Raw genomic sequence first — 71134 nt, 5'->3', positions numbered from 1 at the left:
TAGTGTACAGCCTGCAGCAAAGTATGAAAATATTTCGTCTTTAAACGTCCTATCTTCATAAGACTATCTTTACAGCCAATAGCATAGAAATAGAAGCTCCGTCACCGATTCTAGTTTATTAAAGCTTGTAAAAAATGTATTTATGTCTATATCTATAAATACATATTTTGCCAGAGACGTCACCGTTGATGCGACAAAATTATGATAGTCAAACAAATGTTCAACCCTTGAGCACGCGACTTCTACACTAAGAAAGAAAAAAAATCCTTTGAATAAATCGCAATGGAAACTGGAAAGAGCTTCTTGTTTTTACAAAAAACTTCTAAATATACGAAAACAAATTTCGGAATCGAATCCCCGTAAAATCGCAAGTTTTTTAAATCAAATTATGTGAATTCAAAAAACTATTTTAAATGTTCCTATAATGGCAAAGTAATGTTAATAAATAAATACATGTAAGTAATAAAAAAGCTATTATTGATGGAACAAATGTAAATAATAAAAAAATCAACCCAATGGAATTTAGATAAATCAAGAAAAAAAATTATACTGATTTTTATTAAGGCACAACTTTCCATTTTAGAAATATACTTTCTAAATAATACGGTGAGTATGATTTTTTAATTTCAAGGAAACTTTTTTCTAAGTGTACTCACAGGGTGCTTATGCATACAAACATTGAATTGGCGCCCAGCTGTCGGCAAGCTGAAGAATATTCTTGGTGAATTTAACGAGGGTGGAGAGAAATAGCAAAACATAGTTATGTATTTTATATATTGCCTCGCCCGACTGGAGCCGGGACTTGCTGGAGCCAGACAAATACGCATTTTAATCCGCATACAAACAAACTTCATACATATCTTTGAGTATATAAGTATTGAAGTAGAAAATAGGGGTGACAGTGCACACTGGGTCAATGGAAATTTTGTGAACGATTGTTTGCCTTGTAATCTATATGGTATAATAGTTCGATGTCAAAGATTTTTGTCTCGAAAAGGCGTGGTCGGATTGGTCTTAAAGTTTATCTGATTGTTGTACATTTTCCAATTTATGCCACAAATAAGCATCGATAATGGCATCAAAAACAACAATCTCAAAATTAAATTAATTAATTAAACAATCTCGATATAAAACTAAGCCAAACTAACTATAGTATAATATTTTAATATCGGATGCAAAAGAAAGTGTTTTGATAGTCAATTCGAAGTTATTTTTTAAATTAAAAATCAGAAGTCAATTGAAAACTATGCTAAGTTGGAACACTATAGCCCTCTAGCAGAAAGTGCTAAAAGATTTGAATTAGGTTTCTTTTCATCATAGTTTTTAAGTGAATAGGCTATAATGGGAACAGACGCACATACTTGAAGTTTTTGTTAAATAAAATCAAATCACATAAATTCCACATTACCCCGTCAAACATAAACATTTTCTGCTTCTAAAAATAAAGCTGCTATAACTGTTTGTATAAAGCACATTCTGTACAAATACTTACTACACGCATCACATCTAATTATATATCAATATATCATATATGTAAAAATATGTTAAGAAAGTAAACTGATTTTGGCTATGCTTTAAAACGTTATTTTTTATTGTATATGGATTCAAATAAATTAATGTTTTTGAGATTCAAAAGAACATTTCGTGTACATCAAAACACACATAAATATTTATCAAACCTTATACTGTATTTATAAAGAATACTAAAAATGCAAAAACTTTCCATTATTCGTTTGCTTTTGTACATCTGCACTTGTGTTTTAAAAAGCTATACATATAAATAGCATTTGTCGTGAAAATTGTAGTCAATGTAAAGGATGAAACGCTAGGCATAAGCAAGCTTAAACGAGGCTGGTATTGAAAGATGGTGCTGAAAAAAAAAAATAAAGTATTGAACTAAATGTTTGATTAAATGCAAAAAAATCATTTTCAGCAACATACCTTATAGATTATGGGCTTAATTTATTTTTTAAATTGTCGAATGTATTTTTAATCCCATCTTGAATATCATTATGAAGCTTTGTAACTTCGTCCTCCTTTTCGTAGTAGTAAACAAAGTAGACTATTAATCCAACAATTATAAAGATCACCAAGAACGCACTGATTATTGAAACAAGAACGTTGAGTGCGCAATTGAAGCAGCTGAAATGAGTACATTATAATATTATTGTAAAGGAATCAGTGTAACTTATTAATTCAAAATAAGTAAATATTTAAACGTAAAAAGTGGATTAAGCAAACATTAGTACTGAGAATGAGATTATCATGCATAGCTGTATATTTGTACACATTTGATGAATTGTATACTTCTTTTTTAGAAAAATGTGCTCGCCTAAATAACAAAGTGAGTTTAAATATAAAAAAATTTTAGATTATTTAAATACTTCCAGATTCTCAGTAACTTGCAAAACTAATGGTTTTGAAATTGTGATAAAATTTAATTTTTTCCCAAACTTTTTTAACTGGCAATTACTTTTTTCAGAGACTGAAGGGTTCAGGACACAATTCAAAACAAGACTGTAAGCCCCTGATTTGAACTGATTTGGTATGAAATTGTAATTCGTAATACTTTCCCATCCGAACCTTAATCATTGTTTCTTTTTTTAAAAGATTATTTTTTGCCATTTATATAGCTCAGTTTATATACATATATATGTATTTCCACAACTTAACTCTACGCTTTCTGACAATCGTAAATATACACAAAAGGCGAAATATAGTTGGAATTATTGAAAATATATATGGTGGTTACTTATAATAAAAAAGTTTTCAGCCCTTGACTAAAAGCGACTTCTGGTCACTTCTGTGCTTCCGCATTAAAATGTTATGTTGGCGTCCAGCTGTCGGCTAACTGAAAGATATTCGTGGTGAGCTCATTTACCAGGGTTGAGGAGAGACAAGTAGTAAAACATACTTAGTCAAATTGTCTCGCCCCAGTGGAGCCGGAACAAGCTGGACCCAGGCAAATACGCATTTAAATTCAGATACAGACTGATGTATGTATGTATGTATGAATGAAATGTATACATGAAGTTAGGGATGATAGTCTGGGTTAACAATGCGTAACGTTGCCCATGTGTAACAAGATAAGATATATATACATATATACAAGTAGTATTGTTATATTGTCATAAGGACATACTAGCTTATATGTTCGTCATATATTTCATAGGGGATGGTTTAATTATAGTTGTAGAATATTTTTGTATATTTTAATTCACTATTGTCTAGCGAATTTTTGTAACTTGTAAATTGCGGCTGCTCTTAGCTAAGACTGTAAATTTAACTGAAGTGAAAATTACTCTATTTACAGTGTTGAGAGAAAGAGATTCATATAATGAAAGGATGTGGATATTATGTTAATTATGCTAATATGACTTGAGCTTATTCTTATAGCACTCATTTCTTATAGCAAGCACAGGCACTGAACAAGCCCGAACTGATCCTAGCTGACTGGCAACAAACACGTACATATACATAAATACATACATATGTATATACGTACACGCAATCATAACGGGGTAACGGGGGTCTGCAGAATACACACAGACATATTGACGCTCGCGTCGATTATATTGATACATACAGAAAATGCTTGCGGCTGCTGATAGAAATGAGATCAGCATGAGGATATATTTTCGACTATAGCTTGGGTGTTTCTTTACCGATCTTGATCAAATTTGGGAGGTTGATCAATAATATGCATATGTATATTCTGTATAAATTAGAGTCTGCCTTTAAAAGTGTAGCATTCATTACTATCGGAAATTTAAATGTATCGATAATCGAAAAAGGGAGGCAGTTATCGATCAAATAAAGCAACCTTAATCTGCGCCTGGTATACGAGAACTTATATATTATATTCGACAGAAAAAAAACCATAAGCAAAAAATTAATTAAATTAAAAATAAAATTTAATATTCGATTTAAATTAAACAAATTTAAAATATCCATCAGATTCCTGGTGGTATTTAATGTATAAGTATTAATACAAGTATAAGAGCCAAAGATCAGGACACCTGCATATATTCTCATTCCGTAGGGCTGCTTGTGTTTTTGATTTTGCTTGCATACCTAATGCATAATCTCGACAATACACGCATACAAGCATACACACACGGGGACACGCATACATACATACATATGCACTCATTTGGGCGGCAAATCGGAATTAGGCATGGGCAGGTATGCAGGTAGAAACGGTTGATTCTATTTAGAACTCCAATGCCTTAATAAGCTGCTGCCTGTACGTAGTATTTGTGTCTGTGTGTAAGTATAATGATGACATATATACACACAATATATACAAATGTTTACTGTAATTTACGACTATGATAACATGCAAAACAAACTGTTGGTGCACTAAATTTAAAGTATGTTTATATGTATGTGTGTACATTTAAATTTTCGTATGTATGCATGTAAGTATCTGTGTGTGCACTTGTTTAGCTACTCATTCAACTGTAATGCTTGTATCACTTTCACTTTACTTGTGCACATTTTATATGATATTAGTGTTGGTAATTAAATTAGCTTTTAAATTTGTATGTGCAGTCATCCCCTAGACACAAAAGCTCTAGAAAAGTGCTCGATGGGTTGGGCTGAACATGTTTATACATGCATGCATACATATATGTATGTACTTAAGGAAGTGTTTACGCACATTTACATATATATTTATATTTATATGCACATACATTTATATACACACACACAGGCAAAGGGCAAACAAGTGTTTTTTTATGTAAACTAAACTTACCAGCACGCTACGTTACCAGCCAGACATTTACACATTTTGCTTTCGTTTTTAGGTTTGCTGAAATAAATGTTAAATTAATAAACAACTTGTATTATATTAATTTTAATGCTTATTGCGAACTAACGCAGCCGCACACAACCTACCACGTCTGAAGTTGGAGAGAAACTGAAAACAATTGGTGTCTGGCAGCTCTCCGACTGCGGCGACAATTTGCGTTCTGTGAGACGAGCGAAATGTGTGTGAGTGAATATATTTATACATACGAGCATACACACATAAGCACGGTTTACTGATCTAAGGCAACTACTCATTGTTCGCAGTAGCCGAACACAGTACGCTACTCACATAGACACGAGCCGAAGTAGCCGCAGCAGCTGCTGCTGCAGCGAGAGAGAGAGAAAATAAACTCAGTCGTTGAGTTGCCTTCTACTTGACAGATTCTCAACGCAGTATTTTCAAAGTACATTGAGAAAAAATGTTCTGTACATTTGATTATTCGAGTAAGGTTGTCATAGATCTCGTTAACTATTGGCTTAGTGAAATATTTATTAATATTTATTACCTTAAAAAAAAGATAGAAAAAACTTAATTATATTTTTGTAAAGCACATAAACTTGAAAATTACAATTGTTAAAATATCTCATATTTATATTGTGTGGTTAGAAACACAGTTGCTAGATGTAGTACAATTGTACCAAAAATTGTTTACCAAAATTATAAAGTTTTTGTAATTTCTGTATTTTTTAAACAATTATTTAATTGTTATTAAATCTAAATTGTGAAATAAATAATATTCCGAAATTATTAATAAAGAATACCGCTCTTTTGATTTAGTCAGCGGAAGAAAAAATATTCTGAAAATTAGTAAATTTAAAATACAAATACGTATGGTACAAATAAAATGTTGGCCTTGTTGGTTTCAGAAAACTTAATTTGTTTTATGGCACAAAGTATTTCCTTTAATTTATAAACGGTCAGGGACCTGAAATAAGTGTTTTAATGCTTGCTGTGCATAATTTATTCATTCTTAAATTAATAATTCAATTGATGATTATTCTTAAATTCCATTGAATATTAAATGCAAAATTGAAAAGATCGAAATTAAATCAGAGCTTGAAGAGAACTCAAACAATTTTATTAAGACCGGAATAGCCAAAATATTATAACGGTACAGTTTCGGTTGTGAGTGAGCTATATATTATATATAAAATACGCGTAACGAGTAAAGCTCGTCCGGATACTTTTGTAAACAAATGGTTAATCTCAGAATGATAAGACAGTGGAAGACGACTCTTATCGCGCAGAGATTATAAAGTTTTTGTATACAAAAAATCATCGTTCGACCGATTGTTCCAATGGCTGCCATATGATATAGTTTACTAAAATACCAGAACTGGAACAGGAAATTATAAAAGCAGCGGAAACTGTAATTTTCACAATATTTATATTTTCTATTATACCAGTTAATTGTTGATAGCGAAATAGTAAATGAAAAGAAAATAGAGGGACAAAAACGTTTTTACTGATAGAATTTGCTCTCTAACAACAAACTGTGTGATATGTTGTTGTTTATTTAATAAACAGTAATTTGTTATTGCATGTAAGGATGTAATTCTTATTTCTAATACTCATATTATCGATTAGTTAAGAGATTATAACGAACTTTCAACTTAATTATTAATATAGAGTGCTGTTTATATATGAATTTTTATTGGTGTTTGTTTTTAAAACCTAACTGATTACTTATCTTAAAAAGATCTTATTTATTTAAATGAATTAAACAGGCAACTCAGCATCACTCACAGCAGTAAGTTACTCAATAAATAAATTCGAAATGGATTTTGGGGAGGAATTAAATGTTATTGATAATGGCTTTCGGTATCGTAGAATAGAGTACAAATTGAGTTACCCATTGATAACCGGATATCGTATAAAAGTTTGAAACAATACAGAAATTTCTACAGGATTTTAAGTGCATTTCCAGTGCATAAAATGTAAATTACAACTCAAATAAAAAATGATTAAGGAGGTATGTAAAAATATAAATATTAATTACGTGTACTTTAAACAAACATTACTTAAAAAGCCAACATGGAATTAAATTAAACTTTTCGGATTCCGGAAAAGAACAACTTGTGAGGAAGGTTTTTAAGCTAGGTTGCATGATTTGCTGTATATATAGATCTGAAATAGTCAAGCCAATTTACATTTATTTTCATAGAATGATCTATTAGACTTAAGAAATAGCCAAATGCTGGATTGCATTTTCTACAACTCATTTGGCTTTGAACATTGTTCGTCGATCCCTCGATCCATCCCATTCTATCTGCAAAGCTCTTTAAAAGTGATTCTTGATGCTTGATATTTTTTTTCCCCAATCCATGCAACAATTGTTGGATAATTTTACAGTTAAATACCCTCAGAAATCTTAAAAATATTTTGTATTTATTAAATTTAAATGTAAATATTACCTTTTTTAAATTAAATTTAATTTAATTCCTCTTTTATTTTTGTGTTTTCCTATATTTTTAGTTGACATTAAATAAATAAATAAACTTAGCTTAATTTAATTTTAATTTGTATTTAAAAAGACAGTAATTTTATTTTCTAATTGTAAGAAGATCGGTTAAGAAATCCATCTTTGTGAGCTTTAAAAAATGTAACTTTTAAAGAAACGGTGCTAAACATCGAAATATTTGCACTATAACCAAAATACTTCACTTTTATCCACTCTTCCAACTGTTTGTAGTAAGTGAGAGCCTGAGAGAGAGAGAGAGAGAGAAAGAGAAAGAGTGCTTATAATTGGAATGAGTGGAATGGATTGCATAGCATCTGTACAGTGTTGTCGTGTTGGCCATTTATCGCACTGATATGCCATATTTCAATTTGAGTTAGCCGCTAAAATAAGCCAAAAACCAATGTCTAAACATCTATCCCTTGTCAACAATTTCGGCGATCCTAACTAAATATTTCTCTTAGGGCAGCTAAGCGCTTTTGAGAAAGACCCAGTCGCCTATTCAAGAAAAGGATATGATAATAATAAATAAATATTCTATGTTAAATAAAAATAAAATAAAATGACTACAACACTAAGCAGACAAAGTCAAATCGACTAAAAACTGACTGCATGCAAAATCTGTTCGATTGGGCACATTGACTCTTAATTTAAAATGTATCCTCTTTTTGTTATTTTCACTTTTTTGTCCCTTTTTTGTAGTTAATTGGTCCATTTGCATTTGAGTATGGAATTGACGTTTATCGGCCACCACCGGAAAATTTATGGAGCGGACCAATTCATCTAGCTTACGAGTGGAAACGGGCTGGCAGAGCTGAGTGCAAAATGTAAGCTATATTTTCTGAGAGAAAAAGTGGGAAATTGTTGACTAAGAAAATATCTGATCCCGTTTAGAGCACAGATAATATTTCCATTTTTTGACACGACGTTTAAATTATTTATTTAATTTTTTCCTATTCATAATGAATTATTTAAAATTCTAATATTTAAGATCTGTGATCGATAGTCAAAATAGTTACGCACGAAAAACTCCTTATAAAAAAATGGTATATACTTCTCATTTATTTCGATTTATTTGGAATTACAGGATTCCTAAAAAGAGGTAAATGGCGCACAAATCGACTTCAAAAATCGTCATGTCATCGGCTTTAGTAGCAATACCTTGTGCTATCGATGAATGGTTCTTTGAAACTGGAGCCCTGATATAATCGATAGTTTTAATTATTACCCGTCTTTCGGCATCACTAATCCCTGTTTATTTCCCTCCTTATAGTAATGGAAACAAGCACTGGAATCGAAGATGAATACGGGCACGAAGGGAATGTGGAATATATTTTGGAAAATGTGCTCATGCCTGACGATGGCAGTCCAGAGTTTAAGCACCTGCAAGATGAATACAATTGTCAGCTGACTCTGTGTTGTAAATGCACGAGTAATTATAGTTGCAAAGACAGTGCTGTTTGTTGTCATGGCGGTGGCCTTGAATACAACCCCGAATATGGGGAATTGGTGTTAATCACCAGTGCAGCCAGAGAATTTCCCACTATCGTTGAGTGCAATGATCTGTGTGAATGTGACCAAAGCCAATGCAGAAATCGACTTGTGCAATTTGGACCAAGAAAAAAACTGGAAATATATAATTCTCCACTGTATAAATCGAAAGGTTTGCGCACAAGTGTTGCAATACCCCGCGGAGCTTTCATCTGTGAATATGCAGGTGAGCTTCTAACACTGCCAGAGGCCCAGCGACGACTCGAATTGATTGATAAGAACCCGATTAATGAATTATATATTATATCTATGTGAATACGCTAAACCCAAAAGTCATAAGTCGAAGACCAATTTACTCGAGATAACTATTGTGGATCCATCTCGACGTGGAAATATTGGCCGTTATTTGAACCATAGCTGTGAGCCAAATTGTGAGATTTTGGCTGTGCGAACAAATTGCCCAATTCCAAAAATTGGTAAGCGATTTGAAATATATAATATATATATTTATAACAATGTTTCTTTTAGCAATCTTTGCCAAACGAAATATAAATGTGAACGAGGAATTATGTTTTCATTACGCCGGAGAAAACTTTGACGAGAGGAAAAGCAGTGGAAAACTCTGCCTGTGTGGTGCATCAAATTGTTGCGGATTCATGCCAAATACTAAAATTTAGAAAATAAATATTTGTTCACAGCAGCAGCAAACAATTATTAATTTAAATTCTGTGTATATTTGAATTTGGCGCCGCATAACGTAGTTGATTGAATTGTAATTACAGTACATTATGTTAAGTGCAGTGCAGTTGCTAGCGATAACAGCGCGCTCTCTCTCTCTCTCTCTGCACCATGCTTAACAGCCGTTTTGGCTGCCTTACAGCACAGCTGTAATTAATCGTATGTTTATGAAATACGTAATAATGAAACATATTCTACAATTTTTATTTGCCACTATGCAAACAGCTGCTTAACAGGTCGACACCTTGTCTAGTTTTTCACTTTTTCCATACTAAGTCAAGTGTAGTGCAGCCGACAGCGTTAACAGCGCTCTCTCTGCAAAGAGCCTTCGCTGATCCACCGGCTGCTGCAGCAAAATATGCCAGCAGCGAAAAATTAACATTACTAATTCGATTCGTAATCCCTGGGAACGCACACCAGCATATTTCAGGCTGAGGTGTGTGCGATAGGAAGATGTGCGGACTTCAATACAGAACGTAACTATCTGAATACGGATATATCCATCCTATCCGATAGTCAAGCAGCATTGAAAGCTATAATGGGGACTAAGATAACATCGAAGGTAGTCCATGAAGTTCGTTCAAAGCTAGACCTACTCGGGACTCATAACAGGCTCACCCTACGATGGGTCCCGGGCCACAGGGACATAGCGGGAAACGATGCGGCTGACAAGCAAGCAAGAATGGGGGCAGGAAGGCCCCTAACAGGACCAGAACCGTATTGTGGCATAGCGAGACACACTATACGACTGGAACTTAGAAACGAGGAGAGACAAAGACGGCATCAGAGCTGGTCGGAGGCAGTGGGACTCCGACAAGCCAGATGTCTCCTAGGTGGTTATAATCATGTACGATTTAAACAAATTATAACCATGAGAAAGAACAGCCTTAGGATACTCACCGGTCTATTGACAGGACACTGTAGACTAAGGAGTCACCTGGCAAAACTGGGTATATATAGTTTGGGTTTTTGTGATAGAGAGGAGGAATCCTCGATACACACCCTGGCAGAGTGTGTCGCCTTAGCTAGAAGAAGAAGAAGCCTCCTAGGGGCGCATGTTTTGAAGTGCAAAAACATAGAAGACCTCAACCCAACAAAGATCCTCGTATTCGTGCGGGAGTTGGGGCTGATGGAAGAGCTATAAGCTCAGAAGGGGGCACAATAGATCTCATAGGTCGCGGTGCAGTTTTTCCCCCTAGTAATAATAATTCGATTCGTAAGCAATAACACTGAGCAGACAATACATTGAGGCGTCAAATCGACTAAAACTTGCATTATGTTTTTTTTTATGAACATGGGCCCTATTCTGTTTCGGGTCGAATAGCCGAACCGGCCGAACGCCCCTTATCAAGAGAGAGAAAGATAGAGCGCTGCACAAAAAGAGCGCTGCTAACGCTGGCTGCTGCAGCTCAAACTGCACTAAACATAATGTGGATATGTAATTATAGACGAACAATAAACTATATATATTAAGTCACGCAGGGCTCCAAATTCAATCATGTTAAAAATCCAAAAGCAATTAAAGTTCTTTCCTGTTGCTGCCAACAATTTCCAAACTAAAGCTTTCAAAAAGTAACAGTATTATTTTTTTTTATTTATTTTACAAAATTATTACTTAGCAATATGTACTAAGCATAATGAGTTATTAACTTAGGCTTTCGACTCGGGAATAGTATTATTTGATTGATTACAGTTTATTTTGAATATCAGTTTGTAACGCGGGCAACTTAATTGATATCCATTTCTGCAATTCGAGCAACGAGCTCTTCTTTAATTCGTGCAGTGTATTTCCCAAGGGCGTAAATGTGCCAGTGATGCCCAATTTCTGCAAGGATTCAAAAGTCTCCCGTCCCCATTCGAGGGGAACCAAAGTATCCCGCTCCCCGTGAAACATGCGGAGTTCGGGAAGAGTTCCATTGGCTGACTCACGACTGGCCAGAGATTCGTAGACCACAGATTGGCGATTGAGGAACGAGGAGAGGGCAAAGACCCCGGCCAGATCTGTGTTCAGATGGTAACCGGTGTGCAGAGCGAGAGCACCACCCATCGAGAAACCACCGACGATTATGCGATTCAGGGGTATTCCCTGATCCACCTCATTCTGGATGAGTTGCTGGACGATATTGTAGCACTGAGACATGCTCTTTTTGCTCTCCATCGCTGCAATATTAATGGATCTCCGATCGAACCACACATTCGACAGCTGGCCATTTAGTGGGGTATATTTCTGGACGGGAGCAGTTGGATACACGATTCTTATGTGTGACAGGTCAAAGTCTCGGCCGAGCAGAAAGCGAACCCATTCCAGTAAATTTGGACCGGTATCTCCGGAACCATGGAAAAATATCACAGATGCACTGTATTTTCGTATCGTTGATGCACTCATTATGCCAGAGTTCGTCTAAGTTATCAAAATTCCTGGAGTGATAAGCAACTAAAGAAATAGCATTTATAATATTCTATTACCAGCGACTCAACGAGTATAAAATACCAAAATCGAAATACTGCAAATCTGCCCGTTTCCTTAAAGAAAACTAGCTTGGCGTTGCCACTCCGATGAAATAATATGAGTCATTTAGAACATATTTTTCACGGCAAATTTATTTATTTAAATTCCACTAATAGAAGATAAATTAAATCAAGATAGTCGACACAGAAAATATATTATAAAAAAAATAAATAATTAAAAGATGTAATCTAGGTATCTAACGCAAAAGCTGCAAAGAAAACATTTTTCTTGTAGATCGCAAACCATTTAAATTTATTGGTAATTTGTTTTGTAAGATTTTCAAAAGGCCAATATTAATCATTATTGGCGTTAAAATGTATGTCTTGGAGTCAAAAAATATGTGCATGAATGTCTTTATTCTTTATTATATTATTTATAAAATATTTTTGTTGTTAATACCGACAAACATAAAACCTCAAAGCAAACGAAAAGTGTTTGTAACCTAGAAAAACATGTTTTAATTTCGAAGAAAATAGACAAAGAAATATAAAGAATTCTCACATTCCTGCAGAAATTAGGATTGATGGAAAAGCTATAACTTTAGAAGCCACAATATATATATAAAAGAGTGCAGACCATAAAGCCCCCAAATAATAATATTAAAAATAATCCGATCGTCTGCCAACTCAAAATTAACCCGACAGTGCAGCTCCATGAAACACTTTCTAGTATAAACATATATTTGTAAAGTGTTTTCTCATTTTCAGCTTAAAAATATAATTGATAAGAATTTGCTTTAATCACTTCGATTCCTGCTGCTGCTGATTCCTTTCCAGTCTATCGCGTTTAATTTGCTGGGCATTCAAATGATCTTGTACGAAACTCTGAAAATTCTGTTCCTCTGCTTTGGATTTTGCATCGCTTTCGATCTCCTCATCTGCATCCATTTGCTGTGGCACAATAGTCGGCGCCATGAGGAATATACTGTTGTCCGTATTGCTTGGCGGATCCTGCAAATGAGAACTTACTTTAAACATGAAGTAATACAACGAATAGGAAACATTTCCAAAATACTCTAATACCAACGGATAATACTAGCTGACAGTATGTGGCACATAACAGTGGGGACTGATTTTTGAACGAAGTTGCTAAAAATCAACTTTCCAAATATTATAACTTTAGCTGTAAAGTTTCGGATGATGTAAGCTTTTTCAATTGTTTGGGGCGAGAGTGGATGTGAAAAATGGGTTATCATATCAATCTTTGGAGAACGTTCCTAGTAATCCACCTTCCATGTCTGCTAACTTTAGCTCAAAAATTAAGGAAATATAAGCTTTTTTGGACCAAAAAATGTACCACATTCTAAAGGATGTTACTAGCAATATACCTTTCTAATTTGATCAATTACAAATTGTGATATATATGGTTTAGTCGATCTATAAAGGGAGCTACCGGGAACATACTATCAACATTTGGTGATTCTAGCTTACAATTTGTGGAAGATATACGCATTTCTGATTTTTAAGCGCGTGGTCTGAATATGTAGATGCCGATCTTTGGAGGAGGTTACCAGCAACTTATGTTCCACATGAATATCTTTAAAATTGTGGAAGATATGCGATTATCGATTTCCTAGATTAGAGAGATCCCTATCCATACACTTGGAGAAAAAATAATTTCTAAAAAGTAGAAAAAATTCTTTCTTAAATACAGAAACAAGTAATGCGATGTACGCCTCGGTTCTTATATTAGAGGTTAGTTGCATTCACCGAATCAAATCGCCGTAAAATCATAAGTTCTTATAAAAAACACTGTGAGACTTCTTCATAAATTTTACAAATTTTCTTTCTGAATAATAAGTATGGCGATTTACTAAAATGTGGGGTGATTGTTTCTCTGAGTGTAATAAAGAATACTCACATTCAGATCCAGGCCCATGGGCACCGCTGTGCCCGCTGCGTCAATGTGTGCTGCTGGCTGTGACTTTACCTGCTGCTCGGCGAGGCGCTGCAGCCGCATCTTCTCATAGACGGGCTTGTAGTCCTGCTCATATTCGGCGACACAGTCGAGGATGCGGCTCATTAGTGGGCCATAGCCGACGCCCGTTTTGGCTGAGACGCCGCAAGTAATAAGATGCTCGTAGAAGGTGTCCAGCGTTAGGGACATGGTGCGCGTCAGATTATTGACATAGCTGTGCTCCTCCTCGAGCGCATCCTGGAACACCTCAAAGTCTGTCATCCACTCTTGCACAAAGCTGCAATCCTTTATGTCAATCTGGGCAAGTGGGGAAAAGCAGCTGCTTATAGAGAATCTCATTTAGAGTCATTTAGCACCACTCACCTTGTTGAGCGCCACCAGGAAGGGCAAACGCGTCTTGTACAGGATGGAGCAGGCGTAGAGCATGTTGGACATGAATGTGGTGGGACAAGCAGAGCGCACCACATCCATCACATAGACCACAATTGTGGGAAACATGGTCGCCAGTCCCTCGGTGATAATGCTCCCAGATGCTGACCAATTGAACACCTCAATTTGCCCCGGTGTATCGATGATGCACCACTTGTGACCACGTTCGCCGGCACGACGCACCAGCTCCACAAACTTGGGCATCTTGGTTGTGAACATATTCAGAGCAGTTACGATGCCGCCATTGGGACCCAGCTGATACTGTTTCATCACCTCCTTGTAGTTGACTGTGTCGCGTATGTCGATGTGCGCCGCATACGGAACTTCCCGGCACGCCGGATCCAGATTCACCACGTACGGATTGAACTTCGCCTGGGCATGCTCGATCAGGCTCCGTGTGAATGTTGTCTTCCCGGAGCCGGCCATGCCGAGCACAATGATGCAAACGGGCGCATCCCGTATGCCCTCCTCCAGTACCAACGCATCCAGGTTAATGTCATCAATGCTGGACGCTGCTTTGCCGGACATTCTTGCTGCAGTCTGTGGCAAAACAAATACACATGTTGAACAAGCATTCACATTAATACGTACTTATGTGCAAGGTGGCAACACTGGCAACGTTTGCCATATTCAGCGTTTCACTTCACGTTTTAAATTCCCCTTTTTTCTAACGTTACCCTATGCAGAATAAGACAACTAATACAGATAACGACACTGTGCTTGTACAAATATATATTTATTATTTATTATCTGTTAATGCCAGTAATCAGATCGAAAAGTATGTCGTTTTATTCGTTTGTGGGACTTAAAATATAAGTGTGCTACCAATATGTTGTATTTGGTATTTTTAAAGTCAGATCGCTTTCTTTAGCCTTGTTTTGTTTTTAAAATATTTTGTTCGAAATTTGAAAATCGTATGGAATAAAATTGACGTTCTATGGTCTTTACCAGGGTAAACTTTTCTTAGAAGCATTTCAAACTATCTTCGATGAATACACATTTTTTACACTGTCGCCCATTAAAATAAATTGATTTTTGTTTCGCGCAAACAATCAAAACTAAACAGCTATTCATATAATCCTCACAAACTGTTAGTGTGGCAACGCTGGAACTTTTGTGTAGATTTCAGTTCTCCTGACTGCGTACCGATCGTAAAAATCCCGCTCGCGGTTTGCGTATAGACTTCAAAGCATAAATTAATTAACATTAAAATACATACAAAATAAAATAATTTTATAAGTCAAAATTGGATTTATGAAAATTTAATTGCTGACCTATAATTGTATCTTATCTGTCCAAGGAATACCCATATTAGTGTTTCAGCTGTGTGGCAACACTGCAACGAGTTAGTTGAGAATTGCTCGCGGTTGCGGTTGAGTGTGCTACGAGAAAAATAAAAACAAACGGTAGTTTTCCCAACTTGTATTCTCTTATTTTTAAATACAAATTTGAAATTTGTGCTCGTGCTAAGATTGGTGTAACCCAATTGTTGGGTGTGGCAGAGATCCAAGTCCATTTAAAATGTGAATAGCAACTATAGAAAAGTACCCGAATCGCTGTGACAAATTTATCAGCTGTTTTTGGCACGCACGCACACAATGAAGATTTGTCTTCATTTGTGTATACACGTGATAGTTTTTTTTTCTATATAGTCTATTTCGACCCAATACTGATAACATGCGTAAAACAAGCAAATGCAGATTGATATTTGCATAGTTTCGTTTAAATGTGTGGTTGGATTAATTTACAATTCTTTTTAGTTATTCATCAAACTCTTGACGAAATCAACAAGTTGTTTATTGGACATGCAAACAATTGGATATGCATATGAATTTGTGTATGTGTGCACATGTGTGTACGCGCGTGTATGTGTGCACGTATGTAGATGTCTTCTTCTTCATCGCTTACCCTCTCTCAAAAAGCGTCGATTACTTTTTATAAATTAAACATTCACTCACACAAAAGCATAGATAGCCACACGCATGCAAGTATGGATGTATGTGTGCATGTGCATGAACATGTGTGCATTTATGCTTGCTCATCATGATTTGACAGTATTGCTCTCTCTTTTCTCTGCATTTGTGTTTATCGCATTGTTGATAAAAAATAATTACAAGGGAACTCCTCGCGATAAGCAGCTTTTTATGCAAAGTCATCGCAGAAGCACGTTTACACACACACATACATCATTATTTGTATGTATGTATTAAAAATAAACAAAAATATTAATTGAAATTGTTTAAACTGATCTAAAAATTGAGTTGGTTTAATCTAGTTTGGAAATCGATATTGAGCCAACGAATTCTTATCTGAGATCTGATCTGATATTTAGCAGACTTTATGGCAGGCGTAATCAACTGCGTTAGAAGCATGACTGTCACTTGGAGACACTTTAAACAATTATACCGTTAACAGTGTTCATTTTTTTACGTATATTAAATACATTTGAATAAATCCAATTATTTTCGCTTTATTTTTGATTATTAATTATTGTTATTATAACTATTAATATTATTGTTATTTAAATTATATTTTTAAAATGTAATAAGTTTTCTAAAAATAACATGAGATATATTTTTTGTAAATATTTTTCTGAAATGCTAACAATATGTTTGAAATGAGTGTTTTTCTCGTCAAAATATTCACATTTGTGAAAGCACAAAATCTTTTCATTTTCGCATTTTTAAAGCGTACGTTTTTTTGCTCACATTTTAAACGTAATTAACAGTTTTCATATGGCAAATCAAAGTGGATGAAATTGCAATTTTTTATTTTGTAATCTGTTCCGTATTTTTTTTTTTGCCTTTGTCGTGCTAATTAATGCAACTAGATTATTATTAGATTGGATTGTATTAAAAAAAAAGTATTATTTATTTGAATTTTAATTAGTTTTACTCCTCACCTTAAGCAGTGTCTGCCTTCTTTTTCTATATAATTTTATCTTTTTATTCGCACAACAATTGAATAGCTGCTGTTGTGCTGCGTAGCTCGCAGGCAAAAAAATATAGTGGAATTTGAACTCATATCGATAAGAAAATGTTGTCTTATGGCAACCAAACACGAAAACAAAATAATTTTGATGGATCAGTTTCGTGCAATTTGAAGCACACCATTCACAGTCGCTGGGGAAAAAGTATTAAAAAATAAAATACATGCAAAATACATAAAAACCACCAAATGCAGCATTTATTAGGTGTAATATTGAGAAAATTGTGTGTTACTTTCTTGCAAAATGACAACGCTCCTGAGCATAACAGCAAGAACACTTGGAAGTAGAGAAACCAGAGCTATATCCTATCATGATCAATTTGGGATGTATCTTAGAAGTCTGGATCAGAATGCCCAAGAACAAATTCGATAGTATAGTTTATTAATATAAAAATAACGTTTTGCCATTATTAACAACAAATGTCAAACAATTCAATATAAGTCTCACTGAAAACAAAGCATCAAACCAAGAAAGATTATTATTTTGGAACTATATTTTTCTGCAGCTTATATATCTCGGAGTTTAATTAATATTAAATCAGACGAGAATTAAGGTTTAGCCCATACAAACTTACCTCTTAGTTTCCACACGGTATTGTGAATTTTCAATACTATTTTCTTTGATATTATTAAAAACGATGTAAAGCAAATCAAAATAAATAAAAAAAAACATCATTTTTTCTACCTACATAAATATTTTTCTTTTAAATTTTCTTTTCCGGTTTTAAATTGTAATTTGGCAATTGATTTTATGCTTTAACACCGAGGGCTAAGTTGTTCTGTTCTTGTTTTAAGAGCGAACAATAAACTTAACATGTTTGCTCATTCATATCTACGTCCGGCCGAGTTTTACGGAATTTGGACCACGCCCACGGGGGCGATAACACGTGAAGATAACGAATGGGTTTATATATGAATATATGACTTTTACGGTTCATGATATGCTAAGACTCTAGTTCAGGGGATCTGACTATTGACTTCATTCAATTCATTTTTAATTCAAGTTAAATAGCAGTAAAGTTTTTATATTATGTGTGTCCCAATCTTTAAAAGCGTAGATAACTCTATAATAACATCAATTAAGATTCTTTAACACACTTTTCAGTTCAGTTGATAGTCATTCACAATTTTACACATTCGATGCGTAGTCATGACATTTAATTAAATTACTGTTGATCGCTGACTTTTCGTTTTATTTTGTTGCCTAAGCATGACATTGCACTTTATTCTCGCTATCCCACCTGGTTCAATGTTCGTTGTCACTTTGAACCAACAGTTGATATTCAGACACTGCCGATACCTGTTTTGTGGAGTGTATCTGGTGAGGATATGACAATGTAGAATTTGCTTTAAAATAAGTCTTGCCTACCTGAGTACAAGGTCTGAGTATTATGTCAGTGTCGAGAACATACTGGCTTGCTGCAGGCTTACCCACGAATTGTTGTGTCTGTTCTTATCCATAAAAGCAAGAACTTTTTGGCATTTCACATAAACCACAAGCAGATTGTCTTTGTTTGCAGCTATATTAATTTCTTCGAATGGGCACAGCTTAGCTTTGGTTCACAACTAAAAATAATTCCCATAGTAAATGAGTTTGCCAATATTATTGTAGATAAAAGATATCTACGAATTTATTCACCTATTTAATGTGGACTAAAAAACGTCTTGTAAAGCTCTAATTTTAAATTAACAATCATATTTTTTCAACTTCGAATCGAGAAATATTATTAGTCGTTTGGAATAAATATTATTCAATAAAATACAAGTTTTTTTTTTCTGAAATATGAAACAATTCAACTTAAATTTAAACGCTACTTAAAGTTATCTCGTGTAATAATTATTTGACTTAAAAAATAAAAATATAAATTTTTAGTTCTGGTTACATAAATATCTGCTTAGAGCCGTTCGCAGTTCTTAAACTGAATGGCTTATCGGGCCTGCAATGTTCACTGAATATAGTATAACCCTTGTCGAATCGTGGATTTTTACTTTTTTAAATAATTATAAGGCAAATATGTCTTTCACTGTTTTTTAATTAATCTTTAGGAGAGATTCACCGAGTCCAGTCCACAGTCAGTCAGTCAGCAGAGGAGTTTCAGATTCCAATATATTGGAGTATTAAAAATAAGCGAATAACATATTTAAATTATAAAAAGAGTTCTGCAAACAATCGAGAAATATTATTATAATTGTAGATTGAAAACACGATATAAATACTATAGTAAATTAATTTTTCAATTTTATTGAAAGTTCATAGTTCATAGAATAAACTAAAAAAAATAATAAATGAATTGAAAATGAATATATATTCCAATATAGACATTGAGATGAACGAACATTCCTCGGACAGTAGCTCCATCTCAACGAGATGTGGCCGCTTCGACGCTGCACGTGCAATCGATGACCACGATGCGACAGAGGACGATATGACATTCTGCATGTCGAACTATGCAAAGGAGGTGCTGAAGATGATGTTCATGATGCGATCACACGGAATGCTCACAGACGTTGTGCTCGAGGTGAAGAAGGAGCTGTTTCCCGCCCACAAGGTTGTGCTGTCCGCTGCCTCGCCGTACTTCAAGGCCATGTTCACGGGCGGACTGAAGGAGTCCGAAATGTCACGCGTTCAACTGCAGGGGGTAAGTGAAGACTAGCCCGATAGCGTCTCCAATTTGTTGTTGCTATAACAGTTGAACAGCGTATTCCATTCTCATAGATATGCCCCACGGCAATGGCCCGAATCCTTTACTTTATGTACACGGGACAAATCCGCGTCACAGAAGTGACTGTCTGCCAGCTTTTGCCCGCAGCGACAATGTTCCAGGTGCAAAATGTCATCGACGCCTGCTGTGCATTCCTCGAGCGCCAACTGGATCCAACCAATGCCATTGGCATTGCCAATTTTGCCGAGCAGCATAACTGCATTGAACTGCAGAAGAAAGCCAATTACTTTATAGAGCGGCACTTTATGAAAGTATGCAAGTGTTAGTGTTATTTGCCAGATTATTGTTACCCTTATTGTTATCCCTATTTTGTTGTGATCGCAGGTGTGCCAGGAGGAGGAGTTTTTCCAGCTATCCACTTATCAGTTGATAGCCCTCATTCGAAGGGACGAACTCAATGTGCAGGAGGAGCGCGAGGTGTACAATGCCGTACTCAAGTGGGTGAAATACGATGAGGACAATCGGCATAGCAAGATGGAACACATTCTGGGCGCCGTTCGTTGCCAGTTCCTGACTCCCAATTTCCTCAAGGAGCAGATGAAAAACTGTGACGTGCTGCGCAAGGTTCCAGCCTGCCGCGAATACTTGGCAAAAATCTTTAAGGACTTAACGCTGCACAAGTGTCCCGGCGTCAAGGAGCGCACACCAAATACAACACGCATGATATTCGTTGCGGGCGGTTTTTTCCGTCACTCCCTGGATATATTGGAGGCCTACAATGTCGACGACAAAACTTGGACAACCTTGCCGAATCTGCGCATTCCACGTTCAGGTCTGGGCGCTGCATTTCTCAAGGGCAAATTCTATGCGGTGGGCGGACGCAACAATAACATTGGGTCCTCCTACGATTCCGACTGGGTAGATCGTTACAGTGCCGTCAGCGAGACTTGGCGTCCATGCTCGCCGATGTCCGTGCCGCGTCATCGTGTCGGCGTCGCCGTTATGGATGAGCTAATGTATGCTGTGGGCGGATCGGCAGGAATGGAGTACCACAACACGGTGGAATAGTGCGTAATCCCCATCACTCAAAATGGGCTCAAAACTTAACCGACTTTTTCATCTCAGTTACGATCCAGATCAAGATCGCTGGACACTCGTTCAGTCGATGCATTCCAAGCGATTGGGCGTTGGCGTTGTGGTTGTTAATCGACTCCTTTACGCCATCGGTGGCTTCGATGGCAACGAGCGTTTGGCCAGCGTGGAGTGCTATCATCCCGAAAACAATGAATGGAGCTATTTGCCTTCCCTAAATACGGGCCGCAGCGGAGCAGGTTAGACATCTATGCTCTGACACAGAAGAAATAAGAATGTATAGGTTTTGTACAATGTCCGTCATGCTGTCTGTCTTGAGCCTTGAAACTTGCCACATATGCCTCATTTGCCCGCGTCACGCAACGTTAAACGTCAATACTAAAATTTGGGTGCTACGTTTTGGGTGCAACTTTTGTTGGTAGGTTATCGGCGATGTCGTTCAGAGATCGGCATCGGCTACGACTACGCCAAAAATTGCAGAAGCATATATCTTCTGTAAGCGTTGAGCGACACTTTTAAGTTAGATTACTAGAAACAGGCAGGAGTAGAAGCTATAAAAGAAGCACTTAATTGCCTAAAGATTTCTAAAATTAGTTCATGTAATGTAAATATATAGATGAATAACCAGGCGGCGATCAACTCTATCAGCGCGATGTTGTCAAACTCCGTAAGAAGCCATCGCAATTCTCTACATGAGATAGCAAATTAGCATATATAGAAGACAACTGCAGAATATAGAAGATAACTGCAAAGCTGATTAGCTAGCTAGAAAAGGCACTCTATTACCCCTCCTCTCGGATAAGGAAGGTATATATATGCCTCTGGCTATCTTCATGCTTAAAATCAGAGAAAAGAATAGACTCAGGTCAAATGACAAATGGCTAAATGCAAACTGTGGTCGAATAGCACGCCAAACCTGGCCCAATTCAAATAGCAAATGCACTAAAGAACTGTAGTTTAAGAGTTTAAGCTCTACAATAATTCGCGCTATAACCCGATAAAATTTGGATTGGCTCATGCTCGACTGCAACGTTTTCACTTGTTCATATATAAAATGTCCATCTGACTGCCAATTGGTCTGAACGCTATTTTTCTTTGACGCTTGTAATTGAATTAAGTTTTGTCCATGAGGAGCTTATTTAGCTGTGTATAACACACATTTTATTAATAACCTTGCCTAATCTGTATTTTTTTGCGGAATTTAAACAATTTTAAAATTACTTATTCAATCTATTTTATTTGGAGCACCAAATTTAATGAGGTCTGATCCAATTTAAGCTTAGCTTAAGATTTCAATCTTACACAAAATATGAAAACTTAAAAGAGGTAAAATTATTTATTTATTTTTATCTAACATTAGAATTTCGGGAGAGCTCTTCTAGGCGATATACAGTGGTAGAGCGCAATAAAAACAACCGTTTGACAATTTTGCGTCGAATGTTCTTTTGATCATTAAAAAACGATATCTCTATCAAATTTTTTTCGGTTTATCTTTTTTCTTCAATAAAATCATTCGACACATTTGTGCGTTGCTCCCAGATATATTTTCTTGTTTTTTTTTTTTTGTAATATATGTATATTTATATATATTCTTTTTTTGGCAATGCGGAAAAAATGAATTTAGGGGAATTGATAGAAACTGTCATTGTATTAACGTGTAAAATGTCTTTATATTTAATTGAACTCTGTAATTTTACAATACTTTTTATTTTCGAATATTTCATTTTATCGCATTTAATGTGCTGCATCACAAAATAGATTTATTATTAATGTATTAGATAATAATTACGAATTTTTGTTAGGAATGGATACAGCATGTCCTCGTAGTCGATAACTCTCGACTATAGCACTCTTACCTGTAACAATTGATAAATAACTGAGAAATAATATTTATTTATTTTAGGTGTTGCCGCCATTAACCAATACATATACGTCGTGGGTGGATTTGATGGAACACGTCAACTTGCCACCGTGGAACGCTATAATACAGAGAACGAAACCTGGGATATGGTTGCACCGATTCAGATCGCTCGAAGTGCACTTTCGCTGACACCACTCGATGGCAAGCTGTATGCCATCGGTGGCTTTGACGGCACCAACTTTCTGTCCATCGTTGAGGTTTATGATCCGCGCACAAACACTTGGGAGCAGGGCACGCCGTTGAACTCTGGTCGCTCAGGTCACGCTTCGGCCGTTATTTACCAGCCCTCGTGTGCCAGCACATTCATGGACTATGAGGAGGGCGAGACGCCCAAGCGAGACGACAGCAATAGTGAGAGACAGACTGAATCGCCTCAGGATCCCTGTGGCAGAGGCCGGAGTCCTAACTTTTCCGACATTACATCGAGTATGCAGTTTCATGCGTCATACGGTGCCGGCGGTTGCCACAACTGCGAAATGGACACAAATGCCAAAAACAAACATTTTAAATGTGCCTCTCAACAAATGATGAAACCGTCCACTCGATTGCGAAAAATGCAAAAGTTTGACGACGACTCGGCGGACGATCATAATCCCAGCATTTTCCAATTGCAAAGCTCCGATCCAGTTCCGCCTGGCAATCAAATCAAAGCGCACAGGAAATGCATATTGATTCCAGTTTATAAGGCCATGCATCAGATATTACGGAAGAGCATCGAATGTCAATTTAAAAAGTATTCAGCAACTTCATGACAACTAGTTTGAACCAGCACCAGCACATCAGTCTTAATACCAATAACATTCATTTTGTAAATCCGCTATTCGCAACCATCTACTCAGATTTTCTATTCCATATTGTTAATCATTCCAATCAAACATTTCTACAACTAATCGATTATATATGTACAAATTCATATTTTAAAAATGTATCCCTCATTTCAAAAGTGTATCACTAGTGACGAAGCATCACGAACGGTGCCAAATTAGCACATGGTAAACTACGTTTATTTTCGGTGAATGTGTTTATGTATTTCAACAAGAATATGCAACAGATATATGAAATAATTTACACCTATACATACATGTATGTGTGTGTCATTATACAACGATAATGTTATTTTAAATAGGCTAAGTAAAAAGGGAATGCATACATTATATATATATTGTACGATTGATTTGGATATTGTACTTTAATAGATTGTACATATGATTTCTAGACTTTACCTACAATTTAAATATTATTAAAAGAAAACAAAATAATAAACATAAAACAAAAGTGCGTGAAAAAAACACAAGTAGCCTATTATTTTAACAATATTTAAAGCATCAAAATTTGAGTGTGAACTTACCATATTTCCATTTATTTCCTAAAATTACAAATATGAACTAGCAATTGGATAATCAATGGCTTCCAGGCCATGATTATAAACACTTGAAAGTTGTAAAAGCTATATATTGTCCATATTTTATTGCCATGCCCACAATCACTCGTATTGTATAGTCAATAATATGGACAAAATGATTTCAGATTCAACTTTAGATTTTCTTTTCTCTCTGGTAAGCTATAGTTCAGTATCCTCGTCTTATGTCCTGTTCGACCGAAAACTCTTTCCGTTATTGATGTATCTGGGTGTTTTATAAGCAATTTCTATTTATACCGTGTACTGTGCTAAAAATGCATAAAAAGGGCGTCAAGATGTTGTGCAAAGTTGATCTAACAAAGTCTTTCAGAAGGAACATGATGATCTCACAATTGGAATTGCTTCAATCTAATCGCGACCAAAACATACAAGATACTATACAAATCTAAAAACAATTTTTGATTGCCGTAAAATATATTGCAGATATGTTGAAATGTATCTTGCAGCCATAAATTACTAAAATGTTTTTGCTGCACTAATAATTTTTATCTTATATTTTTTGTGAACGCAAATTGTCTGCACAAATAAAAAAGATTCAAAGCCAACATTTACGTAAATTAATTTGGCTTTGTACAATATTTGTATACCTAACGGAGTTTTCTATTATGGTTGCATACTGAATTTCTTATTTTAGCTATATATTTAGTAGACGTTCCTACATAGTTACTGTGTGCATCAGAAATATATACATATATCCCAAGATTCATTTAAATACGAAAAAAAATTAAAGTGCCCTAAAACAGACAAATGGGCACGGCTTTATCGATCATATCAATAATATATATAAATGCATATTCGCATCTGCTTCCCTTTGCATTTCAATTCGTGATAAAATTTTAGTATCCTCTGCGAGGGTAACATTATGATTGATATCCTTCATTAAAATTACTAGTTGCCAACGCCAGCATCTACTTTATGAATTCGAACGATCATTAGTGTTAAAAGAATATAGCCTATACCAGATGTGGTATACATAATATTACGTATATATATTTTTACTATACCTAAATTAAAATCAACAAGAATAATTGTAGTTTACAATGTCCTATAACATTTGGTGATTAAATAAATGTAAATCAGATTTTCAAATTATTAAATTTAATTTAAATGTATAGCTATTCACATTTTGTAAACTTTTGGCTATAATTAATTACAGACTCCTTTGTTTGCGAGGTCGCGGCGGATTCCAGGACACAGGCGTGTTATCCGTAATGGAAACAATATTCAAACCGCCAACTTGCAAACCTTTGATAGCCGACTGCAATAAAATAAAACATTATTCTCTATTGAATTTAGCCAAGTATAAGAACATTCACCATTCGTCCAGGTCCAAGACCACGCACTTTAACTCGAACTGTTTTCCAGCCAAGTTCAACTGCTTTCTAAACGAACACAAAAATATTAGCAATCTATATTCTAAATCTAAATTTCTTAAAATCTTACTGCGCTGATGCTGACAGCCGTTGCTTGTGCAGCAATATTTGTGCCTTTTCTGGTATTTTTGAAACCTTCAATGCCGCATGATCGTATAAGTCTTGGCACACCTACAAATAAACACAAAAATAATTACAGATATTTAATATACATATAAATTAAGAGACTTACCTTTATAGTCCGTCACAGAAATAATTGTGTTGTTGGGCGACACTCGAATGTTGCAAATTGGCAATTCGTTGAAGGGAATGCCATTGAAAAGCTGCGTGGCCGTGCTAGCATCGGGAAAGAACTTTTCCTTTCTGTTGCCAAAAGTGAATTTTATTTTATTTATCTTTAATTAATAAGTTATGTTTATGCATACCTGGTGATCAGCGTGTCAATGTCGACAGACTTCTCACCAATTGTGCCCTCGTCCTTAGCCGGCAGAGAGGCCAGCATTTCTTTGCGATCCTCTGCCTTCGCTAAGAATGCACTTGTGTGTAAATACGAGTTTCTGGGGGCAATCGCATAATGCGCACATTGCCTCATATAATGGAATCCAGCCAAAACTGTTGTTTTCATTGACATTTTTCTACAAATAAATAATCAGCAATGTTATTTTGTATAATTACATCACTAGACTCGGAATCTGGCAACTCTGGAATACGGCTGATAGTGTTGGAAAATGTAATTTTCTTTGGGTCTCTAGCACGGAAATAAATATTTTAAATTAATTTTTGCTGAGTTTACTTCATAAATTATGAAGTGCGCTAATTTTATATACGTCTAGTTAGCATAGGTATGAGTACTATACAAATATTTAATCAGAAGAGCGGAAAAAGGAGAACAAGTTTTGAACATTAGAAATAAAGTTAAATAGTAATTTATTTGCCTCGATTCGAAGGCCTATATTATTACTAATTATAATATATGTATTATGTTTAGTCCTTGTTGCTAAATCCTAGGTTAGGTTAGGTAAGCCCGGTAGGCTGTTGCTAAATCCTAAGTAAAATAAAATAAATAATTTATTTTAAATGTGTTTTTTCCGATTTTAAATGTCATACCTTTTTGATTCACTTTCTCTGTAACAATACGGCTAAGTTTTGTAAATCATAAATTGAGCACTGCTAAAAATAAACGAATTTCATTTTTTAACAAAGAGAAAAGGAACTCCTACCTCCGTGGTACTGTTGAAAAAAAAAGAAAAATTTGTCATCTTAAATGGAATATTTTAGCTATTTTGATCTGAGATGAGTGCTAAAATGTTGTCACGAAATCTGCGCGCATTTGGAAATAAAAATTGATTTTTACTACCGATAGTACAAACAACTATCGATTGTAAAATAATAATAATAACGTGCTATCGATAGTAGGAGCAACTATTCTGCGTGCACGTGTTTTACTTCTTGGGTGCAACAGCAAAATATTGCAAAGTTAAAATGGCTCTCAAGCGATTAAAGAGTTAGTGTTCGCATTGTATTTACAATTAAATATGTTAATTAATATACATAATATCTTTTAGCAAAAAAATCGAAGCGTTTGACTGGTAAACTCAAGCACAAAATTGACAAAAAAGTGAGAGAACACAATCGAAAGGAACGTCGGGAAGCCAAAAAGAGCACGAAGAAGGGCAGTAAGAAACAGAAATTGATACAGATTCCAAACAACTGCCCATTCAAGGATGACATTCTCAAGGAGGTGGAGGAGGCCAAGCAACGTAAAGAGATGGAACGCCAGGCTAGCCGGGAGAAGTTCAAAGCTGAGCGCGAACAAAAGAAAACCAAGTCGCTGGAGGCGATGGTCGAAGATGCCGATATGAGGAGCACAGTTCATGGAATAATGCATGAAAACGATGCTGCCGATGATAATGAGAAGAAATACAAGAATGCCAGCAGCAAAGAGCAGTCGCTGAAGCAGTACTTCAAGGAATTTCGCAAGGTTATCGAGAATGCAGACGTTGTCCTAGAAGTAGTCGATGCTCGGGATCCTCTCGGCACCCGTTGCAATGAGGTTGAGCGGGCTGTGCGCGCTGCTCCCGGCAACAAGCGGCTGGTGCTCATTCTGAACAAGGCCGATCTTGTCCCCAGGGAGAATCTGAACAATTGGATAAAATACTTTCGCCGCAGCTTGCCCGTCACTGCTTTTAAGGCCTCCACTCAGGAGCAGGCCTCCAAACTGGGACGTCGCAAAATGCGCGAAATGAAAACCGAAAAAGCCATGCAGGGTGCTGTGTCCATCGGAGCCGAATTGCTTATGTCCATGCTGGCCAACTACTGTCGCAATAAGGGCATCAAAACATCAATTCGCGTCGGAGTTGTTGGCATACCCAATGTGGGCAAGAGTTCAATTATCAACTCATTGACCCGAGGACGTTCCTGCATGGTGGGCAGCACTCCGGGGGTGACTAAGTAAGTAATATACAATATATATTTATGAGTGCATGCATAAGAATAGATAGGTAATATATAAACCTAAAAGATAATAGTTAATTTCATGATGAAACTGTCAATTTTATTCATATAAGTGTATATTTAAAGAAGCATCAAAACCTAACTTGAAACCGCCATACAAAAAAATATAAAAACATCTAAATTATTCCACACACGAAATATATTAGAATTAAATGTTTAGGTTCCTTGTTTATATATTAACTTTATATATACTATAGACATTTTTCAACATTTTTAACAACTTTGGGAAGAGTAGAAATTTTCTTCATTGAACTGATTATTAATATAGTTTTTAATGAACTTCCCGTTTCAAATCTATCTGTTCATAAAAATAGTAGCAGCTGATACTACTATAAAATGAAAATCACTAAACTGAAAGCAAATTTGTTAAGTACAGATAATTCTTAATTTGAACTAAAGCACTCTCGCCTTTAATTAATACTTTTAATTGGCAACAGTGATAATATAGATTACTAATGTGTGTGTTTTTGCAGGGCTATGCAAGAGGTTGAGCTTGACTCAAAGATCAAACTAATTGATTGCCCTGGCATTGTTTTCACGAGTATTGCCAATGAAAGCAACGCCAACTCACATGCCGTTTTAAAGAATGCTCAGCGTGTGGGCGACATCAAGGATCCCTTCAGCATTGCCGAGAGTGTTTTGAAAAGAGCCAGCAAAGAGTACTTCTGTAAAATGTATGATATTACCAACTACGACACTTTCGAAGAATTCTTTGCCAAGAAGGCTGCCAGAATGGGTAAGCAACCCTTATTTATTTATTGCCGCTCTCTAATAACTCGATAATCTAATTTTTAGGTAAATTTTTGAAGAAAGGTGTACCAGATGTTGTGGCAGCTGCACGTAGTGTATTAAATGACTGGAACACTGGCAAGATTAAATACTGTACACAAGCGCCTGAGGTGGTCGACAATAAAAATGCACACATAAGTGCCTCGATTGTCCACACAGAGGTGCGAGAGTTTGATGTGGAAAACTTCGAATCGATGGAGACCGATTTACTGAACCAATGCCCTGGTAAATCGGATGATGTTATGGAGATAACATCTACGGGTCCACTCGAGATACGAGTGCCTCGCGAAGATACACAGTTGGCTGATGCACAGATAGCTGAAGATGAACCGCCGGCAAAGGGTCGAAAGAGGAAATTAGTCGATGATAAGAAAGAGAAACCAGATCCTGTCCTACTGTTAGAGGGTAAATATTTCAGTGTATCTGTGTCGTGATATAAATAATAATTGTTATTATTTATTTAGAGAATCAATCGATTAACAAAAATATCAAAGAGCTGCAAAAAAAGAAGAAAAAACAAAATGTTCGCACCGAGAAGAAAATTTCAAAAATCACCGACGTATTGGACAGCTTCAATTTGGGTTCATCGTCGACGAGTGCTGATAAATATGACTTCGACCAGGATTATGTGATTGAATAATTGCAGTTAAATAGTTAGATGTATGCTAATAAAATGTATATATTCTTTTAAAATTGACACATTTACCTCTCTCAACAAAACTGACCAACTTCTAGTCCTTTGTAACATTGATTTGAAGGTCATCATCAAAAGTGCGAAGTGCGATGACGTTAGAGTACTCCTAAGTTAAGGAGGTCCAGGGATAATTAATTTTTCATGCATGTATTTAATCTATTTTTGAAATGTCTATTGATGTTGAGATGCGAGTTTGAATTCACAGCAATTGATAGGCGTCTTTAAATTTTGCTAATAATCTTAGCGCAGGAACCAAAATTACATTCAATGTGGAAAATGGGCATATAGCGATGATATGAACCTATTTTGTTTTTTCACTATCAACTTTCAGCTCATATTTCAAATAAAAAATTCAAGTATTTAAAACGTATGAAATATAACAGTTCAGTAACAGTATTTCAAAGATCTAAAGATCCGTTTATATTGAAGATTTGTGAGCAAAATTTCTGGCAACGCCCTTCCAAATTTGATATTTCAGGTTTTAGTGAGTTATGGTTATGGCAAGGAAGGCATGCCCGAGAACTTTCTATCGATATGCAAATCGGAGTGAAAATTGGATGAAGTCTAAAGGCTTTATAGGCTTAAGCTACTGAATATATTTATTTTTGAAATTTCAGGACTCGATTGGGCATTTCCGAGAAATTACCGCTCTTTGATGGAGTTTAACAGCTTAAGGCTCCCAAATATTGTCGATTAAAATGCCTGGTAACATAAGGTTTATCTAGCCAATTTTTGAATACAAATAAAATTAAGCTTTCTTCACGTCTTTCGCTGATTTTAAGAACCCCGTTTAGCAGTAGAAAACTAAGAAAGTAATAAAAGTCAATAATAAAAAACCTTTTTCGCAACAGACGTGAGGAAAGATGCATTTTTCCTGTGACCAAACACTTTCTTTACAAACTGAATATTTATTATAATATATTTCATTGTTATTCGACTGCCTTAGTTATCAGAGTATACAAATGCTAACAATTATATACACATATTCGCTTTGGATTATAGATAATAATCGATAGAGCAGCAGTGTCAAGAATAGAATCTATATAACTTCAGATATTGTAATGGTTTTGAAGAGTACAACTTTTTTTCGAAGACGTAGTTTAGCTGTGTACCTCAATGGCCGATGAATGCCAATGAATTTTGCAAGGAAGTAAGCGGAATACTTCTGTATGTCCCATAATATAAATTAAATAGACTTTTTAAAATTTTGTGAAACGGTTTTCATAAAAGCAAAACAATCTTGAAATCTAAATCTGTTTAATATTCGAGTACTTACCTAAAAATATACGGTCAGAGATCGATATTCATTAACCCTGATGACATTCAAATTTGGAATATACTTAACTGAGATGATCATAACATCAAATTAAAATATGTAAGAATTTAATGTATTTAATCCTAAGGTCAGAAGATAGAATAGGCAACTTAATTTTTGATAGTTTTAATAAGCGGAACTGCGCCAAAAGAAGTCATCCTAAATCACATAAATAATGAAAAAATAAATTATATAAATAATTCAATCCAATAAAAAAAAAGAGTGCGAGACTCTTGTAATATTACTTATGGCAATTATGTTACATTAAGAAAATGACAGTGAAAAATCCAAATTTGTAAATATATTGAAATTTTATTACAAAATATTTCTTAAAACTTAACATTAGGTCTACAACTATTAACGCTGATTAAATATTTGATCATTTTGAATATATATACTGTAAGTATATACATATATAAGTATGTACATATACATATGCGTTGCATAAATTCAAAATGACTCAAGTCCAAGCACTTTTTAAAATCAGCTTTCTTACTACAACATATGTATGTATGTACTCGCGTATGTACTTATGCTTTTATAAAAGGGCGTATGGTTATTATAATAATAAATTTTTGGAATTAAAATGTACTTGTGTACATATGAATGCATGTACGTACATATGAGTAGGCACTTTCAGAACTTTCATTGTTTCGAGTGGGCAGATGGCAAATGGCAACCTGATCTGATCTGATCTGGTTCTGATTATGATTCTAATCTGATCTGCAGTGAGCTTAAGTTTCACTGAACTTACTCATTACAATATTCGTCAGCCCGGAAGAATCAGGCATGGACCAAGTTTAATTTCCACAACTTTACTGGAAATGCCTTCAGTTTGCTCAAATTTGCATTTCCTTCATATTGAAAGGCAAATGAGTATAATACTAAGGCTTGATGAAAACAATAAAAAAAAACCAGCTAAAAATCGATCATCACATCAACATAAAATAAAAAAATGCTTGGGCATGATCGATTGATGACAAATTACACTATGACGTTAATTGCAGAACAAAATTTTGTAAATATATTTCGAAGACTACTTTTTTAAAAAATAATATTAAGTTTTGCAAAATGGTTTTTCAAATCCAGTCTTTACATATTTTGCAATATCTCCGGTTATAAATACCCGATTCAGCGAAGCTCAAAATGCCGCCAAAAATCGTTTTAAATTTAGAAACAAAGCGATTATAGTCCAAGCTTCACCCGCATAGGGCTCCAACTTGAGATAATCCCAATGAAACTTGGTTTACAATCGATTTATGGTGTTTTGAATGTATAATTAAATTTAGATTTGACCAGATGGACTCATTAATGCAAATTAAAGCTAGAATGATTAAAATTGTATTTAATAAAAAATCAATTTATATTTGGCTTATTTAAATGACTTTTAAGCAAAAGCTTGTTTGATCGGTTTAATATAACACTAAATATTGTCAAACACATAAATCAAGATTTAAAAAAAAAAAAAAACAGCTAAAAACTTCAGTGTTTAATAAAAAAGAATCAATTTACCACTAATATTAATGGATTTTCAAATAAAATCAGAAAAGTTGGATGGGTTAGAGAATGCTTTGCAGTATTAACGAGTGTTGCAATTTATAAAACCATAAAAGGAAAATCGGGCTAACATTATTTGTACTGAATTTTTGAGCTGCCACTGGAAGAAATAAATATGTGAATTCAAAATCCATCATAAGCCATCATTACAACGGTGAATTTCGAATGTCTATATGCGTATATTACGGCGATTATTAAGTAGAATGCCCGTTGAAATATCAGCAGTTATTCGTGAAACGAGTTTTTTTGTTCTTACTATTTAAAATTAGATATGAACATGAATATTACACACATTTAAAATTACCGAGGTTGAGTTCTTTCTTTGTGCCTGCACATACATACTGGATGTGTGTGTGTGTGGTGTGTGTGTGTGGTTTGTGTGTGTGTTTGTGTACATACATACATATGTAGGTGTGTACATATATAGAGTGAATCACAGGATTTTAATTGTAGCTAATCTTAGCTATGTTTAACAATGAATTACTATTTGAATTTAACACATTTAACACTTCTAGCTTCGTCGTTGCGCATCATGCTTTATACATAAGTTAATTTCGATGTGGCATTTAGCAATTAATTGAAACATTTCTCGTAATAGGTTTAAACTTTTAAAGTACCATATATATATATATATATATATGCACATATATATATATATCGTTTGCAGTCCATTGTTGTGTGGCCCTCCTACTTGCTTGCTTGCTAATCCGGTTGCCGCAATTTAAAACTCCTTGTATTAATAATTTCCGGTAGTCTCAAGATGCACGCCTTACTGCCCAGCCTCGTCAACAGGTTCCGAAGTATTTGTTGCAGTTGCCGCGACCGTTGCAGCACATGTGGTGGCCTACAACACATGTGATTGGTGAAGTTGGTGGTGTTGCTGGTGGTTGAATCAAGCAAACGGAGCGCAGTTGCAGCGCCCGCCGGCTGCTGCTGGCACTGTCACCGCAGTTGACAGAAGTGCACCTCCAGCCAACAGGGACAGCCCATAATGTCTGGCCGCTTGTATTTGTTGCCCCAACCCTTCTCAAAGCTAATCTTCATGCTAAACCGATCAATTGGTCCCAGATGCGTCGGTTGCGACTGCTGGCTAGCCAGCACTAGAGCCCTGTTAATTAATTGGAAGGAGTCACAGTTACTATTATTTTATTATATTTAATTTCATTTCATATATTTACCTGTGTGTGTCGAAGGCTTTGAGACAGTGGCCAGGCATCACTCTGCACACCCGATCCATGCGTTCGGCCAGTGTTGGGGAATCCACGAATACGGGCACATTACTGCGATTGTATATCCACACATCGCCACCTTCCACACTTAGAGTTACACCTGCAACAAAGTCAATTACCATTTCCATTTCCACATCTATTCGTAACCGTATTCAATTGATTCTACTTACCCAGACCCACTTTTTGTCGCGTGCTTTGCACAGAATCGCGTTGATTCCCCTTGCCCTGTAATTCACGCAGACAGAGGCTCTCTCCGGCACAGTCGACGGACCCGTCTGCGTGAATATTGAGTACTGGCTTCGTGGCATGGAAGAGCTCCCCGATGCGCTGAGCCAGCTCCCAGTAGGCGATCTGGCACCACGCTTGTGTGCAGGCGCTTCCATCTAAAATTGAAAGAAAGCAGCTTAGGCTTAGTCTTAGTCTTGCTCACATTCTTAAATGCTAGCTGCGATAGATCGATTAGAAAAGGGCTTCCCAGTGTGCTTAATCTCTTCCTGACAAGTGCAAAGCAGGACAAAAAATGAAGTTTTCAGCAGATACCTCTTCCTACTTGACAGAGGAGATTCCTCCTGTCCTAGATATTGGCATAGCAGGGCTTAGGTATGTGAGTGCTTCGCTTATAGCTATTTCTGAAATATTTCGTCATATTAGTAGTCTGCTTTTGGGCGACTATTGTATTCTCAGCTAGCATGGATGAGTGACCTTTATTCTGAGTTATCTAGCTTATGGATTCTCTCAGTCTTACGGCTGTAATTGTTGCATTTTCTGTGCACTTGCAAAATTTCCTTGCAGAGACAGTTGATTTTAATGATGTGTGTGCAATTGACAAAAGCGATCGCAAAAGTCGACTAAAATAAGTATAAGAATAAGCAGATTTGTTTTGCAATTGCTTAGTCATGTTCAAGCTTGGCAGAGACCTCAAATAGTATTCCGATGTTGACAACTAAATGCCACAATATTAAGAACATAATAACTCCCTTAACTAGTGAATTTCATCATATAAAAAACATCGTTCAATTGATAGCTTATACGTTGCTCAGATGCTGACATGCAGTTGGGGGCATGGCCATATTTAATAGCATATTGATTAACAATATTATAATCGCCAGTTCTGAAAATGGACACGAAAAGATTTTGCACTTTCGCAAATTGCAGCGCGCCTCAATAAGCTCGATTTTTTACATGTGAGGCAAATTTTTGTTTTATGTTAAAATTTATAATTATTATTCTGAATTATTTATTGTTTGATATATTATTTTATTCTTAAGCTGTAGCTTTTAAAGTTCAATATTTGAAATTGCTGTCGCCTGTTAATAGACCACATTAAACAAATACAAAATTTAAAATAATTGAAAGCAACAGAATTCAGAACAGATTGAAAGTAATTGCAAATGTATGTCAACCTGGAAAAGGGGTGCAAGATTAGCAATGGGACGGATTGGTAAGTTGACGTAACTGCTATTGTAAAGCCTAGTTAAATATATGTATCTACAATATCAGTTGAGTTTACCCACAGATGTTTATTTTGTGAACCTGTATATATTAAGTTAATTTATGTACATACATAATTGAATTGCACGCATGCTCAAATACAAATACATGCATATTAAATGTGCTGGAAATTTTAATTACCTAAGTATTATCATCGAAATATGCTGAACATTAAAAAATAAGTTGCTCAGAAACCCCCTGCTGCCTGTGTGAAAATCCCATTGCTTGCAGTTCACGAGTATGGGTGAGAGAGAGGGATGGGGGAGTTGGGGGAGGGGCGTAGCAGGTTTCTGTCGCCGCTTGCTGTGGCGCCAATGCCGCCACAGTTTTGGCACCCGCCAGAGACGAACGGCGGCATTTGTTCGTATCTGAGACGATGTGATGCTTAGCGCCGCTTGTTCGCTCGGCTCTTGTTTTGTATTCTTCGTTAGATATATGTATACATAATAGTATATATATACATATACATGTGTGTTTGTGTGTAAGTACATAAAGAAGTGCGCATCCACGGGGGCTAAAGCACAACACACAACACACAACACACAACATCATCTTTAAATTTAGAACATTTTATATTCTACCTGTGCGTGTGTGTGGCCCCACAGTGTAAGTTGGTAGTTTTATTAGTGGCCACACATGTCGCTCTTGTAAGAGTGTATGTGTATTTGTATGTGTGTGTAAATACATCACACATACTTCGCGCCTGTTCAAGTCAACTTGCTCAACTCCAATTATCATCCCCTTAGCGCGAAATTAGCCCCATTTCAAACAAATATTCTATTTAAGTTGACCAATCTATTTTTGATTTTTTTTCTTCCGAAATTATGTTTTGAATTTTTCAAATACTTAATTTTTTTGTTTCGAAAATAACTGCCGCAAAAGATGATGATTCCATAAATAAAATATGTAATATATTATCAGTGCATTTCAATCACTTGCAGTTGTTGCTTATTTTAGTTGATATTATCTAATGAAAAATAAACTTTGTCAAAATCAATGCCGGTCCAATAGAAAAGTCCAACGGGTGACGTCACTTTACTATGAAGCATTAGTAAAAGAAAATTTATTTATAATTTATTACTTGATGTTCGTGTCATTTGTAACTCTTAATTTCTTCAAGTCTGTAACTCTCTTCTTGTAATTACATTAGCTTAGCTGTGTTAAGCTTTTCTTACTTCACATACGATATTCAAAGACTCGCTTATTTTTTTCATTTTCTTTTTCACTTTTCTCTCTAACGTTTTTACTTTCCTCATTACGAAACTACTAACACTTAAAAATGTCCGGCTAATCCTTTCAATAATTATTATACAATTTTACACTTTAATATCCATGGATTTATTTATTATATTCTTAATTTCATTTTTTTTTTTGTATTTAATTTCTCTTTTAATTTAAAATAATTTAATTCGTAATTCGTATTTTAGTTCTACATTGTTATTTTTAAAAATAGTGGACTGTTATTAGTTATCATTAAATAAGTTGAAAAGATAAATTTATTTAACTGTTTAAATATGGACGAAAATGTTTATACTGAAATACTAATAAATACATAAATACATATAAATTTTAATTATCTTTGGATTTAATAATTTGTATGCATTGTTTTTCTATGGTTCAAATGTATTATTTTCAATTGAATTTTTAAAAGTTTGTAATGTTTAGTCCATTTTTTTAAACTAGAAAATCTAAAAAAAAAAATTATATCAAAACTAAATGAAGACATTGCCAAAAATGTAAAGAAACAACTGCAAGCATTGCTATTTTTCCCTCTCTCTCTCTCTCTCTTTCCTCATACCATTCTCTTTATTCTTAGTTTCTGTATATTAATCATTAACATTTTGAGGTCTGGGTATCCCAATTCCTTGCACTATTTGTTGAATCATTTTACATTCGAATAACCAAAGTAATTTTATTTTTAGCATTTTATACTATTAGTTATGATTTAAGTATTAACTAAACATTTTTTTATTATTATTTAATTTTACCTCTTCAGATCGAAAGTAGAGGGTCAAGAATGTATGCGGCGAAGTTAATTTTCTGTCAGTATTTTGGAAATTGTTGGAAAATTAATTGAAATATAACAAAAAGATAGAAAATCTTTAAAGATTTCGAAAATCTATAGAAATACTTTTGGAGCTCCTTTGGCTATTCTGTCAGTGAGCACGATAAAATAAATATAAGAAAAAGACAGCAAAAACAACAGCTTTCCATTTAAGACCGCCTACCCACATCTCAACATTGTCATTAATTTAAAATATTACCAATGCTTCCCCATATATGGGAATTATATGTTATAGATTTATGTTATTTTGATTATTTTTTCCCAAATATAATAAAACTCGAAATCTAATGAGTTTCGCAAATTTGATTCAATGAACTGTTGGCACACTAAGGAAATTCCTAAACAAATGCGATGAATGCGCTTCCCATCCGAATAATGCAAAAGCTACTCTGTCATTTTTCGCTTCGAATATGCCATAAAAAAAAGTGAGAAAAAACATATTGTTCAATTTGGTGGCGGCGGCGTTGGCGGTTAGCGCCATGAATGATATCATAGTCATAATGCCACTACCTCCGTTCACCCCTCTCCCCCTCTCTAAAATCCACACAGCGTGTGGTGCCGATAACCGGCCGCAGCCAATTCACAGCCACTCCTCTCGCCCCCGCCCCGCCCGCAACACTCCACAAAACAGTTCGTAAGTGCAGATTTTTGCCTTCTACTTCGCCGTCCTCGTCGCCATCACCGTCGCCGACTCCGACGCCTCACTCTTATTCGCATTCGCCTCGCACTGTTTGTATTTGTTTTTCGCTCATTATTTATTTTCGTGTCGTTTTTGCTGTTTTCGTTTAAAAGTTAATATCAATATAGAAAGTGACGACCTGACGCGGCAAGCTGGCGCCATGAACGAACAACTGCCTGCCTGACTCGGCCCGTGCCGGCGTGCTCAAACACACGCACGCGACCGCATACACATACATACACACATACACACACGGTACATAAGCAGCACAGTGTGTATGCTTATTTATTATACTCACCATACATGCATGTATGCATGAATGTGTACAGACGTTTATATGTATAAAAATGAGCACAAAAGCGAGGAGGTTTTTTTCGCTGGCTCTTTCTCAGTGCTCAAAAAAAAAAAAAGAAAAGACGCTCCGAAGATAAGAACAAAAGAGATCAAGAAGAGGCCACGTTTCGTCCGTTCAAACAGAAACACACACTGAACTCACCTTTTCCACTAGTGGTGAAAGACTGGAGGCACTCCGCCGCCTCCTTTTTGATGATGCTCGTCGAAATGCTTCGGCTGTGGTGGGAGCCGCTGCTGCTGCTGCTGCTGCTGTTGTTGTTGTTGTTGTTGCTCTGTACGGTCCACGACGCTGACGACGACTGTTCGTTGTTGTTTTGAGTGTTTCCCTCGGAATCTGGGATTAGGGTGGACCTCTCTTCAGTTTCATAGTCAGCGAATCACAAAATTCATTAAGAAAACCTACCTGTATCTCGGAGTCTCAGCATTTTCGAGCGCTGATAAGGCGGGGGTGCGAGTTCTGCAAATGTAATCAAATATATGTATATATATAATTATCGGTCATTATCTGTGTTTAAGTAATGCAATTGCTAAAAAAAAAATTTATATAGATTTTAAATTTCAGATTCGAAGAATATCTGTGCTTATGTAATTAAATTGTTATATAAAATACATGGTTCATTTTAAATAACATTCAGGTTCGATCATTATGTGTGTTTAAAGAGTAATACGTTTTCCCCATTTTGTGGCAGGCAGCAAGCCGAAGGAACTGAAATAAGCGGATACTATATGCCATACGAAACAAGAGTGCTTAAGACAAGAGAGCTGGCTAGTGCATACCCTATACGTTGAAATATTTGCAATTCGTGCAACGGGGAAGTTATCGATAAAGTGAAAGTATCTTACTCTTGATACGAGAATCTATATACTAAGTCAATAGCTTTTTTTGTGTCTGACATCCAAGTAATCATGTGTAAAATCAGACAAAACAGAAAGGATACTCGGATATTGATGCTAATCCAGAAATGTATATATAATTAAAGGATTCGGAAATGCTTGTGTCTGCTTATTTACCATTTTCACATCTCTCTAATACCTTCTCAATCTTTTGTGATAGTTACAGGGTATATGCCATTGCACAAATTCGTAAATACTTATACATGACTGTATTTAAATGCATAACAGTTCTTAAGTCGCGAATGCCAAACTGAAAGATGCTCTGTACCCAAACCTAACAAACTTTCGTCCTCTGACAATTCTCTTTTCATCACAATACAAAATTTTAGACGAGGTTTGTCAAAAAAGTACACCGATAGAAAGGCATTATCTAATTTTAGGTAAGCTCTGAAAATCCCCTGAAACACTTCTTAAATTAAGGAAATAAATAAGTTAATAGTTACGATTCAAAAACTGAATAAATCAAGCCTGATTTTTAAGATATATTTTATTGTTCAACTTAAAATCCAAGTTAGCTTTAGGATTATAAAATGATTACCTCAATGGAAAATAGTGTTTGCCTTGCAAGCAGGTTCCATTCTTATTGACCAGTTTTTTAAAAAGTGTTTTTATAAATTACATTATATAAATTAATAAAATCTTTATAATGCTGTTATCATTAATTATTCAAATATCTAACTAATAATGCTCAAATCCAGCCGCAATATCGTTTAGATTTATCCACAAATTGAGTTGTGTACATAATAGTGTTAATAATATTAGGTAAAGCAAGTATTTTTCTTTTATTTTTATTTCATCGTTGAAATCAGAAATGAAAAGGATTCAGGTGCTCAGATGACCAGCAATTGTAGGGCAAACTCAGAATACGGATTTAACAATAAGCGATCAATAAATTAATAATTTTGTATATTAATTGTAAGCGGTGTGAAGAGTTAACCAAGACAGACACCGGGTTAAACTGCGCGTGTTTAAGACAAGCTGTGAGCGATGAGATCATGCTTCACAAAAATAGTACAATATTAGTATTCGAGAACACAACACATACAAACATATAAATACAACAGAAACCGAAGCAAAGCATAACAAAAACAATACAAAAACTAAAAACAAACCAAGAAGAAAAGTTTGTTCGATAGTGCATTACTAAAATATACCCTGTAACTAATTCCATTATGTTTTTTTCATTCTGGAATTTTGACAATATCTAAAGTAAAGTAAAGTGTTTCCAGTCATTTTTTTTTAACATTCTGTACATTCCACATTCTATAGGTATGTTGAGAATTTTTGAAATTCGCGAATATTTACTGCAATGATTTGTTTAAGTTCGTATCGATGATTTTCAAGCAAGATGAACGTCTATTTTAAAATGATTACATAGTTATACAAATTTTAACTTTAATAATTACATTTATTTTTTGTAATTCATTTTAATTTAATGCTAAAATCAAAATATTCTTTTCAATTTGTAAATTTGTCTCATTTCGCACAAAAAAAACAAAACTACTACGATCAACTGTTTGATTTAAATCAAGTGTTAATTTTGCCATTCACATGTTAACGACAATGGAGAGTCATAATGGAATCGCGAAACGTCAAGAATGATAATGTAAGAAATTTTGTGCATAGCGGAATCCGGCTATCATAGTCATTCAAATATAATTCCAAACTTCTTATACACGGACATTTTGTTTGGTATTTAATTTGTAAAACCGGTTTAATTAAGATCCGCAAGTACCTCTAAATCTTTTTCATTAAATCTATATAATTATAATGTATATTAGAATCAACAAACATTTTAGGGGACTGTAAGAAATTTCCACTTTTAAATGAGCTTCTCGTTTGCAATATGATACTGTACAAGTTGTTATAATTTAATCGACAATCGATAAGCAATGAGCCGTAGATAGGCCTAGCACATTATATCGATACAATCTATATATTTCCAAGCATTTTTAAGAGTCAGCTGGGAGATATATTTAGATAGATTCTAAAGAGCTTAAAGTTGAAGTGCCATTCTGTTGTATTAATAATATTCTTTTACTCATATTTAACTATTAGGTATAAACATCACTTTGCTTATAGGCTAGATATCATCACAGCCAAATACTTCATTTTCACATTTTGTTTAGCATTTTTTTGGTCGATTATAATAATCAAAGTAGATCACTTAAGGTTATTTATGAGCACAATTAATTTAACTTTAACTACGTCCGACACAAACAAGTATTTTAATTAAAAACACACATTAAAAACAAGAGAAACAAATTTACTTGTCAAAATATAAAATTAAGCAACAACTTCTATTGTGATGCATTTAAAAACAAAAACAAAACTTTGAGTGCTAATGTAATTAAACATTATAATACAGAAATAAAGAGTGTTCTACTAGAACATACCCTGCTCGCAGCCAAACTGTCAAAGACAGACAGAAGGACATGACTATACATTACTAAAGCAAAAATACATAATTTAATTGATTCGATTGTTAACACTCATCGAAAATACATTTAAATTGATTCATACTATAGATTCCTCTTCGTAGCTTATTTAATATCAATTATTAATAACTGACGCAAAATTGGAATCCTATTAAAAAATTTGTTTTAAAAGAGTTATTCACTATATTTGGTATTTGTGAGATCCCGAAAACGTTTTTTTTTCATACGAAGGCTTTTATATTAAATTTGAAATGTAATCGCCTTTAGTTTAGTATGGTATACCCCAATGCTTCATTTAATAGCTGAGGGGAATTATAAAAGGCAGCAAGCAACTTGCGCGGAGCCAGACCAAACATCAGCAGCGTCGAAATAGAAATAAATATAAATAAATAATGTTTGCATATCAGCCGAAGCACCACCACACCACCGCACCACTGGGGACATTTTATTGGCGCACAACAAGTCGTTTGATGTGCGGCACTTGCCGCTCTGGGAGCGGAGGAAGCTGGCGCTACACACGTCAGCAGAGCAGAGGCAGAGTGTTGGTGTGCCTGGCTGGTTAGCTCCATTACCAGTTAAACCTGATTACGTTTGCTACCCCGCCTCACTCCTCCCTCTCTCCAACGCTCGAACAATTCTTGAAGAGCTAACACGAAAAAAGCCAAGCCAAAAGCGAAGGGAGCAGCAGTAAAATTCCAACATCGCCTTAATCACAACACGATGGCTGGCATCCGATCGATCGTCGAGCAGACCGCTAAAAATCAAGTGATTTTTGCTCACCTCGGCTGTATTCACCTGTATTCAACGACATTATTTGATTGATGGGATCGTGTTTGCACAAAATGAAAGAGAAAAATGAACGCTGCATTCGATAGCGATATTTTCATATCGATGTCGACCATGACAATACCCTATCTATTATTCATGTTTCAGTGGGTCAAACTTGAATGGGAATCGGAATGGGAGCCGCATGCTTACCAACTGAGATTCAGAATCAGCATCGTAATCAGAACTTAAATTCAATTATACATACACAAATCGCAAGCAAAATTCTTTTCGGCTTAACACCCTGGTTACAAGCTTCTCCACAAAATTATACTACCCCCGGGAAGGAAATGGTTATATTCACATTATAAAAAAAATAGTAAAAGATTACCAGCAATCTACCATTCCAATTTGTTGACTTTATCTTTAAAATTGTGTGCAAATAAATGGGTTTTAACAAGGGATATCTGACGTAGGCGTATAAAAGCTTATGTATAAGCGTATATTGTGTAAGCTTCACTAGTTTCAAGGGCCCCGAATAGTGGGGTTTCAGTCCACTAATAATGCGAGACATTGGTCATGGGTCAGCCTTCGAAGGTTTATCGAGAATTTCCCATTTGTAGAGACTCCCGAACTTAAATTGTATTGAGGATATGAGTGGAAAACATTTCTCGTTAGGATGGCGCTAGTGGCAAACATTTCTGGCAGTTGGGGGGGAGCTGTGAAATGTCGTATTGCAATGGTCTTAAATCTGACCATCTGAAATCCAAAACTGGATGATTCAATGAACAATGCTTTTTGCCAAAAAAAAAATGCAATCAACAGCAAAAGGTCGTTTCATGGTCAATCCATATTTATTGAATATGCGAAAATTGTAGTATGTCAGAGAAAGTTAAAATTTGTTTTCCCAAAATCGATTTGTAATTGATTGGCGTGAAAATTGTCAAGATAAAATGTTCAATCACGCAATGTACAAAAATAACTTTTTAATTTAAATTTCGTAGAATTGGAAAAAAATATTTATGGTTAAGATAATTTTTGATGGACTGAAATAAATGATAAAGAGTAGAACATTTAAAAAAAAAAAGACTACGTGATTCTAAAACTGTAAATGATATACATTTTTGTGATTTGTTTGGACGAATGTATGTGTATCGGAAATATATTGACTCAAAACATCGAAACATCTTTGGAAAAAGTCATCAGTAAGTTAAGCCTTTCAAAGTTTGTGACTTTAAAACATATTCAAAATCAGTCAAATACTGTGGGTGACATCCATTTACATTTTGAGAAAAATATGAAACTTTTTTCTAGTTGCACACAAAACTGTTGTTGAATTGTACAAAATCGACCTGATATGAAAATCGTCACGAATAGTTTAAAAGGTGAAAGTTTTCATAGTTTTTAGATATAAATTCTAAATATATGAAGATAAAAAATATTAAAAAAAAAAAACTGGAGTTTAGTTTTTTCTATTTTTGAGAATTTAATTTTTTATAATAGAAAATATTGCAAAACGTAGAAATGCAAGCCCAGATTCACAAAAAAAATCCTTTCTTGAGATCCAGAAAATCCAATATAATTAACAAAAAATCTAATATTGGAGTTGTACACAAGTGGTTTTTAGAAATATAAGGTGAGTTACACTTGACGCCAAAAGTATAGTACATTTAAAAAATTCGCGTTTTTTTCAGAGTGTAATTTGTCTACTACTTATTATTTTCGAACCCTCTGCCATGAATGCAATAGACTTAATCATGTAATCTGTTAAGTTTGTTTGTAGTTTATCTGCGATGTCAGCATCGGCCACGCCCACCTCCGCCTCCAGCAGGCGCTCAGCCCATAAAAATCATAAATGGCTATAACTTCTGCCCTCATAATCGCCAAAAGGGATATTTCTGAAAGTCTGGACCGATAAAACCGCATATCTCCCACAATTTTAAAGATAGTCATAGTTAGCTGATTTCAAGGATTTACATTTTCAGGCCACGCCCGCATAGCATACATCTGCCAGAATTTTAAAGTCAAAATTTGAACATAGATGACCAGGAATGTGTTTCAGAGATTGGTAGATTTGGTAACACAAACCCTAATTTTGGCACATGCTATCGGCTGGTATTACTTATTGGTATCAGAGCATTTCGCAGTTATTTCAAGTTAAAATGCATAAGTATAAATTTGTGTTTTTAATTTAATTTATTTTCGTTTTGTATATTTTTCTACATGAACCTACCTGAATCGATGGGGTAAGTCATGCGATACCAGTGCAGTGGGTTGCAGCAGACGTAGACGTAATCGAGTGCACTGGGGCAAGTAGGATGTCGCCTCAGTTCGTCGGCATTCCTGAGTTCGGGCCAGAAGAAGAGCCTGCATGTGAAGACGTGCTGCAGCTGGTCGCTGGGCGAGTTGGACTTGATCAGGATGCACTGGAGATAGCTTGTCGTCGAGGCTGATGATGATGTGAGGCCGCCGTTGCACTTGGGATGCGGCGTTGGTGGTTCGACACGACTTTTCACCGCTTGGATTAGATCGGCGATTTGTTTGCTCTTCAGCTTCTTCCACAGCGCCTCGAAGCTTTGGTAGTACAGCAGATTGGTAGCAGGTTGCCGCAGCAAGTTGCACGTTGAGCTGGGACGCTGACGACTCAGCAGTATTTGGCGTCTGCTGTCCGCTGATCCACTGCTCGAGGAGGAGTCTGTCGTTGTCTCGCCGCCGCCGCAACAGTTGCGCAGAAACATGTTTGCCGCTGACATCGCAAAGGATGCCGCACTTGCCGCACTCGCCGCTGTGGCACAAACAGGACCGTTTTCGTCGCTTAATATGCCGGCGCCAGCATTTGCGTAGTTGCAACCATTCTCGGTATAAGAATAGCTCGAATATTCGTCGATCGCTGCTGCTTCGGTTGCCAATTGATGCTGATGCTGCTGCTGCTGATCCTGGATTTGTGGCAAATAGCATATTGTGTAGCTGGGGAGTGGTGGTTGTGGTGGTGGTGTTGTCCTCGTGGTATAGCACGTGTGCAGCTGAAGGTGGCGTTGATGTTGAGGGTGAGGCGGCTGTGGTTGCTGTTTGGGCATTATCTGTTTCCCATATGCATCGCACGTTGCCCCGGTGTTCTCTGACGCATAACGCCATAGTTCTCTTCTTTTCTTGTCGCTTGGGAATCTCATGGAGGGACATCAAGTTTTTTGGTAACATCGATCCTTATCGTATGCGCATTATTTGAATTTATCAAATTTGTTTAAAGTCGAGGCTTTGCTTTGCTGCTGATGCTTGGCTGATGATATGTCCGGTGGGTCTTGATTCCTAGTTTCGTTAACTATTAAACAAACAAGCCAACACATAAATATATTACATATATATTATATATGTATATATGTATATTTATTTTCGATTTTGACTAGAGCGCCGATTCGCGGTTTTTAATTTTCTTTATTATCTCGTTCAATAGGCTTTCAGCCGTGATATGCTCGTGTTGGTAATTTATTGTTTTGTTCTCTGCAATAAAAAAAGGAGAAAATCAATTGATTAATTTTTGACTCGACACGTAATCACAATTATAGGCAAGTAAGAATGCTATATATATACAGAGAGAGAACGAGAGAGAGAGTGAGGGACAGAGAGAGAGAGCTCGACTCGGGCACACCCTGTACCCAAGTATTTTCCTATAGCTTACATGACGTCCTACACTCAGAAATAAAATTGAGCTGCATTTTTGAAAAGCGCCTTAAAAAGTTTATCTTGTGTCTAGGAATAATTTCTAAATATATTCTAAATTTTTTTTAATTAGAAAGTCTTCCTTTGCTGTGAAATATATCTTTTAATAATTGAAAATATATTTCTAAGAAGTATAGATGCAAGTCAAGATTCTTAGAAAACATATTTTTGAAAAACTAAGAACATATTGTGGTAGATATTAATAGTATAAGCAAAGCTAATTTTAAAGTTATTTGTACATATATGAAAAGACTACATTTACGAAAAATGTACCCTGGAATTAAGAAAGAACTCTGGAATTTAGATATATAGTTTCTGAATAATAGGATGAGTAACCGAAATGGTTTCTGGATTTTATGGCTTTTTTCTATTTGTCAGAAAAATACTGCATTGTATTTATATGAATGATAATATACTGTACAAAGCTAAATATTTGGTTGTTGGCCATTGTTAGCTAAAATGCCATTAATTCGCTGAAGCGTTGAATCTTTTTTTTTTTGTAATTCATTAGTTTGACTCAATGATGCATTACGTTCTATGACGAGAAACTAAGGATAATCAGATAACTTTCAAGATTTCTTAGGGTCGTTTTTCTGTTTGAAGACAATCAACACATTTCATTCTCGACATCTCACTTTCCAACATTGATTTATGGCTATTAATAACCAATGAATCGACATTATAATATTGAAATTTAAATATACCAAATTAAGAAATTCATATGGATTAAATTCTATACCAATATCCTGGCATCTTCGTTTATGATTGTTAATTAAGTAATTTAAAGCGTATTTTTTTGCATTCGATAATCTCCTCACCTAATCAATAAAGCTTTTTCCAACACTCAAAAAGATCTCAGACAAATAAGACGGAAAATATTGCATCAGCTCTGAGTTTATAATAGGGATAGTTTTTGTTACGAAATTAAAAATATGTATCTTTACTTGAGGCTTTTATTGTTATCGATTTTTATCGATATTGGAAACCTTTGAGGTAGTTATCGAGAAAATTAATTAAACTGGAAGATTTAAAATCTCTAGCTCCTATATTCTTTACTAAATTGACTCGGTTGTTGATTTATTTATTTATTGCCGACGAATAACATTTAATAATAAGCATTTAAATACTCCCTAAAATCTTTTTTATATAGTGTTATTTTATTTCAAATATTCAAATAAATTTCTATTTGTATTTTTCTGTGTTGAATGATATTAGTCGACATTAATTAAATAAATAATTTAATTAATTATGCATTGATACTTGAAAATACATTTTTCGGATACATTTCGAGAAAATTCCGCTTTAAGCTTTTTTATAAAAGTCCAATTCACATATCTTTGCGGAATGTTATTTCATTCCCGAGTTATTTTGCAGTTTTTGTCAATCATAAATAAATTCTACGTTTCTCAACCGATTACGAATTAACCTCCATTTATTTATATTATTCCTACCGAAATGGAAGGCTTCATATTTGAAATTGTACTTTTTTTTATTACATTATCGGAAATCGCTTTTTATCGGGAAAAGTTATTGATCCAGTTTAATACAGAGCTCTCCCTTCTATCTCATTAATCAATTTTAATGGGTATTTAGCTAAAAATAATATTATTATGCAACTTTTAACTTCTTAGCTGTCATGCTTTCAGCCTAATCAGATTATAAAATCATATGTATATATATAATTATATATTGATTATAGATTTCCGGTAATGTTTCCGACCTTGGCGTCAAATTTCTCAAGTAACTTTAAGCTAATTAATTAAAGTAATGATTTTAGAACATCTTTATATGGAAACCTTGACAGTTTGAAGCAAATTGAACAAAAGTTTCGTTTTTTTTTTATTGCTGAATGCCAATTGCATTCATTTTTCATATGTAAGCACTTTCTTCATAGGCCAAAAAATGGATAATTTTTTTAAATAATAGAAATGTTATGTTAGTGAATCTTTTTACATTTTTTTTTTAACTAGTTGTAAGAGCTCAATTTAATAGTAGTAAAATTAGAAAAATAAAAGGCAATAATAAGTACATTTTATTGCAGGAAAAGAAGTGCAACCAGTGAAAAAAACACATTTTTGACAGTGTCTAAGTTAAGTTAAGTTTACTTAATAAATCTTAATTATTTTTTAATTAGTTGTAGGAACTCCATTTAATTGTAGCGAAATAAGAAAAATGTATACACAAAATATATGGCAACAATAGAGAACACAGATCTATGAAAAACCGATCGAAACACGATGAAAACCAAAAAATATACTCGCAAAGCATTTTTGACAAATTTATTGGAATTTTTAAAAAATTTCGGCATAGGAATTAAATTGACTGAGAATATTTCAACTTCCTTTTTTTCTATTGAACAGCTCAAAAGTGCCGCACAAGGAAAGAAGAGGAGAGGGGAGGAGAAACAATGCGCAGGAGTAATCAGGAGAGGAAAGGAAAGAAGAGGATCAGGGTAGCAGCGTCACTCACACAGCCACAGACAGAGATGAGGTTGCCAGAGTTAACAGAGCCCAAACACAAAAAAACTGTGGCTGGCCCCCTACGATCATCATCATCATCAGCAGGCAGGCAGAAAAGCAGGCATTTCTTGCGTTCCTTATCTCGACGACGACAGTGGCGCCGACGCCAACATGACGGCACACACACACACATATATATATATATATATACATGCCTATTTATGTACAATGTATAAACATATCTATATGCATGGATGTATGTGCGTATATATACATACATACGTATAGAAGCATACTCACACACACACTTACTCAATTTGCTTGCGTGCCAGCAGCGAAGGCAAAGCAAAAGGCAGCGACTCGACGCGAGAGGCGAGACGGCAATGAGGCACAGGCGCCACAGTGGGCGCCACTGACGTAAACGTAATAAAAGAAATAATAGTAACGATGTCGGCGGCGGCGTCGTCGTCGCAATGGCGCCAGCAATATAAACTTATATCAGACAGACACGAACAGCGAACAGCGACAACGACAACGACGACAGCGCCAGAGAGCTACAGTTAATGCTACACCGACCGACGGATAGACGGACGGGCGGACGGACTGACGGTCGTTTGGTTCGTCGTTCGTTCGTTCGGTCTTTTTGTTAGCCGGTTTGACAAGTTGAAGAATCAACTATTTGTGAGGTGAATTGAAACGAGAGAGAGCGAGAGAGGATGGAGAGAGACCAGAGAGAGTGAAGGCAAGTGCACAGGAGAACGGAGCGTATTGTCAGTGTGTGTGTGTATACGAAAACATATGTGTATGCTTTAACGAGTATGCGTGTTTGTGTGTGTGTGAGAACGAAAACACATTTCCGAATTCTTCTGAAAATTCAACAAGTATAAAAACGTGAGTCTGTGATTGTACTCGAGCAGGGGAGGTGGGGTATGCTGCACAATGTGGAACAAAGAAAACACACAAATGATGTACACCGAGAGCATATTATTATTGCCAGAAACACAACAAAATTGCAATTTGCACACATACATACATATATCCATGTATATGTGCACATCTGTGTGTTCATTCGCGCACTTGTCGGCTGTCTTGCACAACTCAATCTATACATATAAGCAAGTGTGTACATGTGTGTGTATTTGACATTTGTTGGCGCCACTCACACCCACACTAAAACAATGTAATGGCGCCGGTTTAAGTTCACACACACACAAATGCACATACATGAAAGAATACTATAATACAAAAAAAAAAGTGCTTACGTACATATATACATACATATTTGCATGAGAATATATGTAAAATTTGTACATAGATATTGCATTTTATTTTTATATTATTTTTTATTGCATTTTAAGCAACTCGTCTTTTTACTTTGAAGAAACTGCAATTAAATGTCTTCACTGGGTTTTCTTGAAAATCTTCGAAATGCAACACTGGCAACACTTTTGATCCACATATCTATTTTTCGTCTTCTTCTTGACAAATAAAAAAAATTTGATGCGTTTCCTGTTAAAGGCTGTTCTTGTGATTAATGACTATGAATGAATACAGTTAATGCATTTTGATAAATATTATGGCAACGATCGAAGATATCGTTTATCGATATTATTTTCGTTGAAATTAGCCCGCTAATAAAAACGGTAAAAGATAAGCAAATTCACAAATTATATTTACACATATACACATACATATATCTTTAGATAGGCTCTTTATATTTGTTTGATCAACTTAACGGAGTGCGCTAGAGACTATGTAGCTTTATTCTATTGCATAGAAAGTGTGCCTAATGCTTTTCGGATTTTAAGGTCAGGTTGATCTTTTAAAGATTATTATTATTAATAATTGGGATTCATGCACTGCGACCCAGCAAATCTATTATGCCCCCTTCTGAGCCTATCGCTCTTTTATCAACCCCTTCTCCCGCACGAATGTAAAAATCTGGTCTGGTTGAGTGTTTCTAAGCTCATCCTCACGATACTTCATCTTTTCCTACCTAAGGCTTTTTTGTTTTCACAAAACCGGCATAGTTCGCTACTAAAAAATACCTAATTTAGATAGGTGACTTCTTTGTCTACAACGTGCTGTAAATAGACCGCTGAGTATACTAAACCTATTCTTTCCTTCGTATTTTACCTTCTTAAATCGCTCATGATTATAGCCATCCAGAAGACATTTGGCTTGAAGGAGATCTGGTGCTTCTGCCCAGTTCCCTTGTCGCCTGTCTTTCTTCGTTTCTATGTTACAGTCGCATTGTGTCTTCCTATGCTACAAAACGTTCTGGTCCTGTTAGATAATATGCTCTCAATACTCTCCGACCCATTTTCACTTGCTCATCAGCCTATTCATTCCTCGCTATATCCTTGTGACCCGAGACCCATCATAGGATAAGCCAATTGTGGGCTCCAAGTTGGTCAAGCTTGAGTCATGTCTCTCTCCGTCCTCTTAAAAGCATTCATTGCAGCTTAACTGTCGGATAGCATAGTTATGTCCGTATTCTGATAGTCATTTATCAGTTTGAAATTCGCACATTTGCTTATTGCACACACCTTAGCTTGAAACATGCTAGTGTGAAAGAAGTTGTTCATCTCTTTGGCTTAGTGATTGCCCCAACCCCTTCTGCCGACATCCTTAATAGCATCACTTTGTGTTGGACTCTTATATGATGAAGTGGAGTGCGTTCCATTAAGGCTTCGAAGGGCATTGTTGGGCAGGTGCGCATTGCTCCTGGAGCACGCTGATATTGTATTTTGTACATGGGTGCGAAAGTTTAGTCTACTTTCAAGTGTGACTCCGATGTATTTTACCTCCCTTATTGTTTCTAATGGGGTTCTTGAAAGCCATATTTGCTTCATTCTCTGTAACTTATATTTTCTTATAAAGGGGGCCATGACTGTTTAGGATTTAGGTTGAGGCCGAACACCAGTCACTCGATATCCAAGCCGATCCCCTACATTGAATACTCGGGCTCACAAGTCTTCTAAGTAGTTCGTTTACTAACAGGCTCCAGATTAGTGGAGACAATAAGCCCCCTTGGGGACATTCTTCAGTGTGTCTGAGTTTGCTTATTTTAATCTTAAAATTGCGCGAGAAGTAAAGGTTTCAGCGATTCAAACTACCAGTTACATCGAGGTAATATCGACTTATTATCTTAGCACTTTATTTAAAGCAGACATGTTTGCGTAAATATTGTCTGTCAGAAGTGAATAGCTTGAGGCCATCGAAAAAAATGAAGATTTCTTAGGAAATCGAGAATGATATTTTTCTCTCTGTAATTGTTATTTGTTACCAAAATCAGGAAAAAACAAAAGAAACCCAACAGTCCCAAAATTTATTCGTAACATTTAAGATTAGTAAATTTCTTTGAAAGAAATTGAAAAAAAGTCAAATTTTGATTGGTTGTTAAAATATGTTTTTATCTCAGATTATAAACATATTTTAAATAAATTAGAAAACTTATATACAATAATTAAACAAATTTTTTTTGCACGTAAAATGAAAAAAAAAAAACTTTTTTTGTCAAAACACTTTTTTGACAAACAGTATATCGACGACCGACATTCGATATCGATAAACATGTGCGCATGGACATAGATCCAATTGGGAAAAGGGGATAACTATTTGTATATATAACAATTTTTTATTTATATGGTTTATGGACATATTCAATTTTTCAGAAACACTAAATACGAATGCCCGAAAATTATCAGTATAGAGAAGTCTTATCGTTTTTATAAATAGTAATTGCATAATTTCGATAATAATCGGTTGACAATATTACTTGAATAATACAATACTGGAAAGAAAATGTTTATTACTTACTTTGTTAAATTGGGTTTATCCAAATATATCCGTAATATCGCGCGTTTGTATTAAATACATCAATCTTATGGGTTATTTCTTGCAGTGCTTTGCAATTTATGATATATTTTTATTCTGATATGTATTTGGTTTCTTTTTCAGTACACTTTTTTTTGATTACATATTCCTAAATATGATAAAAACACATTGATATTTTTAGCATTATATTATTTGTTATCACGGCATATTAAGATTGATTTTCGAGCGCTGAGCTTGTTTATTTTATAATTATTTTTGAAGTAGGCGCTTTCAGCGATCGACATTTTTCTGCTTCTTTCTTTTTGACTAGTCAGCAGCTTTTTTTTTTTAGGTCTACTACTCAAATTACACACACACATATATACACACACATACATAATAAATGTGGATCTTTTAAAATTACAATTTTGCACAAGTTTTCAATTAACAATTATTTTTGTTGAGCCCATTCTCTTTTTGCTAATACAAAACCAACACAAATAGAATGACATAATCATAAAAAAATAAAAGTGCCGATTAAAAAAAATGAATCTGCTACGAAATTCAAACTTCCTAAAAAAAATTGAATAAAATACGAAATACCCAGTGGGAAGACTAACCAATAACCAGAACTGCTTGCAAACATAAAACAAACAAATAAAGAAATATACATCAAATATATGCTCAAGTAAAAGTATACGCTGAACACATTAAATATAGTTATTATTATTTTTATTAAGCATAAACATATGTACATATAATATAAATATATGTATATTTAACATAACGTTCTTCACAATGTGTAAAATATGTACATTTATAATCACTTATTATTGCTTCTGTGTGTATTGATTGATCAACCTACACATATACCACGACTGTTGTTATGTATGCATGTGTGTAGGCAAGTATGAATGTACATATGTATATATGTGGTTAGTAGACGACGCGTTTGATTATAATTCACAATGCAAGCACTTCTGTTTTTATTTATATTTTGTAGATTTCACATTAATGTTGCCGTTATTCCACTTTTAATTGAATTCACAATATGGCTTACATTTTTGCTTCACTTTTAACTTTTGCACAAATACAAATACTTAAGAGTAGTATAAGTAGAACTATAAGAAATGCTCAGTGAGTCGAAAATAAAATGTTAAAATCAACATAGAAACGCGGCGCTTGCTTTTGTCGCTTATTACATTTATTTGTTGGATACGCCCGCGTTTGCAACAAAAATATGTTCGTATAGCAACCGAAATTCACGTCCGTCCACATTGAGAGTTTCTTGCGTTATGAGAGCATGTGAGTATTATTTTTTTGTCTTCTATTTCTTCAGTGTGTGGTGAGTTTGAGTTCTCGGCGCTCTCTCTCTCTCTCTCTTTCGCATACAACTACAGCCGTCATATTAATACAGAAACATCATACCAACACTTATACTCAACACGCCGCGCACCACATATTAACTCACTTGATGTTGGATGCACGCAATTTCTAACTCACGCTAAGTTAGCTGCGCGCAATTTTGAACTCCATGTGGTTGGCTCGATTATTTAAATTTTGATAGAATGTGTGCATATCAATATGAATATGTTCTGAACATGACAAGACCTGTAAATAGCAATAAACTCAAAGAGTGTCTACGTGAATTTTGAAATTTTCACAGTAGTTGGCTTTTTAGACGTAATTCAGCATAAATAAGTTAGCTTAATAGTAAATAATAACTATTGAATGAAAAATATGAATGTTTTTATTTCTTTTCTTTTTCGGATAATCAAATGTTATTCGTCTGATTCTAGCACATGTAAAATTTAAGATAATTGATGTATTTACGCACTGAATGCAGCAGATAAGCGAATATATTTAAAGTTTCGTCTAGACATTAAACCTGAAACATAAGTTTAAATAGAAGCAGACAGACAGTCAGTCGGACGGATGGACATCGACTACATCGAATCAAGAATAAATATGCCTTATGCGATCGGAATCGCCTCTTTAAATTTTTCTTCATAACCAAATCATAACACCCACAAAATTAATCCTTACAAGGCCCTAGCTATTATAAACTTTTGTATTATTGTCTTCATATAAACGCAAACACATGCTGTCCGTCCGTGCTGCATCCGATAAGGTCAACTATCAATAAAAATCGATAGTTAAAATTAAATTAATAAGGGTTTGATCCCACAATCATTCACTAAAACCGATATTTCTTGAGATATAAATTGATAAAATCATATATCTCACACAATTTGGAAGCTAGAGTCATCAAATATGAATGGCAAATCACTAAATTTGTTAGCCTCATCAAACTTTGACAGTATATTACTAGGAAACTTCAATTGGCATTGTTGAGCGAATTTCATTATTTCCGCCACGCACCCAAAAATCGCAAAACACTATATCTCCCACAGTTTCAAAGCCAAAAAATTAAAGGGATACATTATTATTTTTGTAATGGTTCATTTTTCTTTTAACCCACTGTGAATGGGATATAAAAAGATTGATAGTCACCGAAATATTGGCTCGGGTATTAATGAAAAGATATTTGCATAAATTAATTTTATTTACCATTAGCAAGGGTATAAAAAGTGCGAAAGAAGAGATGAATTGGGACCACTCAGAAATATCCCACATATTCACAGCGATCAAGGACGTATCATTTGCAATTGCTGCGTTCATCTCTGTCGGACTCATGGCGCCCATTTACGGACACACACAGATACACACACACACACACACTCCCAGCGGTCAAAAGAGATCAAAGAAGGATCGGTGAGTATGCTGGTCTGCTCAAGCAGAGATAATTGTCTTGGGCTCGGACGATTCAAAAAGAAAAAAAAACATAAAAGCAAATAGGCAGCTGTCATTACGATAATAACAGGTCGGAAACCGGGAACCGGGAACCACGATGACGTCGACTTCACTGCGACTCTGAATGAGGGCTTGGAATAACTTGAGTTGAGTTTCTTATAAAAATTAAAACTGATGTTATGCAAATTCTTTCGTTCTACATTGCAGCTCCCGAAATTATTGAGGCCCATCGAAGTAAATGCTATATTTTTAAGGTGTACACATTAAAATTTACATGATCTACCAAAATTGAGAAAGTGCTAACAGTATATAAATTAAGTTGGTGTGTCAAGTCCCTACACAATATATGGGCTCTATACGTTTGATGTAAATGTTGCAACAACCCAACGTGGCGACAGACTACCCAAAATTAATTTATGTAGACTATGATTAATATATCTTTATTCGTAGGTTCCACAGTTGATGGTTAGCTTGATAATGACACACAGAAAAAACGACCTGCATATTAGAAAAACTCACTTTATTATTCTAAAAGAATATTCTTAAAAAGCTGTTCTTTTCTGAATTTCAGGGTATATCTTTCTAAAATTAAAAACAAAAAATGTATAATTTTCATATGTGTGTACAAGCAACTCTAACATTAGCTTTTTGGTGGCTATATAAAAAGCATTGGTATTTTAAGATTTTACACATTCAAACATTTTAGACAGTTCATAAAATACATATCATTTAATTTGAGTTGAGTGACTTCTCACAGAGTTACATGATCTGTGAAGCAAACGACAGCTAAACCCTATTATAAAATCCGAGCCCCTTAAATTTCTTCTTACTTGTTTCTTAATTTTAAAAAGAATTTTTTCTAAAAATAAGGGTTTTCATTACTAGGACTGTCGATTTAGGGGAAGCCTTTCTAATTCTTACAAAAATGTTTTCTTATATTCAGAAATTATTTCTAAAAACATGCTAGACTTTCATGTATGCAGGGCAATTTTCGTTTTGGACCGATTTTCGTGTGTAGGAAAGAAAAAGTTTCCATTTTCAAACGAACAATGGATTTTTTAGGTAACAACTATCCTTCCAGTGTATGTAAGTGTTATGCATCTGATTTGTTTAATTTGACTTTTAATAAAACTGATTATATAGATAAGTGCATAGAGACATTAGCAGGTGCCACAAGCATTTCTATTCCACCATGATTGATAACAATTCACGATTTGACAATTTGATAATTTGTTTGTATTTCAAAAAGTACATGGAACGATAACCTTTGTTATATAACGTACATAATAATTATTATCAATATATCAATTATGGTATAGTTTGATTAAACTTACAAACATATTAGTCACAATACAGTACCAATGAAGAGAATTAAAAAACAATCGCCTTTGATTATGCGATAATGTATATTTGGACAACAATCGTAAATAATGGAAATAATCTTGGTGCGTTAGGTCTTGCTTACGTATTCTCTTATTATTATTATTATTATGCTTATTTAAACTTACTTTGGTATTTGTACTAACAAATAGAACAACTTTTAAGATCATTATAAGTGAAGCAACAGATCCGAAATGGTTAGCACAGTTTGTATTACAAGTTTGAGGTAGAAAAACTTATAATCGGAACTGCAAAATTAACGTGGCTATTTAAGTCGGAGCAATACATTTTCTTACTTATTATTTTGTCTAGGAAGCGTGATGCTACGATCAGTCAGAATAGGATGTATATATGTACAGCTAAGCTAATATTAGTATTCCAGTTAATTTTTGTACAGATTCTATATTCATCTGATGAACCTTATTATTGGAGGACCATTTACAATATCCATATTTAAGAAAAGGACTCACTATAGAATAACACAGGTATCAAAGGATTATCGACATTTTTAATACGATCAAGTGGTTTGCTATGCAGAAATTAATTATGCAAAAATGTAAATCTCCTATAAAAAAAACATTACACTTAATTTACATTTATCACAATTAAGATGTAATAAATTTAATTTATTTACATTTTGCAAATTTTGTACTTGTTCTTCACTTAACACATGATTTCAGTGATTAATAAATCAGCAAATGATTATTAACATTTGTTTTTAGAAATATTATAAAATCATATATTAACAAGTTTAGTGAAAAATTGACTTTTAAATTCTTGATTCAATACTATGTTCAAAAATACTTCAATTACTTACACATATGCAATATATGATAAGTAGGCTGTGCACAAATCTTTCATTGAGTTTCTTCTTTCTTTTTAATTGCGATTGATTTCTGAATAAGTTGAGATAATTGAAGTTTTTGAAAATTCCTTCTCTATACTATATTATATTTGATACATTATATTACATAAATTAAAAGCGTTCCTTATGAAACTTGAAATATATCCATATATTTTCAGGTCACTACATTATTCACTAATCGAATGAAATTTTTTTATTGGTTTACACAAGCTCCAAGAAATTTAATTGAATATAAAATTAATTTTTTTTTAAACATTTTTAAATATTTGAATAACAACGAAACACATTCCTAAAATATGTACGTACAACATTTTACAATCCAATTTAAAGTATAAATTATGTCTGAAGGGCAATCCGCTTATGAGACACCCTTTTCTTAGAAAACGGTTTTATAAATGTAATATTAGAAAAATCGTTTTGACCTCGATGGACCTTTTTGCAAGAACAGAACGCCACACCTAGATATCTGGAACAATCACTAGGATTTCCAATTTTATAACCTGCCAGCAAACAACCAATTTGTTAAGGCATTCCTAAAAATGTTTAATAAATATTTGTGAACGGGTTTATTAGTTGAGAACTTTAAAAATACATAAATAAATGGAATAAATAAATATAGTCAAATTTTATCAAGAATATAGATCTATCTAATTGTAGTTCCTTGCACAAAGGTTTTCGAGTTCTCTGTAAAGATTACCATAGACTTTATAATGTAATCAAATCGGGGTAATTTCTTTCTATTATTAAAAAATTAAATTTTAATCGTCTTCGCTCGGTAATAAAATTTTTGCATTCATATGTGGTTGGTCGTCTTAACTAATTCAAAGAATTATTTTTCTGATTTGATTCTTGGTCGGTTTCCAATTCATGCAGCAACTGTTGGTCTATTTTGCATTTGCATTAATACTCATATAAATATTATAAATATTACTCAATTTTTAATTTAAATCAAAATAGTACATTTTTTTTTTTATTTATTATATTTTGTAATTGTATTTTTCATGTCGAAATTAAATAACTAAATAAAGAAACAATAATTTGATGATCTTTGCGTAGACAGATTCCTGTAAAGTAAAGCCTTGCTAATGAAAATATTTTCTCAACCAGAATGAGATCCTGACATTCTCCAGATTATTTAAGCTCTCTCGAGTGCTTTTGATAGCTGCTGCAGTTTTGTGATGGATAACCAACTGCCGACAAGGGAATGAATCACTTGGGTGGTCGACGAGGCATTCTTGCAAAATTCCGTATTTCATGGGATGAGCGCAATTAGAAGCCAAAACCTAACAAGATATTATCAGCACACTTCTCTCAACGAAAACTTGTTAAAGCGCCATTAAAGAGCTTGTAGCTCAATCATGTACCACATTTTAAAACCGGTTTTATCATCACAGCATCATCATCGTCACTAAGAAAAAAATCGACCTGAATTCTAGAAATTCGACATACTTTTGGAGTCAAGGATTCGTCAACTCATTGCCCAGAAAGTAAGTTTCTAAAATGTACAAACAATTATTTACATTTCCTAATTTCAGAATGGATTTTTATAAAATTTACAAAAAATATTTCTAATTTACAGGTGGTGTTTTTCATAGCTTTTTTATACTTTTATTATTATATTATTTAATTGAAGATTTTGTTCATACAAACATTTTAGATAGTTAATAACTAAATTCATATAAAAATTGATATTTAGGATTGTCGATTTAACGAAAAATGTTTTCTTATATATAGAAATTTTATTAGAAAAAGTATCTGGTTTTCGGGGTGATTTTCATTTGATGTTCATTTTATAATATTTTGTTTTTTTTTCGGAGTGTACTTCGGAAGTAATCGGAATTGCAAAACTAACTTTGTTGATTAATTCAGAGAATCAATTTCGCCACTTATTAGTTTGTATAAGAAGATTAAACCAAACATAATTCTACGTTCAGCAAAAAGAATATTTATTAGGAAAAGTCTACTACGATAAGCATATGAGCTATTATTAGTATTCTACGGCTCAATAACAGGAAATTGTACAGATGTAATCCTGATGAACATTGTAGATATCATATACAAGAATAAGACGCACAAGTGAAGTGTAAAGAGTTCAAGTAATGTTGGGATAGTGAAATTCTGTCGACTAGCACTTAATGAAACCCAGTGCACCAAGATCTCGATTAGTGGCAGAAGGAATATGCTTGACAAAGGAATAAGCTTGGAATCTCAAAGGATCAATTATTATTAATAATTAAGTTGCTGAAAGGAAAAAAACCATGTCAAAGTCCAAAGCGTAAAGATGATTATTTTTCATTATCTACATATATTTATGAATTGCCGCCGTGTAAGAATCGGTATTCAGACCTTTTAAACCTGATTAGATAATAAGCTTATTAAATGAAAATTTGGAAATAAAACCCAGGGAATTTCGTAGTCGCGCTCACTCGACTACAGCAATCGTAATTACATGTTAAAGGTTCGAATATGTGTAATCTAATAATACTAATGTTTAATTATAATATAAATAACAGCAAGTTTATAGAATATAGAATTTACCCTGATATTAAGAATAGAATAGCACCCCGATTATTTTAAAGATACAACCTTCCCTTTTAGAAATATTCGTTATTATTAATAAGGTGAGTCCTTGGCATCTAATGAAGAACGCTACATGATGAGTAGACAATATCATTGATATATCATTGTTTCAATATCATTGAATAAACGTTAAGTGCACCTGGCGAAAGCTGAATTTCCAATTATAAAAAAAATAATAATAATAATATAAAAATGATAATACAAATTTCGAAGACTTTTAGAAAACATCTAAAATGCTGAAACAAATTATGCAATTTAATGGCTATTGTCTACCTTAGACGCCAAGTAGCTCTATGGGAACTCAACTCAACTCAACTCGCAGATCAACGGTAAGTTTTTTCAAATTAAATTATATGCATGTTAAAAGCTATCTGAAATGTGAAATCTTAAAAAACCAACGCCTATTAATTAATATTTAATATAAATAGTACAAAAAACTCTCGTTTTAATAAATATATTTTCTGAATAAAAAGGTGAGTTACCCTTGGCGCCAAAAGTATGACAAATCTCTACATTTCAGGCGGTTTTTTTCTGAGTGTAATGAGGGCATTGTGAAAGGGTATTTAGTCTTCGGCATGCTTAAGATATTCTTTTCGTGTCGAGTTCTGTCGACTATAGGACTCAAGATTATTTCAATTTATGCTCCACAAAAACGTGAGACTTGAAAAATTAGTAAGACAGAAACTAATAACTGCACTGGTGAAAAACTTTATAGTATTTGTTCGATTGGGTTTTAAATCAAAGTAGAAACCTATTCAATACCAAACTTATTCTTATGAAAGACACTTTTATTGAAATTTACAGAAAGAAATGTAATTGAGAGTAAATAGATTTTTAATTTAGCTATTTAATTTGTTACAAAATAAGAGAATAAAAATAAGTTGATTGGAGAGAATATAGACTTTATCTGGAAAACAATACCTGTATAATACTAAATGAACTCCTTGTTGAAATTAAGGATTTGGTGTACAATAAACTACACAAGAAATTTAATTTTTATTTATTTTTTGTATTCTATGTGTTTATATGTTCACGTATAAGAAGTTTTTCTGACTTACCGAGTGCCACAGTTTATTATTTATTTGTAAATATTCTGAAGATTTGCCACTGTTAATTGCACCACAAGTTTCGAAAGTTTCACGACTTTTCACAATGATTGCTACCTCAATATCCTAGCCGGTGCGTACCACTGGACCACTGTGTTCTGCCAAAAAAAATGAAAATAATAATAATCAAAATAAAAAAATGTTGATTGGAGAGAAGAGACACTTATCTGAAAAATAATAACTGTACACAACTAAATAAAATGATTGTAGAATGTAATTTACATCGAATAAGGAATTAATTGGAATAAAATAAACATGTTCAGAAATTAAATTATAATTCATTTACCGAGTGCCCAAGTTAATAATTTATTTGTGTATATAATTAAGATTTTGCACTGTCTTATTCAATTTCAAAGTTTCAAAATAGTCGCGACTTTTCACAAAGAGTGCTACGTTTCAATATCCTAGCCGGTGCACACTGGACCACTGTGTCCTGCCGCATGAATCCTTGCGAACTAAATGGCAGCCGTGTACGCGGCTATCCTTTTATATGCTTTCGCCAGTGCGCACTTGGAACCACTGCGCAGAGCATTCTAAAGACTGACGCAGACGGCGGCACAGCTCGCTGCTCAACAAGGCGCCGTCGCCACAGCCAAACGTCCTGATTTCTGACTCATTGTCACACACACATACTATATATGTATATATTTATATATATTCGTGCACATGCTGGAATATTCATTTGTATCTCTAAGCTCGTTAATTAAAATATCACCTTGTATATAGTGATTAATCAGTGACTGGCATTTGCATATTGTAGTTGCATAAAGCACACGATCATTTACTATCTCGACTCTTTTGTGTAGAGTAGATTAGTATATGGGCTAAATGATTTTGAGTCACCCAATTAATGGCAACAAAAAAAGAGCAGCAGTGCAAGCCAAACTAAAAAGCAAAACATCAAAACGTATAAAAAGTAAGGACTGTAAAAAACTGAACAGTAATAGTAAATAAATTTGTAGTTGGCGACACTTGGCTTCTCTCTGGTCCCCATGGTGTTGAATCTTAAACCTACTCTACGCGTTCTATTCTATCTCTATTTGCGCGCAGTTTCGTTTGTCAAATGTTGGCTGCCGGTCTGCCGGCTCCAGCAACACTGGCGGCAACCGCGATGGCGACGGTAACGCAGACGGCGACTGGCGGCCGAAGTCAACTAAACAACGCCAGCCATAACAACAGCAACAATAACAGTCATAACGACAAGTCCCGCATCCCGCACCCCTCCCTCCCTGCAGAGAAATACCCGCGTCCATCCTTGGCGTCGCATTGGCAAAGAGCCCTTCCAGCAGCCTAATGTCGAGCTGTGTACTGTGGAGCGACGACTGACTACTGACTACTGACTACTGACTACCGACTACTGACTACTGACTAATAAGATGCTTGACCTGAACGACAAAAATATTTGGACTAATTGAACGGCAACTGCAGCATCCAAGTATAAATCGCTTTTATCCATATGCAAAGGAAATAGATAAGTACAACTCAAGATAGATAAGTACGCATTTGCATGCATAATTAACCCTTTTTTCGTCTCTGTAATCCCACTGTGTGGTGTGAGAATTTAATGAGACGGCTCAAAGACATAATCATGTCCGGAATGGAATTGTATATATTTCTTTTTTCAATTTCAAAACAATAACTGATCACTTAATCTGTCATTAAGACAAACTAAGATAATAATAGTAATAATTATATTAATTATGTTTTATTTATATTTAACGAGATACGTCAATATAGATAATATAACTAATCAGATAATCTGTCATTAAGACGGGCAAAGCCAACTTATCTTAAAAACAAATTATATAAGAATAATAAAAAAATATTTATATATATGTTTTGTGAGGATTTAAGATTAAATGTTCAGAATAGAGTGTTTTTTTTCTTGTCAGTTTCAATACCATAACTGATCAGTCACTCGTGTTTCTTATGTTTTATAAAAATAAATTTGAAAACAAATTAAGACTAACAATTTAAGACTAACTTAAATATTGCATAATTAATTAAGCAATCATATAAATAATTTTAATTATTAATTTGTAATTTATTTTTAATATTATTTATTTTACTAATCTTTTGTGCAATTTATGCTCTTTATCAAAGTCTCAATTTAGGTTTGTTTAGTGATAATTTAAAACAAAATATTAATTTAATCAATAAGTTAAAAATTTTATGTAAATATATGAAACAAGTAAAAGAAACCATCGTATGTTTTTTTTTGATTATCTGAGACTTTTCAGGTTTACGATTAGAATACGATTAATTATTAATTAATTAACAAATTTTAAATTACTTCTCAAATTATTTTTCAAATTTCACTAAAATGTAATTATAAATTACATTGTGGCATTGAGTTATTATCGATTTATTCATATTGTTTATATAACCATAAAATTCGCCACAATTAAAAATTTAAGAAGGTTAAGACAATTTATGGATCCTTTTTCAAATAATAAAACCCCCTCTCGAGGTAACAATTTAGTTCTATTTCGAAAAAAAAAAAACAAATATATCCCATTATGATTTAGTATCAATTTAGGATAAGCAAATTAAGGTTTCTAAAAATGGTATATTTGATATTCTTTTGGATGATCTATCGAAGCTTATTATTTTGCATTTAAAAATTATTTTAAAAATGCACAATAATAAAATATATAAAATGCAACATTCCAAATAATATGATCATGCTGAACTAGAAATCTCGGTGTGCAAATAATTTAGTTAAAATAATACCTTATAAGTTATAATTCGATATTATTTGCACTATTTTATCAGACTTTCAAATATTGCAAGTCGCCTGAATTTTAGAAAATTGCTTTAAAATGTAATTCGCCCGAAAAAGTAAAAAGTTTTTTTTTTTTTTTTTTTTTAGAAATAATTTGAAGTAAACGATAAAAAAATTTGTAAATTAGGAAAGCTTTCTGGGACGACAATCCGAAAAATATTGTGTGCTTTTTTTTAATTTTTAGTAATATTTTTTCTTATTGAAATGCATTTCTGAAAAGTAGAAACGTAAGCTCAGATTTTAGGAACAAATTAGTTCAGAAATTCAAAAAATTATATGTTTAATTTTAACTTTTAGAAAAATACTTTCTAATGATTCTAAAATTTAGGTAAACTTTTTTTTTGCTGAGTGTAGGAAATGGTAGTTCGCGTTAGAGAAGTTCGACTGTATTTAGATTAGATTTACACTTTTGGCGCATAATCAAGAATGGTATTTTCAAATTGGTTGCCACTAGGAAAAAACAATGTGACCGCAGGTTTGAGTTGAAAACAGTCGCCAAAGTGCGTAACAAGTGTCGGTGGCATCTTCGGAAGTTGTTTCCAAATCAGAATCACAACAGCGGATGCTAGCGCCGGCGACGACGACGACGACAACTTGTCGGCATCTTATTACTTCTCAATGAAGTGAACCCCACAATTACTAATACACACTAATATACACACACATATACACACGCACACACATGGAGAGTATGCAGACGCCAGAGCTAGATGAGGCTAGCAATTGTGGCGTCGAGTCCCCCGTCGCATTGTCCTGTTGTCGCGACAGTGAGGGCGAAAATAGAGCGACCTACAGACAAGCCCGAATGTACATAAGTATACGTATATATGAATGTATGCATATGTACATACGTATGTACATATAATCGTACGCACAACTTTGATTTCATATGGAAACACAGGCAGGGCGTGCGCGAATTGGGCGCCATTATTGCCACCATTGTCGCGACAAATGCCGCTGCTTTGTCAATTAGAATTGAATTTGGTCGTGGCGTCGATTATGACGAAGTTACTTGGGATTCCCGCTGAGCATTACGGTGCTAAGCCTTCAACTTTGATTTCAAAGTTTATACAATCCGCCCTGAATTTCAGAAATACGCAATACTTTTGGCGCCAAGAGCAGCTCACATCTCAATGTAGCAAATAAATAGTTCTAAAACGAAAGGTTTTTTCTTTTTTTAATTGCAGAGTACTTTTACCAAAATATTTGAAAATACATTTCGTATTTTTTGCTATGTTTTTTAGCTATGTGTACAGCAAAAAGATTTTTTTTAATTTAAAAAAATTGGTTTTGTATATTTGGAAATAATTTCTAAAAACAAGAAGAATTTGCCAGTATTTAGAGCGATTTTGCAAATTTTAGGACGCTATTTAATGAGTTTTTAAATATGTTTTTCGATGTTTGCCAATAAAAGGTTACTATATTCTACATATATGGACTTACTAGGGTGTCTGTCTGTCATTTCTATGTCCTGAATGCTTATTGATGCAACACATTTTTATAGCATGCTTAGCATGGTAATTGTATTTAGTTTTTGCTTGTGATATTGTTTTCTGACAGCATCTTTCCAAGATCACTCCATGCATGTCGATATTAAATAAAATGTCTTTAACTCCGCATTAATTCCTGTGTGAAGTTGTGAAGGAAAGTCATGAAATTCATCACGTTTTGCTTACTAAATTTGAACTGATTTAACGAGCTAATTTGATAAAGAAACTTTTGTCATTTGTACAAAAATTCGATTTAAAGATAATAATTTTGAATACATTTATTTAAAATATTTTATTTTAACAAAATATTATTTTTTTTTTAATTTTTATTAGCTCCCTTAAAAGTTCCCTTGCTGCAACTTAAATAACGCACATAATTTGATGAAAATATGATTTTATTATGTGTTGCACATTATATATTAACCAAATTGCATTGTTTTCTTTATATTATTATTGTTGTTTTTTGTTCTGCATCATTTTTGCCATCATTAACAGCAAACAAAACATGAATTATGGAAATTGTCATATAGGCTATAAATAATATAAACAGGCTTGTTGTAATTTCTTCATCTCCACTTAGTATATTTTAACTCTTATTTGATTGTGAATAATTTGACTGCTTTTAATGTGTTCATGAAAAATACCCAGGCAAGTTCTTAATTTGAAAATAAAAAATAAAGCATAAGACAGCAGCTTAAAACGACTAAGACAACACAGAAACTACCAATCGCGAAATAATAAAATTGATTAAAAACCGTCAATTACGAGAACGACAGATGTAAAAACAAATATTTTTCCATCGCTTTTCGTCTTGATTCTATAAAAAAAGAAGTGAGGAAAAAAAATAACACATTTACTATTTCATGTGCACTTTTTCACTATTCGATTGTTTTTTCTTTTACATACATAAAATGTATCACAAGTTTGAATATTCTTGTAATAGAAATGTCAATGTTTGTATTTTAAAAGTATGAATGTGAGTTGCTTACAACTCTACATTGTATTCAAATGGTTTTTACTTAAATTTCATTTCAATATACCCTCTTATCCCAATGGTTTTCAGTTTTCAAGTAGATTTATATGCCTGATATTTACAAACTTCGAATATTGTATATGTATTTGATGTTGCCTAACGTGCATGTCTCTCTGAATTATTGTAAAGAAAAAATTTATTTGTTTCATAACGCAAATTATTCCCCTTCATAATATATGTAAAGTTGTAAAATAAAAATTGTATGCATATGAATTTTTTTTTTCAGAAGTTTTTGAAAAGATTTCAACCCCAACAAATGTTAAATGACTCACAAATGTGCCAAATGAATGAAGTAAACAAGTTAAAAGTGAAGAGCAGCACAAATTTAAATAGCTCAAAAAAATATTTGTGAAGAAGTTTTCACTATTTTAAATACAAAATGACATATATACAATGAGCAACATATCTGATGCTATACCAAGTAGTTTTTGCCTTTCTTAAAGTGCACATTTATAAAATTGATGAAAAGAAAATATCTCGCATTTGTTTACATGTTTAATTGTCTTACTCTATATTTCTTTTTGTTTAGCGTTAGTTAATATATGAGCCTTCCTTTTTGATAGACATGTATATATATGCGTGGATGCATGGAATTCTTTTACAAATTGTGCGCGTGTAATATGTATGTATATATTGAAAATTAAATACAACAACACAAACGTATATATATGTAGATACATTGTAGATCATACACATATTAACTGCTAAATAACCCAACATTAATGACAGAAATTTTACAAAGGGGTTATATATAAATGACTTTCCAATCACCAATTTAATTAATTTGATGTTTGGCCTCCGTTATTAAAGCCAGCAGCGCATCCAGTTTCAAGTCTTTAAAGCGCGCAAAATGATTCATCATTGGCTGAATTGCGTCCGACTCGATTGCCGCTGAGATGGTCTGGTTTTGGATGGTGCGATTAAGGCAGGAAGCAACCTGGGCGAGGAACTCACGCCATTTCTGTCGGTTATCCTCGCTGAGCGTCGCATCCGTGCTCAGCATGTAAATCGCCTCCACCCGTAGAATCAAACCGACGAGCGACAAAATTCCAAACTGCAAACAAAAAACAATTCGGTTCGTAGCAATAAAAACAAATCTTGCTTGGATGAATAGAATTAGTGCTTACTCGACTACAGAAAATGGCCGACATCTTTTTGTCATTCAGTGTGAAAGCAGCCGATATATTGATAGTTGTTTCAAAGTTCGCTTCGCCAATGTGCTTTCTGAACTCCGGATAGAGGGCAAAGAGGACACCCTCGACATCGTCACGATCTTTCTTAACGACATTCTGCAGCGAACAGAAAACGCCAGCCCAAACAGTCCAACGTATGCTCTGATCAGCAATAAATGGCATACAACGACGTAGGAGGATCTATAATGGGATAATAAATAACGTAATAAATAATATGAAATTAAAAATTAAGTATTTATTTGTAAGTACCTTGCCCTTGCGCACGCTCATCATGGCGACGACCTTGTCGAAAGTGAGCCCCGATTTTAGTTTGCTGACGAGAGCCTCGCGCGACTCGATCTCATAGTTGAACTTATTTTTAAGCGCTGGATTCATGGTCTGGGGATTGTTTGCCTCGGCAGCACGTTCCTCGGCCGTTTTATTTGCCATCTCGAGCTGCTCTACGGCGGCGATGCGTTCGCTTTCTTTATTCTTTTTCAAAACAATGGTTGCCATCACTTCGGGACTTTCCAGGTCCTCCAGCTTGAGCAGATACCGATAAAGTGTCTCGATGTGCAGCAGAATATGACGCGATTTTCGCATGCTGCTCGGCACCAGGAGCACCTCACTTGGCCCCTCGCTGGACTTATCCGAATGATGCACTGCAGCCGATGAGGAGGCAGACGATGCAGAATTTTCCACGGGACTCATATCGCTGCCCATTATATCGGCATCGATGATCTTGCGGGGCGCTGTGACACTGCCATACTGCAGCTTGCCCAGCGAGTTCTCGAATTTCAAGGGTGAGAAAATGTAGCCAGCAAGGAGATTGCTGTTGTTGCCACCGCTGTTTGTTATGTTGCCGCCGCCGCCTCCACCGCTGGCGTTGCTGTTGCTCGTGTTCTCCGAATTGCGTCGCTCGCGATGCTGTTGTCCGTTGCGCGACCCGTTCTTGTTGCCCAACTGCACCAGGATGAGCTGGGCATGGCCACGTGGCTGCGTCAGCGGGTGGTTCAACTGGTTATCCTTGTGTGCCTGGCTGTGACGCACCTGTCCGTTCTTCCGCTCCCTGTGCACCGTGTAGTAATAGTCATCGATGTACGGCGTATCCGTGTTCAGCTGTGACAGCTGAATACCAATCAGCCAGTGCTTGTCTCGGGTGCTCATCAGATTGGCGTACTCGTCGAACTCCTCCTGGGGCAGGTTGCCGCCATGACGATGATTAAGTTGCTGCTGCTGCTGCTGTTGCTGGGATTGTTGTTGTTGCTGTTTCTGGCGATCGCCGGGACGATTTTGTTGCTGCTGTTGTTGTTGTTGTTGACGGGCAACGGCCACATTCTGCAACAGCGGATGATTCTGTTGGATTTCCTGCACAAGGCGCATATTGAACATGTTGTACATCGAGTTGGGCTGCTGATTGAGCACGTTGTGCGGCGGGAGGCGTGGCACAGGCGGCACTGGCTGCATAAAGGTTGCGGGGTGCGGGATGCCAACGGCACGCATCGCATTGAAGCTCGGATGCATGGCAAAGTTGTTGAGTGCAGTGGGCAAATGAGGATTTGGCAGTGCTCGGGGATAGCTGGGCGGCAGCGCAGCGTGCTGTTGCTGCTGCAGCAGCGGATGTTGTGGCAGGTTCGGGACCATTCCACTTGGATAGATGAAGCCGGGCGGTGCTCGATTCCCACTCAGCCCGTTGTTCAATTGTTGTTGTTGCTGTTGAGATGGGGGCGTCGGCATTAGTCCGGGTCCTGGCCCAGCGCCAGCCAAGGAATGCGGCCCATGAAATCCTAGGTTTTGCCTTGCTGGCGGTGTTTGTGGAGGTGCCAAGAATCCAGGGGGTGCTGCAGTTAAAAATCACACACATACAAAATAATATAATATGAAAAATAAATATGAATAAAAATTAATGTATGCAAACAATTTCTAAATTTAACTTTTATATTGATAGGTCGAGGCTGCAGTAGCCATGCTATAATCCCCTAGATTGTTTAGTTAGTAACTGATAACTGTAATTTTGCTGTATTTAGCAATAATAATACATTTTTAAATTTAGGTTGAGTATCAAGTCAACAATTCATTTAATCAAATAAGCCTCATAAATTTCTTCATCGAATCTTGATGAAATTTAAATTAAGAATGCTGTAGCTTTAAAATAGTGCCATGATTTGATCAAAATTATGGGCAGCTGAGCGAATTATCGCAAAAATATTAAAACTTCTGTTTGTAAACTTGAAATCTTCAGCTTGGGAGCGAAGTCTTATTTTAACAAGAGGGACAGATAGACGGAGATGGCCAGATCAACACGGTTGTTATTACTGATCAAGAATATATATAGAAACTTTATGTAGTCCGAGTTGCGGCTCTGCTTGTAATATATAACTGCGTAGCTTTGATAAGACACGACTTTCGACACTAGGATTGACGCACGTGGGCCACAACTGGCCTGTTGTGATTTGGATTATTTGTAATTCATTGACACTAATGGGAGACTGAATCCACAATGAGTCCAGATGAGTAGCGGAGTTTGAATATTTCGTTCTACTTTTGCTATAGACCATTTAGAAAGCGGTTTTCTTCGTGGCCATACTCGGAAAAAATATCGCCATAAAACTATAAAGATTTTATTGTTTTTAGAAATAATTTCTAAATATAAAATAAAAGATATTTCTAAAAAATAGAATGGCTTGCCCTATATCGACAATTCTAAAAATATGGTGTTCTTTTTATTTTTTAGAATTGTTATCTATTATTAAGAAACGTATTTCTATAAAGTAGAAATGCAAATCTTAATTTTTAGGGAAAATTCAGATGCAAGTTATGAAATGTATTAGCCCTGCTTTTATATTGGTGCTTGTGTGTATGTGAAATCAATAAATACCAATGTTTAATAATTATATGAAAGTCACAAAATAGCTAATATAAGAATTCTGCAATTTACACACGTAAAAAAAAAACACGCTGAAAGTAGACATTTTTTGGTTCTAACTTTTAGAAAAGTCCACGCTGAATTTTAGAAGTGCAAACCCTAGTTTCTAGAAAGGCACTTTCTGACTTATAGGGTGACTAATAACTAATGGCGATTTACTACAATTGTTCTTATGAGTGCAGTGCCGGGCAGAAGCAAAATAATTGCTGAACAGATTTCTCTTCATCCTCTTCTTTGCAGCTTCCGAAATCATTATTAAGGCGCAGACTTCTGCGCTACTTTACTTTATAATACTCCTTTAGCAATTTTTAAAGGAGTTCAGAGTATAAAAATTAATAAAAAATAAATACAATGTTATTGAGAAAGAGATTAACTTAAATTAAATATAT

The 71134-nt window shown here is 34.7% G+C and overlaps 9 protein-coding genes across 10 annotated transcripts in view; 3 read left to right on the top strand and 6 right to left on the bottom strand.

Moving 5' to 3' along the window:
• Positions 1-1575: 1575 nt before the first annotated feature.
• On the bottom strand, positions 1576-4815 carry LOC116805421 (protein midgut expression 1). Its single transcript, XM_032737226.1, has 3 exons — positions 4760-4815; positions 1942-2142; positions 1576-1870 (listed from the first exon to the last, which is right to left on the bottom strand). Exons 1-2 carry the CDS (start codon positions 4792-4794, stop codon positions 1950-1952), a joined length of 228 nt encoding a protein of 75 aa, XP_032593117.1. The 5' UTR covers positions 4795-4815; the 3' UTR covers positions 1576-1870; positions 1942-1949.
• Positions 4816-8526: 3711 nt separating this feature from the next.
• LOC116805413 (probable histone-lysine N-methyltransferase set-23) lies at positions 8527-9465 on the top strand. The gene is given in 3 exon segments (XM_032737152.2): positions 8527-9044; positions 9046-9241; positions 9294-9465. Coding segments are annotated over 3 exon segments (840 nt in total). The 5' UTR covers positions 8527-8549; the 3' UTR covers positions 9443-9465.
• A 1611-nt stretch (positions 9466-11076) lies between these two features.
• LOC6563542 (lysophospholipase-like protein 1) lies at positions 11077-11982 on the bottom strand. The gene has a single exon (XM_001990758.2). It carries the CDS (start codon positions 11887-11889, stop codon positions 11191-11193), a length of 699 nt encoding a protein of 232 aa, XP_001990794.1. The 5' UTR covers positions 11890-11982; the 3' UTR covers positions 11077-11190.
• A 450-nt stretch (positions 11983-12432) lies between these two features.
• LOC6563720 (GPN-loop GTPase 1) lies at positions 12433-18745 on the bottom strand. The gene is made up of 4 exons (XM_001990757.3): positions 18716-18745; positions 14293-14898; positions 13873-14226; positions 12433-12962 (listed from the first exon to the last, which is right to left on the bottom strand). Exons 2-4 carry the CDS (start codon positions 14884-14886, stop codon positions 12753-12755), a joined length of 1158 nt encoding a protein of 385 aa, XP_001990793.1. The 5' UTR covers positions 14887-14898; positions 18716-18745; the 3' UTR covers positions 12433-12752.
• On the top strand, positions 15702-24311 carry LOC6563719 (kelch-like ECH-associated protein 1B). 2 transcript variants are annotated; one of them, XM_001990756.2, is made up of 6 exons: positions 15702-15764; positions 19666-19985; positions 20063-20320; positions 20394-21076; positions 21135-21340; positions 23005-24311. In XM_001990756.2, the coding sequence occupies exons 2-6, from the start codon at positions 19674-19676 to the stop codon at positions 23772-23774; spliced, it is 2229 nt and encodes a 742-aa protein (XP_001990792.1). In that variant the 5' UTR covers positions 15702-15764; positions 19666-19673; the 3' UTR covers positions 23775-24311. The 2 variants fall into 2 exon arrangements, with proteins under 2 accessions (XP_001990792.1, XP_032593717.1); XM_032737826.2 differs by lacking the exon at positions 15702-15764 and having other exon boundaries at positions 19934-19985; positions 20045-20320; positions 23005-24287.
• A 1207-nt stretch (positions 24312-25518) lies between these two features.
• On the bottom strand, positions 25519-26518 carry LOC6563718 (28S ribosomal protein S11, mitochondrial). The gene is made up of 5 exons (XM_001990755.2): positions 26241-26518; positions 26048-26178; positions 25886-25986; positions 25759-25824; positions 25519-25700 (listed from the first exon to the last, which is right to left on the bottom strand). Exons 1-5 carry the CDS (start codon positions 26444-26446, stop codon positions 25593-25595), a joined length of 612 nt encoding a protein of 203 aa, XP_001990791.1. The 5' UTR covers positions 26447-26518; the 3' UTR covers positions 25519-25592.
• A 707-nt stretch (positions 26519-27225) lies between these two features.
• LOC6563717 (guanine nucleotide-binding protein-like 3 homolog) lies at positions 27226-29815 on the top strand. The gene is made up of 5 exons (XM_001990754.2): positions 27226-27319; positions 27381-28266; positions 28803-29065; positions 29125-29523; positions 29583-29815. The coding sequence occupies exons 1-5, from the start codon at positions 27298-27300 to the stop codon at positions 29756-29758; spliced, it is 1746 nt and encodes a 581-aa protein (XP_001990790.1). The 5' UTR covers positions 27226-27297; the 3' UTR covers positions 29759-29815.
• A 1604-nt stretch (positions 29816-31419) lies between these two features.
• Positions 31420-52742, bottom strand: LOC6563716 (mothers against decapentaplegic homolog 6). The gene is made up of 7 exons (XM_001990753.2): positions 52598-52742; positions 44833-46097; positions 38906-38959; positions 38645-38836; positions 34084-34296; positions 33863-34013; positions 31420-33792 (listed from the first exon to the last, which is right to left on the bottom strand). Exons 2-7 carry the CDS (start codon positions 45767-45769, stop codon positions 33627-33629), a joined length of 1713 nt encoding a protein of 570 aa, XP_001990789.2. The 5' UTR covers positions 45770-46097; positions 52598-52742; the 3' UTR covers positions 31420-33626.
• A 14160-nt stretch (positions 52743-66902) lies between these two features.
• Positions 66903-71134, bottom strand: part of LOC6563715 (DNA N6-methyl adenine demethylase) — a 5370-nt gene continuing 1138 nt past the window's right edge. The window contains exons 3-5 of the mRNA XM_001990752.3: positions 68090-69660; positions 67775-68020; positions 66903-67701 (exon numbers count right to left, since the gene is read on the bottom strand). Coding sequence (XP_001990788.1) covers positions 67423-67701; positions 67775-68020; positions 68090-69660 — 2096 coding nt within the window. The 3' untranslated portion in view covers positions 66903-67422. The remainder of the gene's footprint in view (positions 67702-67774; positions 68021-68089; positions 69661-71134) is intronic.

This window comes from Drosophila grimshawi, unplaced genomic scaffold (assembly GCF_018153295.1).
Source record: "Drosophila grimshawi isolate 15287-2541.00 unplaced genomic scaffold, ASM1815329v1 contig_733, whole genome shotgun sequence".
In the NCBI taxonomy this organism is placed as follows: Eukaryota; Metazoa; Arthropoda; class Insecta; order Diptera; family Drosophilidae; genus Drosophila; species Drosophila grimshawi.
This window is presented reverse-complemented; position numbering and strand designations above follow the sequence as displayed.

Excerpts from the sequence above, each read along its gene's own strand:
- LOC116805421 (XM_032737226.1), bottom strand. The coding sequence starts at position 4,794 with ATGTGTAAATGTCTGGCTGGTAACGTAGCGTGCTG. Across the intron at positions 2,143-4,759 it reads GCTGGTAACGTAGCGTGCTG|CTGCTTCAATTGCGCACTCA; the intron begins GTAAGTTTAGTT and ends TACTCATTTCAG.
- LOC6563542 (XM_001990758.2), bottom strand. The coding sequence starts at position 11,889 with ATGAGTGCATCAACGATACGAAAATACAGTGCATCTGTGATATTTTTC.
- LOC6563720 (XM_001990757.3), bottom strand. The coding sequence starts at position 14,886 with ATGTCCGGCAAAGCAGCGTCCAGCATTGATGACATTAACCTGGATGCG. Across the intron at positions 14,227-14,292 it reads TCCTGGTGGCGCTCAACAAG|ATTGACATAAAGGATTGCAG; the intron begins GTGAGTGGTGCT and ends CCACTTGCCCAG. Across the intron at positions 12,963-13,872 it reads CCATGGGCCTGGATCTGAAT|GATCCGCCAAGCAATACGGA; the intron begins GTGAGTATTCTT and ends TCTCATTTGCAG.
- LOC6563719 (XM_001990756.2), top strand. The coding sequence starts at position 19,674 with ATGAACGAACATTCCTCGGACAGTAGCTCCATCTCAACGAGATGTGGC. Across the intron at positions 20,321-20,393 it reads TAGAGCGGCACTTTATGAAA|GTGTGCCAGGAGGAGGAGTT; the intron begins GTATGCAAGTGT and ends TTGTGATCGCAG. Across the intron at positions 21,341-23,004 it reads TACGGGCCGCAGCGGAGCAG|GTGTTGCCGCCATTAACCAA; the intron begins GTTAGACATCTA and ends TATTTATTTTAG.
- LOC6563718 (XM_001990755.2), bottom strand. The coding sequence starts at position 26,446 with ATGTCAATGAAAACAACAGTTTTGGCTGGATTCCATTATATGAGGCAA. Across the intron at positions 25,987-26,047 it reads TTCTGTGACGGACTATAAAG|GTGTGCCAAGACTTATACGA; the intron begins GTAAGTCTCTTA and ends GTTTATTTGTAG. Across the intron at positions 25,701-25,758 it reads GTCTTGGACCTGGACGAATG|TCGGCTATCAAAGGTTTGCA; the intron begins GTGAATGTTCTT and ends ATTTTATTGCAG.
- LOC6563717 (XM_001990754.2), top strand. The coding sequence starts at position 27,298 with ATGGCTCTCAAGCGATTAAAGA. Across the intron at positions 28,267-28,802 it reads AGCACTCCGGGGGTGACTAA|GGCTATGCAAGAGGTTGAGC; the intron begins GTAAGTAATATA and ends GTGTTTTTGCAG. Across the intron at positions 29,524-29,582 it reads TCCTGTCCTACTGTTAGAGG|AGAATCAATCGATTAACAAA; the intron begins GTAAATATTTCA and ends TTATTTATTTAG.
- LOC6563716 (XM_001990753.2), bottom strand. The coding sequence starts at position 45,769 with ATGAGATTCCCAAGCGACAAGAAAAGAAGAGAACTATGGCGTTATGCG. Across the intron at positions 34,297-38,644 it reads TTTCACCACTAGTGGAAAAG|ATGGAAGCGCCTGCACACAA; the intron begins GTGAGTTCAGTG and ends TTTCAATTTTAG. Across the intron at positions 33,793-33,862 it reads AAAGCCTTCGACACACACAG|GGCTCTAGTGCTGGCTAGCC; the intron begins GTAAATATATGA and ends ATTAATTAACAG.